Source organism: Trachurus trachurus, assembly GCF_905171665.1.
Source record: "Trachurus trachurus genome assembly, chromosome: 22".
Lineage (NCBI taxonomy): Eukaryota > Metazoa > Chordata > Actinopteri > Carangiformes > Carangidae > Trachurus > Trachurus trachurus.
Genome location: NC_139907.1, coordinates 23338383 through 23410471, shown reverse-complemented (window position 1 = coordinate 23410471; position 72089 = coordinate 23338383). Strand labels below are relative to the sequence as shown.

Below are 72089 nucleotides of genomic sequence, written 5' to 3'. Positions count from 1 at the left end.
GTGCGTTCCCCGGGGGAGCCTTCCCCTGTCCTTGTCACGCAGCCAGCATCCACAGTCCCAGGGAATCTGCCGCCAGCCTCCAGAGACCTCGCGAGCACATCCTCCCTCTACTGACAGCGTCTTTGCCTACAGCCAAAAAAAGAATCCGCCACCACAGCGTGATTGGAAACATCACTCATCTTTGTTGCCGTGTGTTGCCTTGAGTTGGCAACCGCCGAGAGATAGAGCTCTCAGTGTAATCAAAAGTCTTAAGTGATGTTAACGGTCGGTGGGTGGCCACTCGACTTTTAATAAGAGGCTCATCCCAGAGATCAGAGGTAACTTCAGAAGTTCTGTGTGTGTGTCTGTTTCACGGGGTGTGTGTAATTAATATAGTTCAGATTTAAAGATGATTTAGCTTCACTCTTTGTTCTCGAGTGTTTTCATGCATGTGCATCGGCTACAGCCAGTGCCAGAGGAGGATATAGCTGTCATGTTGTCCATCTGTCGTGCTGTGGATGAAAATCAACTTTGGAACGAATGGACCTGAGTAGATTTTGATGGTCAAAGGTCAAAGGTGAGTTTGATCTCATAAAACCTTAAAGGAGCTAAAAGGAGGAGTTTTAGGGCCTGATCTAAGATCTAAGATAACGGGCGCTAAATTGCATGCTCCTGGTAAAAATGTGCGTGTTTTATTAGCGCAAGAAAAACAGGTGATCTACTAAGAGTAACCCACTAAATGACAGCACACGCAAAGCGCAGGGGGTTTTGTGTGTGGTAATCGTTTCTGCCATGGAGAGAGTGGACAGAGAGCTGGATGGCCACAAACGCAGAATGAAAATGTGATCCAATGGATTAATAGAGAGCTTAGTTGGGACACTCAGGCCACACTGACCAGAGGGATCAAAGACAGGGTGAAGGCAGAGGTGACGTCTCTATGTCCCGGTCCCAGTGCTGAGCAGCTACACACCCGAGAGGGAGGAGAGGAGAGGAGTGCACAGGAGGACTGGCCGAAATGCCCATATTTGCATATTCATCAAGGCAAACGCGCTAAATGCATTTTTTGCCCGGTTAGTAGATCAGCTTGCACATTTTTTTGTGGGTGACATAAAGTTTGCACACGTTTTTATACAAGCAAACCTTTAGTAGATCAGGCCCTTGTGATCAACTTCTTTATTTCATTTACTTTGGTTTAGAGCACTCCATATTTTCAAAATATTACATAAACAACGTACAAACAACAAAACTACTAAACAAACTAACAGACATAAAAAACAAAACAAAAATGAAAAAAAAGGGGTGGGGGTTAGGGCAGATGAAGCAGTATTCTACAAGCAGGTTCGTCAAATTTGGACGAAGTGGGAAGAGGGCAGACACTGGTTAGTCCAAATTTGACGAACCGGGAAGAAGAGTTGAAATTTCAATTTTGGGTGAACTATCCCTTTAACTTCAGTACAGTCCCACATTATAGATATGTGCCTGGGGTTTTGTTTTGTTTTGTATTTGAATACGTCCCCAACCACCTACAGCACTAAATCAGGGTGGTCTGTTTGTATAAGTGAAGCGATATTTATCTCCTACTCTCTAATCTATATTTCTCTGAACAGGACTGTGTTGTTTACAGTGTTGTGCTAGTTACTGAAAAATAGTAACTAGTTACAGTTACTAGTTACTTCATAAAAAAGTAACTCAGTTAGTAACTCAGTTACTTAAACCAAAAAGTAATGCGTTACTGAGAAAGTAACTTTTTCGTTACTTTAAAAGGTTTTTTTTCCCAATGCTCCCATTAAATAAAGGTTGATTGAATTCCCCTCTAGCCTCATTTCAGTTCTGTAGCCTACTGATGCTGATGAAGAAACACGTGTTTTTATCTTCTTTTTACAGTCTATGGTTTTTATCTGTAAAATTTTACCATCATCATCATGCTGCATTGCTGCATGATGTCAGCAGTTACGTTTAAGACTGTTTTCAGTGACGGAAGTAAATTCACTTCAGCGGTATTTTTTTATCGATCGATCAGCTGTGTTTACCCAGAGCGATCAGCTGTGTTTAGCGTTTCAGGCGTCATAATTCGAGTCCGTCTGTCGGACTCTAACCGCTGATGCTCGGGTGGAGTGGGTGCTGGTGTGTGCGCGCTGTGACTCAAGCTGTGTCCCAGTTCAGGGGCTGCAGCCTGAACTGAGACACAGCTCCGGTCTCGGATGCTGCGTTAGCAAAGTTACCTTAGCTCGCCGTCATGCCCTGCTCAGAGAATCGCTCTGACCTGCCCAGTCCTCTTCATGTAGTGTGTTTGATTACGTGTGGGACGCTAGAGGGCGGCCACCAACTAGTGCTTAGTGTCTGTGCTCTGTCTTTCTTTCAATTCAATGAAACTTGCTGAAATGTTATAGGAATTGTGTGTGCCGCTGTAAAACCTCACCCAAAGGAACGGAAAGGAACGGAGTAACGCAGCGTTTGGTAACGGGAACGGAGTTACTGATTTTAAAAAAACAACGCGTTACGTTATTAGTTACTGAAAAAAGTAACGGCGTTACGTAACGGCGTTACTAATAACGCGTTACTACCCAACACTGGTTGTTTACCAGCTCATCACTCTCATCACAAAGCAGCAGCCATTTAACATTCACAATGCTGGTGGAAGAGGTAAGCAAACCCTTGGATTTAATAACCGGACAAACCTCCTTTGGTGCCGATGTTTAGAAGTTTGTTTGGGCAATTTTGAGCCACTTAAGTAGGTGGACAGCCACCATGACATTATCCTTGATTTACTGGGGAATTCATTTTCCCTTCGATGAAGTGGGGCTGTCAGCACCAAAACACAATGCTGTCTCCACCCTGCTTTACCTCCATGTCTGCAGAGCCCTGTTTACGCCACACAGAGAGCTGCACATTCTTACTAAGGAATTCAACCCTAGTTTCATCACATTTCCCAGCAGTGTTGTGGAAAAGACAAACTGTTCTTTGATAGACTCTTTGATAAACTCTCTGATAAACCATGAGTGTTTACATTCCAAAGCATCGCCGTAGTGGTGGAAATCAAAGATAGCTGAGCAACATTTAACTCGATGACGACTGCTTCACTGCTTCAGGAAACTGGGGTCACTTTGAACATCACAATATGTTTCCAGAGAGCTCTTGGTTTTTACTTTAAATGAAAGTAAGTTAGTGTTAATATCTCTGTTGCTTCAGCACCATGGACAGTGTCAGGGTTTTATCTACATGATACTGATTGTGTGTAGCTACAGTATATGAACTGGAAAATGGAGAGTATGAAATGTAATATATGGAAATTTGCATTGCATGTTGTATTTCAATGGTGTTATTTGTTATATGGATTGTATATACTTTTATTGTACTAAGGCTAAATACTTATTTCCACTGAGGTGGAATTAACTAGTCAGTTTGTAAACAGTTTGTCTGAAGGTCTAAATGCTTTGAAATTACTCAGTGACCCATTCATTCAGATTTATGCAAATCTCCAGTCTGGTTATGTGAAACAAATTCTGTTTGCTTTTTTTAATCTGTTTGTTCATGAAGATCATTTACACATAAAATGCATGAATGATAATTGCAAATGTGTCCACTCATTTTTTTTTTCTTCCCGCTATAAACAATCCAAGTAAGATACAGCTACCATGGACACGACTGACAAGTGAAACCTGAGGAATGCAGTGCAGAAACAGCAGAGCAATAAGCACCACATCTGAAAATATAGCACCATTAGATAAAAGCCTGGCTTCGGTGTGAAATGAGCAGGAAGTGAATGACTTCCACTTATCCAGCCATTTCAGACCTGGATTATGTGGTGTAATTGCAGATGATTTCACAGCCATTTCTGACTAGAGCAAACATCTCTGTGTAAATGACCTGACGAGGCTGGAATGGAAATTTAAAGGAAAGTAACTTTATGGTTGTGTTGGCATATGCCGACAGTTAGCTTTGGCAGAGAAAGAATCACTTCTGCATTACATGAATTCATTAGATAAACAGCATCTGAGCCAGCACACACTCTCAATTTACATTTTGTTCCAGTTTCGGTATGGCCTTGCATCCGCACAGTCTCCCTAAAACACAGAGATGACGAATTATTAAATGCTTTTCAGATGGAAGCGAGGGCATTTAACAGCAGCCTCCAGGTCCTCTGTGAATTCATGGCTTTTTGTCTTTCAGTTCTCAGAGGCTTTGGAAAACACACACAAAAAAAAATACATTGTCTGTGTAAAGCAGACAACTGGCTTAATGCGAAAAGAGCTGCTTCCCATCAAGCTGCCCTGATGACATGATTAGGAGCTCACAATTTGTCACTTCCCAGAGCCAGGACCTTACAGTCGGGATTATGACATGAGTAGATCAAAGCGTCTCCCTTTTCGCAGCATTCACTTCTTCCCGTATCAGCTCTCAAAAGCTGAGACGCACACTTGAAGTAACTATCATCCTGCAGCCTCGCTAAATCTCAGAGGAGAGCGGCTGACAGAGAAAGTGAGCACCAGCAGCTGCAGGAGAGAGACAGCGAGGAAGATTGACAGTTTTGCACTAATGCCTCCTGACACCAGCGACGGCTTTCTGAGAAAAATAAAGTACATTACACAAACAAGGTGCCTCAGCCTAATCCACTGCTAACCTGATTTATTCTCAGACAGAGTGGGCAGCGGCAGGACGGCTGCTCGAGTTGCTTTTGAAAAGGCAGTGATAAAGACCCCTCTGATGTCAAAGTGATGCAATCACCTGCACCCACAGTTGTTTGACAGCTTGTATGCTAAGCTTCCAGGTGTGTTCACAACTCAGAGGGTGGCTGCTCTGCTGTGAGTGACGTGATAGAGGCTGCGGTTATAGTTCTTTGCAGGATATTCCCACTGACAGCTGCATACTGTATAACCTCATGAGGATTCCACCCAGCAGCAATGATATCAGTCATTACCATGAGAATTATTTCAAGTTGTTACCAAAATGCTAGTGTAACTCTCATTAGCATCAACAGCATTAAACACAATAGAACAGAAACAAGGTCCAGCAGGTGTCAGCGGGGTCATCCCTTTGTTCCCCTGGTCCTATGTTCCCCACTTTGTATGTGACTGGAGAAAAATAGGACCCTTTTATAGACAAAGGGTCCTCTGTTCCCCACTTTTCCTCAACATGCAATTGTTGGTCCCATACCTGGAAGTGGAGTTTTGACTTTGCAGATTTTTGCCTATTTTTGTTGATGAAGTTGATTTGTGACTTGGAGTGAGAAGTGGAATTGTCCCATTGGTTGGGTTTAGGCAATGGAGAAAGGAGTTGATTAAATTTAGTAAAAAAAGACTAGGTAGAGGCTAGACAGGCCAGATAGATAGAGAGAGTCCAGATAAATAGAGAGAGTCCATTGATCGGCAACAGCGGGGAACATAGGACCCTCCTATGTTCCCCAGTATTGCGACCGGGGAACATAAGACCCTTTTTGGAAAAAACTGGGAACACAGGACCTGCGGTCCCGTGCCAGCATGGTGTTCAACAATCTACTACTAAAAATAGCAAAAACAAAAGAAACATTCATAGATTTTAGGAGGAACAGAATGGCCCAAGCCCATCTCAAATATCAATGTGGACTGTGTGGCGAGGATGCCATCTTTCAAATTCCTGGGAGTGCAGATCTCAGATGAGCTCTCCTGGTCAATGAACGCAACAACCATAACCAAGTAGATTACTTCACTTCCTGATGATTCTCAGGACAAACAAGCTCCACCAGAAGCTGTTGGTGTCCTTCTATCAGTCAATCATAGAAAGTGTTCTTAGGCTACATACTGCATCACTGCATGGTATCCTGGAGGCACAGCAGCAGACTGGAAGGCACTTCAGAGGGTCATCTATACGGCCCAAAAGATCATCGGCCGCCCCATGCCCTCTCTGGAAAGCATCTCCAACTCCCGCTGCCTCAGCAATACCGGGTCCATCGGCAAGGAACAACAAAAAGCAGTGACAATAATGATCAAGACTTGAGGACAATAATGTTTACAGCTAAGTTCTGACATTAAAATGTTAGAATGCTCATCAGGTGGGGTGATCACACATCCCAGTTTTCGATGGACAGTCCTTATTTTTGGCAACCTGGTCCCAGCTTCAGCTGTTCAGGTTACTGTTGCTTTTAAAACTGACTGGAGAAAAAGTCATTCAGCAGAACTGACAGGCCACTGCCTATGGGACTAGCATTGTACTTGTTATGTTTTGTACTTGTTTTCACACAGTCTGGCTGGGGATGTTTGTTATGTCTCCAGTTTTAATGTCAGAAATCAGGTGCCCTTATCACAGTGTCAAGGTAAACATACTGATATTTAGCAACAGACATTTGCCATATTCGCAATTCCAGTTTAGAATGTCATAATAATTGCATTTGCTAATTAGCGCTGATGGGAGCGTCATTAGTTTGGCAGGTATTTGATCATGAACCAAAGTATTTTATAAGTGACATTTTGACTGGTCATTGCAGTATAGGAAGAAGCAATTGGCAAAGGTCTTACAGCTCGTCCTCAGGAGAAATTCAAAGTCTGAGCCGAATCCAAACAAGTTCTTCACAAACTCAACATACAGCACAACAAAACAATTGTTAAGATTAATTCATGGTCCCCAGAGGATAAATTCTAATAACTTTTATATTTACCTACCAGAGTTGTCCACCAGTACATGGTAAGTTCATTTACTTGATATGTGGGGAAATCCACACGGTCATGGAAATCACCAAAGTGTTAATGATTCACTCTCTGAGCACAACAAATGTATATTTTGAACTATTAAATGGATAGTACTGGGGCATGTTCTGTAGTTTATGCAGTAATGGTCACTCCAGTCTGAAGTATTCCTGTCTAGACTTGTAAAAGACACCACACCAGTGTACGTGTCTTTGTTTGCAGATGTTGTCCATTTGTGTGTTTACATCCGTGTACGTCTAGATCATGGTTGTGCTTCAGTACACTGCAGTGCGATGGCATGAAGGTGTTTTTCTCTACAGAGTTGGCCTAACTTTAACCCAGAGAGTTACAAATTGTGATATGAATTTAAATTAATTTTATAAATTGTAGCAGTGTATAACAAGAAGGATAATACAATAAAATAAAAATACAGTAGGAGAGATCTGTGTGGGTCCTCAAGAAGAATGGATGTATAAGAAATAAAGGATATGAATAAATGAGGAGGACGAACAGGCAGTTGAGGCTATGAAGCGATGGACTGTGTAAAAGATTTGCATATGCATATTAAACAAAATGTATGAAAGCCCAACAGTGCAATGGATTGGATGAGCCAGTAAGTGTGTGTGTGTATGTGCGTGTGAATAGGAAGGAGTCCTGTCTGGCAGAGTCTCTATCTGACTATCTGTTGGGTGCACCAGGGAAGCAGGATGTTGAGGGGGAAAAAATATTCTCATGGGAAGTTTTAACTGTGTAACCTCTTGCTGGAGGGGAGGATGTAGGTGGGAGAAGGTGAAGAAGCTGTAGGAGGGGGAGGGGGTTGAACCTGGATCTCAGAGAGAGGAGCTCTGATGAGGCACTCAGTTTCCCATGACCCTCTCCACTGCTGCGTGAACCACAGGAGCAGAGGAACCGAGCTATGATGAGATGCAGCTCATAAACAAGGCTTCAATGGTTCCTCTGTAGAAAGTGGTGAGGATGGAGTTCAGCTTCAGGTGAAGCAGGAAGCGGGCGGTGTTGTGCTTTCTTTGCCATGAGACATTAGCTTTCAATGCAGAGCCGCATCAGGGTCAAACTGATTTCCATGAGGGTCTGACAATCAATGGATCCTCAGTCCTCTCTAGTCTATTTACACATGTGGTATTTACAATATTTATAGCCTCTGTTTTATGGATCAAAGCTTCACATCTCTCACACTTGCCAATGTCTTTCTTTTTTTTCATCTGTGTCTATTGGACAAGCATACAGTATAATGATAACACTGTTAGAAATGAAGATGTGGGGCAAAGTGTCATCAGAAGCAGCAGAAGCCTTAGAGACATAGATTTAAAGGGAGGAAGGGATGATTGTACAGGATAGGAAAGAAGACAAAGATGGAAAATAAAAACAAATGCAAGACAGAAAAGATACACAATCTAGAAATTAAAACAGGTATCCAAACACCAAAGAATGTTTCCAAAGGAATTCAAACAGATTTCAAACAATGCCAAAAGCTGAAATGTCTGTCAAGTTGCATTGTTCAGAGCAGCAGGGTTCCTATTTCCTCACAATAGCTGATGTACAGAACCTGCTGGTGGTATATTCTTACTCCTGCTCCGGGACTGAAATAGTCCAGCCTGATGGCTTGGAGAGAAGCTCCTCTATAGATCATGGTTAAAATAAATCCACTGTTACTATAAGTATTGGTAAGAAAAGGGCTACATAAACCTCACATGTCAAAAACATAATGTACACTGAACAAAATATAAATGCCCCACTTTTGTTTTTGCTCCTATTTTCATGAGCTGAACTCAAAGATCTAAAACGTTTTCCACTGTATGTTCACAAAATAACTATTGTATTTCTGTCAAATACTGTTCACAAATCTGTCTAAATCTGTGTTACTGTAGTGAACACTTCTCCATTGCTGAGATAATCCATCCACCTCACAGGTGTGGCATATCAAGATGCTGATTAGACAACATGATTATTGCACAGGTGTGCCTTAGGCTGGCCACAATAAAAGGTCTCTCTAAAATGTGCAGTTTTACTGTATTTGGGTGGTTCAGGGGGGTCAGAAAACCAGTCAGTATTTTCCTCTTGATGCATCAACGTCACAATTCACGTGCTAGAAGCTTTGTATGTGTTAAAGGAATAGAGTTACATTTTGGGAATGACTCTCAGAACAACTCACTGGTGCTGCTCTCCTGTCAGTGCTATAAACATGATGCTACAGCCAGATGCTAACTAGCTTAGCTTAGCATAAAGACATGGAAGCAGCTGGCCTTGCTCAACCCAAAGGAAAGAAAACCCACCTCTTGGCACCTCTAAAGCTCCTGAATAGTTTGTATCTGCACTGTGCAAGAACAATGAGACTTAATTATGAAGCCACTTACATCTCTAACAGGTGGATCTCAATGTTTTGTTATGGGATTTCCTTGAGGGATCTTCAACAGATTACATTCACAAGGTCATATTTTGTGAGTTCAGTGTGACCTTGACCTTTGACTCCAAAATCTGTCTCCATGGGTAAATGATGGCTGGACATCCAGAACAAGAACATTTCTGCAGTTCTTCAGATGAAGACTCTGGATACAGCTACCCATCACTGTCATCTTAAGTTTTCTTGTCTCACCGGTCAGACATAAAGAACTGTTACATGTTAAAAAGAACTGAACTTATCTGATTTACAAACACCACCAGTCCTGTTTTCCCGTTGAAGTGAAAGGTCATCTTTCATCAGACGAGTTTTCAGCCTCGCTGTCTGTCCACACTTGGCTGATTTCAGATTAATGGACACGCATAGACTTGTTGAGCATGTTGCTCAGAGGTTTACGGCTGCATAGCTGTGAAAATGATTGCTCTCCGTTAACGCTGGCCTCAGACCTTCACTCTCTGACTTTTTTTTTTCTTTTTATTTTTGCAAGTCCTTGAGCGTGGCCACTGAAACAGGACGGGGTACACTTTGTTCAGACACCTCGCATGACCCCCGCAAACTATTTCCGTTAATGAGAGCTTTAAATATTCATCAGCGAGAGCCTTGCCAAGGAGAGGAGCCCTGAGCAAACAGGACGAGAGGCATTTGGCATCGCTCAGTAATGATCACACCACATATCTGTGTGATAATCAGAAATTAAATAGGAACAGAGCAGGGGAGCACGTCTACCTTCAGATGACTTTCTCACTGCTGTTTGATCTCTGTGGGCCTCACACTTACTGTGTGTGAGTGTGTGTGTTTGCTCTCTCTGTGTTCACTCAGATAATCTTGGTACAGACAAGATTTATTTGAAATGTACTCCACAAAGACAACACTTTGTATTTATAATGTTTGAATACCCCCCCCCCCAAAAAAAAAAAAAAAAAAAAAAGAAGAAGAAGAAGAAAGAAAGAAAGAAAGAAAGCCAACAACAGCCCTCTAACATTCAATGCACATATTCAGCCTCAGGTATTTTGTTCCTGCTCTCCCGAGGCGAGACTACTAAGCTGAGCAGCCCCCGGTCTATAAATGCATAACTTCATTTGACAGCAGGTTAATTTGATTATGAGCAGCTCATATCATGGAACTTATGACAAAGCCAAAACAAGACTATAATTAAGTTGTTGTTCACCAAACAATCTATCTTGGACACATGGCTGTGGGAGCTTCAGGCTGTCTCTTCCTGTTCCAAAGCCCTAACAATGAGTGAGCCAGCTAACCTGCTTAGGCAGCGAGAATGGTTCGATTTCCTTTCTGGAACAAACGGGACAGAAAATGAAGCAAAAATGGAATTAAGAAAAATAATAAAAGAACATGGATATAGAATTGTACTACTGATATACAGTATTTGGCCATTTCTGAAGATCTAGTAATGACTGCAAGCCTCAACCCGTACAAGTGTCTCCTGAAATAGCACACCTTTGGCACAACAACAAGGACTGGTTGTCTTACTTACTTAATACTTACATCAATCTCTTGTCCAGGTATCACTAAAATTATTCACAATAATTTATAATGTGGCCTACTTTAGTATTTATTTTTTACTTTTTTGGTTCATACTAAAGAAGTGATTTTCTAAAACCGCTAGGAACTTTTACAACAAAACTTGTGAAATCAATGTTTTTGATGGGGCCTCCCAGTGGCGGATAAATCCAGGTTTGGTGCTGTAGTGCAGCGGTCCTCAAAGTGGCACCCAGGGACCCCCGGAGATCCTAGACGCAATGACATGTCACTATTCCTCAGGGGGCAACAAAAGCGGTATAATTTATTTCCACAAATTCTACCCATTGGTACTACAATGACGGATTGTGCTATACCGCTTTGGTCCTTTGTTTCAAACACTTCTGAAAAATAAATCTTGTGTGTCATGTCTCTGATCCTTGAAAGAAAGTTTGAGGATGATTCTTTTTTGGTTTGGGACTGAGCAAAAATAAACTGTGTTCTTGTTGATTAAGGAACTTGTCAATGCAACAGTGTGAGTCTGTCTTGTGTTTCTATAGTTTTTGAAACAATGGACCTCTGTGAGGAAATGATATTAGGCACACACACACACACACACACACACACTTCCCTCAGCATTGGTTTGTCTGCACTTGAGATCTGTGGACAATAAGAAGTAGAGAGAATCACCAGACTTATCTCTTGGACTGCAGCAGCATAATAATTGTGAAATAAAAGAACCGACTCTCTGCTTCATTTTCAGACATTGCTCTTGATGCTGTCTGATCTGCCTTAATGGGATGGTACAGAGAAACTTTTTGTTGCTGGTGACATCAGTCGATTTTGATGCCAGACCTTACGTGCCGCTGTCTTTGAGCACTAAGCTGTCGTGGGTTTTTCAGGCTCCAAATAGCAGCGGCGGAATGAAAGAGGTGTACGGATCAATTTAAAGTGATGGCTCAGTCCCTGTCAGTAGCCACACAGCTTCTGCTCAGGCTCAAGCCCTGGTAGGGGGCAGAACGTGTGAAGGATTAATATGAAGGTAAGCAAAAGAAAATGAACATGATGAAATAACAAATTATTTTTTTATGATATCATTAGGTGAAAATATTGAAAATCTTTGAAAGATGGGAAGGAAGTGTGCCAAAAAAGAATTGTTTTAATATAAATTTTATTGTGCAGCAAAGATGAGATGATTAACAATCATTTTCTTATAATGATATACAACTTACGGTGCCTGTGAAAAGGGGAAATGATTCACATTTCTTTTATTTGTATTGACTCAGTTTGGTCAGTTTATTTCCTGTTTTATTTTGATATTACTTTTTACATATTTTAAGTTTGTTTGCTCATTTTCCCAGGTGTTTTTAGACTTTACCTCTGCTTGTAATACAATTGAGCCACATATTTTAGCCTCTAAATTATTATCAAATTTTAAACTGTGTCCTAGTATTGTTGGATGGATTTTAGATTTTTTAACAGACAGATCACAATGTGTCAGAGTGAACAGTGCTCTGTCCGATGTGCTCCTCTCCTCCACTGGTTCTCCACAGGGCTGTGTCCTCTCACCCATCCTGTAAACTGACAACTGCAGAAGCTCACATCCAGATACTGTAGACATGTACTTAAGTTTGCTGATGACACGGTCATCATGAGTCTGTTGCAGTGGGAGGACACAGCCCTGGGACCAGTGGTGGATGATTTTATCCGTTGGTGTGATTATTCCTTTTTAGACTTATCCGTGACAAAAACTAAGGACATGTGCATAGATTTTAGAAGAAATTCTACCTCCTGTGGAGCACGTCACAACCTTTAAGTACCTTGGTGTGATCGTTGACAATAAGCTGTCCTTTAATGAAATCACAGACATTGTGTACAAAAAAATACAGCAGCGACTGCACTTCCTCCGGATGCTCAACCGATTTGGAGTGTGCAGCAAATTGATCTCAATGTTTTATCATTTTATAGTTGAATCTGTCCTGACCTTTTTACCTCCTGGTTTGGCAGCCTCAAACTAGGAGATAAAAAAGAGGCTGGAACACATTGTTAAAGTAGCCAGCAAAATCATTGGTGTCACATTACCCGATCTGTCTATAGTGGCTCAGGACATCATACAGTGTCCTGATCATCCTCTCCATGCCGAGTTTGAGCTCCTACCCTCTGGCAGGAGATTCAGATTGCCAAAGGCCAAATCAAATGGATTGAAAAACTCATTCATAACACAAGCCATACTGTATACCCAACTTAATTCAATCCGGACTTTCAATAAAGTTGAAGTTTGAAGGTGTTTCCATGTGCTTCAGGTTCCGATGTTCAGATTCCCGTCTGCCTCTTGTGGACAGCTGTGTTGTCCTGGGCAGCATTATTCCTCAACAATCTTTAAGTTTCCAAAGCTAAAGTATGTTTAACTGAGGGTGGGACCACTTTTAGTGACAGATTGGATATGAACTGTCATGTACGAGGTATTGGCTCTACACACACCACCTCTTTGAATATTTGTGGATTAGCTAGAAGTCAGATGGTGTCAGGATGATGATGGTGATGCAGCTCAGTCTTCATTCATGGCCTTGACAAGTAAAGAGGGAAACAGCAGTTTGTGGATATTACCGTAAGTAGCTGTGTGTTTGGTCTAGCTAGCCTGTCTGTTATAATGAGTATTCACATACTCACAGTGGTATACTTAGATGTGTCAGTATATAAGAGGTATTTTAAATGCCATTTGCCTTTAGAAAACATCCAAACCCTCTATCAAGCAGTCTGCCCTTCATCATTCTCTTCACTGTACCTCACAGGGACAGTCTGGTCTCAGGCATTAACAGCTTTCACACCTGGCTGAAGGTGTCGAAGACGGAATCGCATGAAGCCTAACATGAAATGACAAACAGATGAGGCCTGTTTGAAACTGAAACGCCTGAATTAGAAATGGAGAAGCTGAGAGTGCGGAGAAAATAAAAAAGTTTCTGTTCCGAAAAACGACGAGATGAAAGAAACTCATTTTATTTTGACTGTCAAATTCCCTCTTTTCTGTTCAACCTTTAATTATGCCCTGATTATTCCCACAGTCACAGTGGCAGCGTAAAAATGAAATGAAAAATTCTCCCCCTCAATTTCCTTAATTCCTCCTTCATAATGTGATTGTTTCTGCTAAATAGCACAATTACTCGTCCTGAGAGTGGGGGAATGAAGTGTAAATAATTTAGATCTTCCACTGAGCAATACGAGCCTGCAGTTGACCTTCACTCCATTTAAATGAGCTGAGCTGTGTGAGGCCAAGGGCTCCAGCCCCGACACACACACATACTCACACACACATACTGTAATGCTCTGACAAGGTTGTGTTGTAATGTTGTTGCTGGAGCCATCACTGTACCACAGAGACATGTCATCTTAGGTTAATTTCATACGAGCATCATTCCTGGTGGCTTTATGCAATGATCTGGGAGGGACCGACTCTCTGCACAATCAAAGAGGAGGCACACAGGACACTGAGCGCATGGGAGAGACTTTATTTTATTGTATTTTATTTTTTTTATCAGGGAGGCAGCAGGAGGCTATGCTGGAGCAGAGCTGCAGAACTGAGCTTTGACAATCTCCACACTTTGATCTCAAATCTGCACATTTCGGGGGGACAGGAGGAGGAAACTTAATCCGATTGGTAGTAATGCAGGAACACTCCTCCAGTCTGCTTTTTTTTTTTTTTCATTTCTTTTTTTTCATTCAGGCTGAAATCAAAGCCGTGTGTCAGGATAGCATTGTGATTAATCTGTAGATTTTGCCTTTTCGGCACTTCCACCGCGGGGCTCCAGGGAAAAACGAAAGGTCACGGTGGCATTGAAACGGCGGTTACGCAGGCAAGGGAAAGCATGAATGTATGCATGTGGTGGGATTTTGACACAGGAAAGCTCTTGCTTGACGCTGTGTTGACCCAGTAGAGCTTGTATAACATGGTAATCATACTGTTCACTGGATATCTCGTATTCCCTGGGAATCTTTAGCCCCGTTTAAAAGCTTTGCTGCACTTTGATGTCAAGCTTTCTATTATCAAGAGCTCTCTGCGGTGCTCCCAACTATTTCAACAAATCCATAATGTGTTGAATGTTTCCTCTCTAATTAAGTCATAGAAATAGACCAGAACAGGGGGCTGGTGCATAAGTGATGCACAGTCAGAAAAACAATGCGTGTACGCCACTTCCTGCACAGCGCAGAATGTACAGTGAGACTGTGGCGCCTCACACATTGTTTAACACCATGTGTTCACAGAGTTTTCCAAACTGGGCCAAGTTACAGCAAAGTAAAAAAGGCTATATAATAAATAATAATGCTATATAACATTTATTACACAGTAATAAGATGAGATGATAATTTGTTGATGTAATTTAACACAAGATATTATACCCAATTTCACAGAGCTTCATTCTCATCATTTTGCCATTTACACAGCAATAACAATATTACAATTCATTCAAGTAAATGATTGTATATTTGTTCTATATTTCCTTCAGCCTCATTTAATGTCCCTATTATCAGTTATGAGACATTATGTGAACTGTTCCATACTATTTTAATATTTACTCATCACAGTGTTTGGGCCTGTCCTCATTAACATGTCTCTGGTCCTAATAACTGAAGCTCAGAGAGAAAATGGGACTTGGGATGCATGCGCTGTGATTATAGACGTGCTAAAGTAAAGAGATGCAGGTTTTTGCCTCAGTAAAATTGTTCTTCTTCCTCATCTCCTCTGAATCCCCATCCATTTATTACAAATTGCATGAGACGAAATGAGGCTTGTGCACATGCACCCGATTTCTCAATGAGTGATATTTAGTAAAACCACGTGCACAGTTTTCTAATGCCAACAGGATTAATGTGTATGGGTATTTCTGGGTATTCACACAGCTTTCTGCATCTGGTCCTTCATCTCTCTGCTCTGCTGGTTCGTTTTTTTTTTATATATATATATAATGCAGAAGGAAAAGATGTATCTGATGGATTTCATGTTTGTTTGGTCTCTGGCAGTTCCTCAGAGATTTTGGTCCATTCAGCAGCTAATACACCATAACCTGTGTAAACATGTGGACATGAGGGATAATCCAAATCCAACCAATGAATCAGCATCCCATGTGCTTTATAGCATGAAGAAAGAGAGATGATCCAAAGGGGCAAGGTGTTGCAGCAGTACAGTAATGCTGGATACTGATATGAGGTGGGCTACATCCCGGTTCCCTTATTTGATTGCTCCTTCCTTGAGTCCGACAGCATTCCTGTCTGATATCATGAGGGTTGTTTCAGTTTCCCTTGGAGGATCGAGGTGCATGTGGAGATCCCAGAGGAGCCTGGGGATACAGTAGAGCAGTCTTCACTAAATCTTTCATCGGCTCAAATGTGTTATGGTGAATCTGATCATCAGACTGCTGTCAAACCACATCATCTCCACAGGCTCATACAGAAACAACTGCATAATTCCCAAGTTTCATATTTTACACTATTGCACTGATCTGTGTGTCAACTAAACAAACAACATCAGAATATACCAGTTATAGTACAGTATTCTTGTTTTTCTGTTATGTTTTCTTTTTTTTCTCTTATTCTGAAAATAAAAAAACTGAAAATCACCTAAAGAAAAACAAACTGTCTGAATTCCCATGGACTGGGTTTGTGTTTCTGTGTGTTTGTATCTTCCCAGCAGCTATACAGTAAGAGTTGTATAGTCTTGCAGTAAAACTCAAGTGTATAGCTCGCACGTGATGTTAATAATTGAACTGTTCCTATAAGATATTCTACAATACATCTGCCTGCTGATCCATAACCCCCTGCATCAAGACTTACAATAATAATTCTAAAATGACAGTTGTTGTGGCAGACATTTGCTTCAGTGAATTTAAGTGTTATAGTCCATACAGAGTCTTATTATTCAACTAGCGTTTGAATAAATGTAATGCAGTAAAAAGTACAGTCTGTAGGAACTCTTTTTGTTAATTTACTCCCAACAATTATTGTTTCCAGATGCGAACAGACGTCATTAAATCACAAAAGAACGTTAGAATAAAAGAAGTTGCAGTGGTGTCATTTCTGGCAATGAAGAGGTCTTCAAATTGTTATACTATTCCTGTATAGATAATTATGAGATGTATTGTCTGTCATCTGTTTTTCTCTCACACACAATTGAAAAATCTATAGATGGTGACATCTGAGCTTTATTCCTATGTATAGTTTGCGGGGGTTTAAATGAAAATTCCTGCCAGTCACGGGGCCTTTCACTGCCATGAATTAACTATTAATTAATGCCTCCTCCACCAATGTTAGACAGTGACATACAGCCAGATGGAGCTGGACTGACTCTTAACTCTAAAATGGGCTTTCCTTTATGCTCCGAATAGTGATTAGAATATACAGATGAAAAAAAAAATCAGATCCATCTCATTAACTTTCTGATTACATATTGGATTTAGGGACTGCCCTGTTCAGTGACATTCACCATTACAGTCCCTGCTATGGTGGTCAAAGACTTAAACCACCAAAGCCTCTCAAAAGACCATTGACATCATTTAATAACCTCTGTATTGAAGTAAAAATGTGTCTCTGCAGCAGCTATTCCACTTTTGTCTCACTTGCTAAAGGGAGATCATACACTGCCTGTCCAAAAAAGAAAAAAAGAAAAAAAAAAACACCTGGATTTAACGTAGCTAATAGGTCAGAGCCTCCCATTGGATAATTACTGCATGGAAGATTATGTTTCATCTGGCAACAACTTATTTAACCCTAACTGATGCAGTCTCATTTCTTAAACAACCATGTCAGAAAATGCATCCTGTGGTCGTGGAGAAGATGTCCATCTGTTTCAGAAGGGTCAAATTATTGGCATCAAGCAAATCTAAGGAGACTGCTGAGACTGAAATTGGGTTAAGAACTGTCCAACACATTATAAAAACTAGAAGGATAGTGGGGAACCATATTCTTCAATGAAGAAATGTGGACCAATGTGACCAAAGAGCCCAGACCTTAACCCCACTGAGAATATTTGAGAAATGAATGCAACTCTGGATAGAAATAAATGTTGTGACATTGCAGAAGCTTATTGAAACGATGCCACAGCAAATGCATTCTGTAATCAAAGCTAAAGGCAGTCCAACAACATATTAGAGTGTAGGGGGACAGGCAGTGTATATGACGTAATGAATTGCCAATCCAAAATTTGAAAAATGAAAGTAAACATTAGTTAGCTAAATTGTAGTTGATGACAAATTAGGGATCAGTTGAACCCTAATTCTACTGTAAGATACAGGGAAAGCCTGCTTCTGGAGTTGTATTGAAGTAGAGAAGCTGTGTCCTTGACATCAAACTAACATACATCTCACATCGGAGCCTCCGGTGTGTATCCCAGCAGTAAAAGCTGCTCACCTCTCCTCTGGCTGTTTTGCCTGTGATTTAGCTACTGCGGCTGCTGTGAGAGCTCTGAGCCGTGGCATCGCTTCAGGCATCCAATTGGAGGCTCAGTTTACCTCGCTGAGGTGGTTATATACCACCACCGGCACCACCTTCCTTCCCTCTCTCCGTCTCTCCCTCTCTTCTCCCTCTCTCAGCTACACTGCAGAGGCCCACTCGGTATTTTAGGCACACTCCCAAACAGTTTAATTCCTTTCAGACAGTGTGAAGGTCTACTGCCTCAATCAATAGCCATCATTTAAATTAATCCCCTGCCCTTTTTGGACTCTCTAAAGTTGGCTGGATTAGATAGATTATGAGGGCTATCAAGCTACATTCTTGGGCTGCCCTTTTTTTTTTTTTTTTTTTTTTTAAACCATGCATTCTTTTTTAAAGCCGTTATTGTCTGCTGTGTGAGAGCAAATGTGTCATTATTTGAAGATAATGTCTTACAAGCTTTTCACATTAAATGAAAACTATGCCCATGGCCTTAATTACTCCGGTAATATAAAAGAGTAGTGTTAGCATGGAGTCGGAGAGGGGGGGGGGTGACATCAAAAAGGAACATTTACACAGTGACGGAGATAAAATATTTCTGCATTCCCCTCAGCTCCTGAGAGCACAGGGGTAGAGTTAGTATTGACCTCTGATTGTTCGGTGTCGGGCCCTTTGTCTTCTTTTCATTAAGTGCATCATCTATTAAACATGTTGACAAGACATTATCAGTGAGGAGCAGTAATGAGCAATGAGCAGAAGGCAGAGATATGTGCAGACGTGGACTGATGGAGTTATAGGTGCTGCATTGGCCGATTCCTTTTTTTTCCAGTCTTTACTTACATACAGTCTGTCATACGTATATATATAAATATATACACAAAAAAGGATATATATGGCTAACTTCCTACCCTTCTTAGTTAAGCATTGGCCGTGTCCCTTTTTTGCAGACTTTATTTACAGTCTGTCATATATATAAATATATACAAAAATATAGGGTTATATATAACTATATATTTTTTTCCCTTCCTACCCTCTTCCTTAGTTTAATACTGTTCACATTTAACAATATCCACATCTCTTATTGCACTGGGTTACATAATGGCGAAACAGCACATGTTCTAATATCTTCATTGAGTATTGATTGAATCCAAATGACTTTTCCACTGATTCTGCCCTGGAAAGGTTTCTCATTAAGTGTCCCAGCAGTGATGAATGATACGCAGGCAACAGAGGCTGGATTGAAGGCAAAGAAGGGGGTGGGAGGGAGTGAGGGGGAGTGGGGTTGGGAGGGGTGAGGTCATTACTGAGCAGCAGATTTAAAAGGACACCAGGTCTTCCTGGATAGTCGAGGAAGAATCTCATTCTATCAGAAGGAGGGAATGAAAGGGATGGGAAAATAGAGTGCAGGGCAGGTTAGAGGATGATGGCTGATGTGTTGAGATTTTGTATTGCTGAGGCCACTTGTTCGTCCGTACCGCAACTCTTGTTTTGTTCCCTTTCAGCGACAAACGGGGCATTATTACCCCGCCCTCCCCTGCTGAACTTCAGTGCCCTCCCTTCATGCTGAGCAGCTGCATCTCTTATCTTTTATTACTGCAACTGTGGACATGGAAAGAGCAAGTCTGTATAAATCACCTTTACAAAATCCAAAAATAGCAATTGCCGACTCTGTCTTGTTTTCCCCTGTCGGGGGACGGGGTGGGTCATCGGAGCAACTGGCTGCAGCTGATAGGTGAGAGCAGTGGAGGATGCCAAAAAGGCCTGTTTTCCCAGACCAGTCCCTCTCTTACTGGACGGCTTCATCATTTCCCCATGTTCCCCACAACCTTTATATTCACACCTTGGACAACACTCTTTCTCTCTCTCAAAGAAACACACACATGCACACACACTGCTTTACACTATTCACCACACCAGCACTCAGTATCTCCACATCACATTAAATTCATTATTTATTTTCCGACACTGACTGTACATGGACATGGACCAAACATAACATCCATCCATCCATCAATTCTACTGCTTATCTATGCAGATTCACAGGGTAAAAATATGTTCATGGATGCACACCGGATTTGAATAGTGACCATAGACCAGAGATGGGGACTTGAGTTTGCGACTCGAACTCGAGTCGCACTTAAGTCGCACCCACAGAGACTTCAGACTTGACTTGGACTCGTGCCCAAAAGACTTCAGACTCGACTTGGACTCGTGTTTTGAGACTCGTGAACAATCATTATTTTTTTTGGCTCGTGCCTCCCTCCTGACAGGACGACCGACGACCTTTTTTTTTTTGCCGTTCACACACCACTAGCGGAGCAGCGCCACATGACCGGTAACGTTATTCAGATGGAGGTTAGATCTTCATATTGAACTCCTACAGAGTGCAGCCAAACACCAGTGTCTAATAGAGAGGAGCAGCAGAGCTCCTCTGACAGCCCAGTCAGCTGCAGGTGAGTGACAGGTGACTGTGAACCGGCTTTTTTTTTTTTTTTTTTTTTTTAAATAGCGGCACCGTCCGTAGCCTACATGTGGACACAACGTCCGTTTGTTGTCAGACCTTCCTTCACGGGGACTAGTTGCTGCATAACTTGCACATATCAGACTACTGTAGGTTAAATCCTCCTATTTATTTATGTTTTTGCTGCTAAATATGACTGAAGGCCCCCTAGTATGGAAGTCTGGACGTGTCGACACTCGACACGCCCCCATGAGTTGACGGAGCTAATTAAAAAAATAATAACAACCAGTTCTTCTCTCAGAAACATGCGGTTCCAGAAAGGTTTTGCTGCACATAAAGATGTGAGCTATAGGTACCATCCAGATCTTATGACCTATAATAAACAGCCTAAATCATTTTCCATGTTGATCTGGGTTTTCTGAATTCCACAAAGCAAAAAGAGAGAAAAGGCCAGTGCAGAGGGGCAGAGCAGCCTTGATTCTTTCTTGACTCAGAATACAGTTTCCTTTAAAGGAAAGCTTTCATTGTGTGTTTTCTTCATATTGCATTGCAATATCCTGTTTAAAGTGATCATATAATAAACAACTTATCAATACTGTATAGATAAAGGAGTGATAATAATACAGTAAATGCTTTGAATCTCTTAAATATAGCTGTGCAGTATCCTTAGTAGAGCGGATAGCAGCAGATGATAGAAGGGTCATTACAACCAGAAGAGACAGGAGACGTTTATTTTTTAGAGACTTGAGACTTGACTTGGACTCGTGACCAAAGACTTGAGACTTGATGAAGTCTCACCCCTCAAAGACTTGAGACTTGACTTGGACTTGCAAAAAAAGACTTGTGAACATCTCTGCCATAGACTAAAGATAGACGACGGATAAAGATCAACCGCAGGTTTCAGAGCTTCATCGGAGTGGGCTGCTCTGCTGTCGTCATCTTGGCAGTTCCTATATTCCTAACCCCACTCTAAACCCCTAATCTAAGAACAGTAGAAAAAAAAGAAGAAAAAAGCAGCCAAACACCTTCTTAATACAGAAGTGAAGGCCTCAGTTGAATGTTCAACTGTCAGAGAGAAAAGTTTTCGTTTCTTTGTAGTAAACATGTATATTTCTGCTGTAAAGTTGGACTTGGGGGTTTAATTTAGTTTTAGTTATGTATTGGTTTTATTATTGCCATTAGCCTGAAATGAGAGAATATTTTCACAAATAAACAAGCCCGTGGAAAAGTGCAGCTCAGACACAGACCTGCAGCTCTCATCCAGAAACAAAGAACAGAGGAGAGCGATGGAGACAGTGACGTAAAGAAAGCTCATTTTCAAAGACCCCCGCCCTCACACCCTGCATGTTTTTATTGACCAAAGGATACACTGCAGAAATCTATTTATCCAGAGTCATATCAAAGATGAATCATGTATGGGAAATGTTGTCACAAATGACGTGCGAAGGATGAAAGTGTGTTTTGTGAGGTCACTGTGACCTTTGATGACCAAAATCTAATCAGTTCATCCTTGAGTCCTCAAGGTATTACAGGAACATTGTGTTTACTAGTGGTGTGGGACACATGTACATGCAGCTGCTGGTGTAGAGGACAGGGTCTCTGCAGAGTCACACAACAACACACCTTTAGTGGGTCATACATGCCCCACTGTATGAAATACTTCATTAAAAATAGTACAGATTTTACCTGGCTCAAATATCCTGAACCTGGACTCTAAAATCATGATACATTTAGCTACAACATTAAAACGGGTAACTGGTATATACCCATGGGCTGGTATTCTTAAAGCAGATATCAGTGGAATGTTTTTGTTAATATAAGTCCTAAATAGTCCTATTTTCCGTCAGCAATCACTTACATGAAGTATTTCAGCCTAAACACGAGTCTCTCCGTCACTCTGCTCTGCTGTAACCCGAGGAGAAAATTTTCCTTGTGGGATACAAGTGTTATCCAATGAGGAGAGAGAACGGCATGAAGGGCTGTGTGTGCAGCCAAGGGATGCGCGTGAATGTGGTGACGTAGCACGAGGACCAATTGATGCCTGACAAGGGCGGGGGCTGCTAACTCATGGTGCGTTCAAAGAAACTCGTACTTTGTGTTTTTCCTTCCTGTGAAGTCATACCAGTTCGATCTGGTACGAGTTCACGGGTCGGAAGTTACGAGTGGCCGTTATAGGGAACTTTCACAGACAACAGGATGGTAAAAACACGAGCTACGGGTTACCTGGAACGCTACCAAGTCGTAGTTGTGACTTGAAGCTGTAACTTACGGTTTCAAAAGCCTGCCTTGAACGCAGCATTAGCCGAAACGGCCGTGAAGCTGATATCTGCTTTAATTATAAGTTATTTAATTGTAAACTTAATTTTAAACTAACTCTTCCACAGCTTCTTGGCTTGACTCAGACATAAAATAAACGGTTCAATTCACCTATTTACTGATATTGCTGATTAGTGTATGTTGTGAGTGGTGAAAAAGCTCCTGAAGAACTATAAAAACTACAAAATGTGTTTATCTTCACCTATATTTGTGGTCTGGACTGACACACCCTCTCCATGTCTGTATGAGTACAATGTTTGTACTCATCTACATACGGTAAATTATCTGATGATACGGCCATTGTTGGGTGCATATCTGAAGGAAATGAACAGGAGTACCGGCAGGTCATCAAGGACTTTGTCAACTGGTGTCAACTAAACCACCAAAACTAGCAAAACACAGGAGATGAAGACTTTAGGCTTTAGGCGGAAAGGGATAGGGAAAAAAATAAACAGACTGATCAAAAGAACCAGCTCTGTCCTGACCAGCCCCCTTGAGTCTGTTGAGCAGGTGGGTGAGAGGAGAATGCTGCACAAACTGACTGCCATAATGGGCAACCCCTCTCACCCCCTGCTCTGAAAAGCTCCTGCAGCAACAGGCTGAAATACCCCCAGTGCAAAACAGAGCATTTTCAAAGGTCTTTTATCCCTATGTCAGTTAGACATTTGAACAGTTCTGTTTAGTTTGTAATGTCTGTTGCACTTTTAAACCCCTGTGCACTTTAAACTTGTTTTTATTTTATTCATTTGTCTACCAGCAAGCACTTTTTAATCTGTTATTTTGCCCAGCAGCCAGAGAGCACAGTAGCATCTTCTTCTTTTAAAGTATTTTTATGAATTGTGTATTATTTTTTATTCTTTGTATAATTTGTCCTGATTTTCTTCTTCTTAAGGCTGCTGTCATGAACTAATTTCTGCTTGGGGATAAATAAAGTATAATCAATCAATCAGGTAGTCCCTGCACTTTCAGCCAATCAAATGCTCAGTCAGAGTTATTTAATGACTTCAGTTATAGTTCAAACAAGTTAAGTGGGTAGACATTTCTGTCCCAAAGTACTGGTAGGGACATGTCCCTATCTAAACCTAATAGGCCCATGGGTGGAAGACTTACAACTTGTCCATTCACAGCTGCACTGTTTGCACCTTCACTTCATTGTTTCTTAAAGGTCCTCAAAAGCTCACCTTACTCGTGATGTCACGCAGTACTTGTTGGAGTTAGTGGAACTGTTAGCCCTGTTGTTACATGAACGATGAACAACATTTGCCCTTTGTGCAACAGAAAAGCTGCTCTGTTACTGAAGTGCTTCTTGGTTATTGCTGTCAATAAAGAGCTGTTCAATAAGAGATATTCATCTTCACTCATTGCTGTTATTGCGTTGTGCAGATATTTGAAAGATGTTGACATTGAGTGTTAGGGAATGGAATGAAATCAGTAAACCTGAGCGATGCATGCTCTTTTTTAAAATAATATCAGTGTTATAACACAATTGTCATGTCGTGTTGGGGTGTGGCCATTTTTCCTTTGCTGTCACAAAACGTTTGAGGACAAAAAGGGCGCTGAGTGATTTTACTACCAGTAACTCCTAAATACCACAATGTTGTAAGAAGGGGGAAAAAAACAACATGAAAATGATAAATAATTCACTTTTTTAATATAATTTAAAAATGCATCATGTATCACTTTACCAGAATCTATAGTTCATTTCAGAGAAAAGAACTTCCAGTGATATACTGTATCACTTTAGACAGTGAGTTTCTGTCAGTTCTGTGGGCGTGGCTCATTGACTGAACAGGACTGGAGCTTGTTAAGTGGGGAGGACAAGAAGCCATTCTGAGATTAATCATGATATTGCAGCATCGCATGTACACACACGAGTGTGGACACTAAATGTTGTGAAAGATCTGCAGTGAGTTTGAGACGGCGTATTATCAGAGGAGTAGGGCAGCTCCCTCCAGGAATAGCTCAGTGTACAGGTCCAAGCTGCAAACACTGCTGCACTCACACTTTAAAAGCAACCTTGAGATTTTGACGGTAGCATGTGTACAAATGGGCATAGGATTTTAGAGGCGGGAAGGGGCTGCCATACACCGCTTGTCTCTGTCACTGTAAAAGCTGGAATAGAAAGTTGTCAGATGTCTTTTATAGTGTTTTATGGTAAACCACGGTTACATGGTGTCATTTTGACATCCTACCAGTCCGATATACCACCATTTAGACAAACCACCATTCCGACATACCGCTATTCCGACATGCCATTGTCCCACCATTCCGACAAGGCTTTCAATATAAGGAAATGTGTGTTACTCAACAGGTGACTCTCTCCTACTAATCTGGACTCTCTACTTCTGAACTCTCTCTATCTATCTGGCCCGTCATTCCGACCATAGGAAGCAAGAATTGTCGGAATGATGGTACTTTTTATAGAAAATGATGTTTTGCCATTTAGACAATTAGAGGCATATGTCGGACTGGTGGAATGTTGGGATGGTGGTTGCCCCCCCCCTGTAAAAGCTGAAATAGAAAGTTGTCAGATAGCCGGATTTCACAATTCCCGTGCCTCAGGGCTAAGAACGACCTCACGGTAATATACGAGTTGTTTTGGGTGTTTTTTTATGCAAGTACTACATGTAGCGTGCTGTGTTGGATGTTTTTAATTTGTGTGGAAGCAATATCGTGACTCGAAAGTTTATACTACTGTTTATATTTGTGTGTCTTCCAGTCGAGGGATGACATGACCACGACAGAGCGACTGTGGCTAAAGGTCTGGTAATTAATGTATTAAAGCAGAAGTGAGTGATCCGGTCGTTTTCGCTAATGCTGCGTTCCAGGCAGGCTTTTGAAATCGTAAATTACAGCTTCAAGTCACAACTTACGACTTTGTAGCGTTCCAGGCAACCCACTCGTGTTTTTCCGACCTGTTTTACCGGTGAAAGTCACTATAACGGCCACTCGTAACTTCCGACCGGTGAACTCGTACCAGATCGAACTGGTACCACTTCACGGTCGGAAAAATACGAGTTTCATTGAACGCACCATAACAGTCCTCGTCGCTACGTCACCACATTCACGGCGTTCCTTGGCTGCACACACAGCCCTGCATGCCGTTCTCTCTCCTCATTGGATAAAAACTGTAGGATACGATAAATGTTTTCTCTTCGGCTCAGAGCAGAGCAGAGGGACTGAGAGACCCGTGTTTCAGACCAAACACTCTATGTAAGTGATTGCTGTCGGAAGATATAACTATTTAAGACTTATATTAACACAAATATATCACTCACTTCTGCTTTAAGTTATGTCTGTATTTTAATGTATGCCCAAGATGCCATGATATTTATAATGTCCTCTCTTTAGAGAGTCTCACACACTGGGACCTGCCCTCTGCCCAAGCAGAAAATTGCCACGTGAATCGGGGTGTATGAATTCATACCTGGCAAAGTAGGCTTATATTTTATTACCAGTCTTTAGTGTTTTTAAGTGTGTTTTAAGTATGGTGCCTTGAATGTGTACTAATAGATTTTGTGTCTTCCTTTCAAGGACCAGCCCAGCCACTGTTTTCTATGATTACATTTCTTTTTTGTGTGTTCATTTATTGGTTTAGTTCCTGAATATGTGATCTCATAAGCATAGGTGTAGGTTTGAGGCTATTTATTTTTATGGTTTACGAAATGTGTATTATTTTCCTGGATGGTGATTTGAGAGTTTGATTTCTGTCTCCCCTCTTTGTCTGCAGCTTGAGTGTCCAAGGCCGGGTCTGCACCGACACACTGCTCCTGTCTGTGGTGGGACTGTACAGGGTGACACATTGTAGTGGTGTGTAAATATATATATTGCCTAGTGACACTGCATGATATCTTTAAAGTAATTAGATGTAGAGTTTGTAGTGCATGTTTGCGGTGCTAGACTTGCTGTCCCCTTTTTCTGTCTTCCACAGCTTCATCTTTCAGCTGGTGAGCACAGCAGACCCGACCTTCTGAGCATAAGGAGACGTTAGTTTGTCGCCATCCACATTTTGTTTGTTATTTTGCCTCACTCCTATACCATATTGCGCCATCAACATAGATTGATCTGATTGTAATAAAAAAAGAGATTATTTTTCATATAGTACCCACTTCTTGTAAGCTGTTCCTGTTCTGGGGAAGTATGGGCCACACAACACAAAGAGAAATCTATTACTAATCAAGGGTTCCTCCTGTCCTTTAATAGGAGGTGGCGTTGTTGACATGTTTTAGTGACTCAGTGCCAGACACTACATAAGGTAAACCACAGAGATGGCGATGAAGGGAAGTTCTCCATTTCTTCCTCAAATTTCAGTAAGCAGCTGCGCTTCACATTGTTGTGCTTGCCCAGCTCAAGTCATTTAGTATCATTACATTCACAGTGTGAATGTAATTTGCAGTGTGAATGTAATATAGTGCAAAGTCTGCACTATAGTAATACAATGCAGCTCACCGATTTTTGCTTAGAAAACATGTGCATCAGTATCTGTGTATGAAATATGTCACCTGCTGCAGCCGTGCGTAACATGACCCTGTAGCAAACCAATTTGCACCAATCAATGTTCTTATTGACGCGTGACGATTGGCATCAGGTTTCTGTCTCCTTAGTGTCAATAGACTAAATTGTGAAGATCCTTCCCAGGCATCCGTGTGTCGTCATTAGGCAATAAAGGGGTGTCAGATGCCTATTATGCCTGGGGTGTGTGTGTGTGTGTGTGTGTTGTGGGGTGTGTGAACAGATTAACATCAAAGCAGCTGCAGCACTCCTCGCACCACTTTAATATTAGATACTAATGGATTGGAAAATATACAATCACCCATCTATCAACAGTCTTCCTGTACATGGGTGTGTATGTAGGGGAGAAGGAGGAATTGATGATGCTGACACAGCAGTTCAGCTATAGCAGCGAGCAGATGCTCTCACATGTAATCTCCATGATATCACACTAAGCCGGATCGGAGCAAGTGGATCGATCCCAAAATATTGATTCTGTCGATAGTACGAGACATTTTTGAAGATCTATTCTAGCGTGAATAGGATCAATACTAGTGTTGCTTCCTCTCGTCTCCATTGGACTCGTTACAGTGTGATGTCTGTATGAAACTAAAAGCCTGTCATCCATTTAGCACTTTTTTGTACAGCGCTGAGTGAATGAAACCATTTTTTTTTGGTTCAGCCTCACTTGCTTCAGTGTTTGAGGTGGGAATCAAACCCTGGGCCTGACAAGTGACAGGAATAAATTCTAAAAGAATTGCCAGCCCGTTTCTTTAAATTATTTTCAGAAGTCAAGCTTGTTCTTGTTCTTCATGGACACAATTTTGTTGCTGTGAATGCTTTTATGGTTTCATGTACGTCATCTCTCTTGCTGTCACACTCTACAAACCTGCTCTTTTCAGTTTTCTTTTTTTTTTCCTTTACCATTCAGCAGTTCACATTTACAGTCAGTATGAGAACATGTAAATTCAGCTGTGGCTGTGTGTGAATAGAGAACTAAACAGTGGGCAGATCTCACCTTGAATCTCATGGCTCTGTTGGGCTATTTAAAGCTCCTCTGGACAGACGGTTCAATGCAGACAAGGCTGACTGATTGTGGTAGTTTTTTTTTTTCTTATATGGCCGATGATGATGAAAGAGAGCGCAGCTTGTTGATGTCATGCCAACACTGTGAGTGATTTAATATGTCAGTCCAGTTGCCAGGAATGCAGGAGTAAACACACTCACACACACACACATATTTATTTTAAAAATGTAGTTTTTTCCCCTCGTGAAAATCCTGCTTTAGTAGCAAACATGTCACTACATGTTGCCTCTACCCTTCTCTCATAGGAACTCATCCTGCTGTGATTGATAATTATTGTCATAATTAAAGCCAGAAATATACCATGACTTTAAACTTTACTTTGTAGTAGTTAGACCACTGGATTAGACCATATTATAGTGATATAGTTTATATTTAAACATGAGTTATTAGCAGGTCATAATAATAATTATAACATAATTATAAAAAAATATGATAATGATGATTATTGTTGTTTTTCAGTTGTTAATCTTTCTTTTTGTAATTGGTATACAGACTTGATAATCACATAATCAAACGAAAAAGTAAAGCCCCTGCAAGGAACTTTCATTTTGTGTTGATTTAAGCCGTCTCTGTGGACAAAAGCAGTAGTGTTTTGCCGGAATGAAGACTGCATTTCCCATGAGCTTTTGTCAGGAGTTTTAAGCAAATTACTTTGGAAATGTAATTAAAACACTTTAGAACAACCTCTAGGAGGACAGTGTCAATCCAGCTGTCTCGCTTTTCACCCGTTGGGTGTTTTGCAACTGGCCGCCCGCCACGGAGTGTGAGGTTCCACCGGCCGAGACAGATAGACAGACAGTGACCAAGCGGCCACCTGCCCCGGCTGCCTCTGTTGCGGAGGAGCTTCAAACTCTGTGGCTGCAGCTCTGACAATGACATGAAAGTCTGCAGGAATCTCCTGCTGCAAGACGTTGTGCACCATTTATGTAGTGCCATTAATTCTGAAAAAAAAAAAAAATCCTGACTATGCCCCGGGGGTAATTACTGGTAATTATCATCCCAAATACATATTTTTACATCTGTGGGAGGACAGGGCAGTCTTGAGCCCTGCCACGCTTGCAGTCTCCGGTCTGAGTGCTGTAAATTGTTTTGTCCGTGGTCCGACCCGACCACTGCCTCCCGGTTTCACTATTTAGATAGCTTATCTTCACACTGATGGACTCATTTGCTGTTGTAGGTCACACAGAGACATCAGCAGAAACAAGAGACTTTTGCATATCCAGTTAAAAGTTAATTGAAGGGGCTTTAATCAGCCAAAGCCAGAAACAACTCTAACATTCAACGACTGTGCAAAAAAAGGCTGGCCTCAGTGCTATGAAGGAAAACAATGTTGTGTTGAACCCCATCAAGTCCTGCCTCTACAAACAGACTGACCACAGGGACTACCTGACAAAGTGTCTGCAACAGTGTCCCGTCCTGACATTGGCTGTCACCATCGAGTGAGTCCAACAGAGGTTCACACTTGTTTCCCCTCAGTTTCTATCACTCTCCATCCCTTTGCCTCCTTTGAGAACAAGGCTGTTTGTTTATCCCCATGAGTTTCCACAGTTCTACTAGTTGTCATTGCACCGCTGTTCCTGCTATCTGAGGAAAGCTACTGATAGCTTGCACTGGGAAAACAAAAGCACAGTCCTCTTTCTGCATCAGCTGCACAGTGGCAGTTCAGGGATATAAATCCAGTCCCCATCTTTCTGCGAAGCTTCATGCCCAGTGGCAGATAGAATTACATAGTGAAAGTCAAGCTTATGAAGAACCAATCCAAACGCTGATGGTGTCATTATTCTTTAGCTGTTGCATTGCAAAATCAATATTTAATTTATAGTCATAAGATAAGTCAATAATGTTCACTATTGTAAGATATTTCAACATGATTTAAATAAATAATTGTGAAAACTGTACCCTCTCCTTCCTTTCAATATATGCACCAGTGGAGGCTGTTAGTCCGGTTTGGACCAGAGTCTCATTTAATCTGCTTCACTGTCATCATCATTATATATGTGCCCATCCTCCTACTGCTATCACTGGACTGTGTTTTTTCCTCAGTGTGTAGATGGATCATTTCTTCATGTGCTGCATTGGTTGCACTCTCTGTTATGACACTGTTCCTGGAGATGACATGAATCCACCTGCTGTGGATGGCCTGATGCGCCCGGCTTGTGTCCTGTCATGCTGCTGAATCCAAAGGGTGTAACTCTCTCTCATCCCCCATGTTTCCTGCTGTCCTCTCCCCTGTGTTGTTTGTTTGTCCCCAGTTTGGCTGTCTCCCTGTTGGCGCATGTGTGTGTGTGTGTGTGTGTGTGTGTGTGTGTGTGTGTGTGTGTGTGTGTGTGTGTGTGTGTGTGTGTGTGTGTTGCTTATCTGGGCAAGATGATCTGGTTCGCGCCTGTCGTCAGCAAACCTGAAACCCATCCCCAGCAGAGTAAAGACCTCAGCTCTTTGTCAGATGGTTCCGTTTGCGTGGAGCTAACACTAAGTCCTGGACTCTGACTGTGTTTACATCTTCCTCAGGATCCAGTCTGTTTCAAGTTTCCAACAGCTCTCTTATCAACTGTTGAGTGCTGCTTAAGCAAAAGAGTCAACTGAGCCATGGGCATTAGTTTTATGCCAGGATCAGACTACACAAGTTCGGATTTTTACACAATTTTGACATGGCCGACACATTTCCAGCATCAGGCCCAATTATGATGTGTAGTGTGACATAGAGTAAGGCATGGCAAGGCAATTTTATTTGTATAGCCCGTTTTTAAAAACTGTTTGTCTCAAAGGGCTTTATCATAACAACATCCTCTGCCCTTAGACCCTCACATCGACTGAGGAAAAACCCCATAGAAAACCCTTTTAACAAGGAAAAATCTGAGAAACCTCAGGGTGAGCAACAGAGGAGGATCCCTCACGCAGGAAGGGCAGACGTGCAATAGATGTTGTACAGACAAGAAAACTGTTTATAACAGAGAATGTGGGAGACGTGGAAATGTTAACAAGAGCTAAGGGAGGCAGCTTCTGGTGGGAGGAAAGGCAGTGAGGGCAGGCCAGCTGGGAGCTGGCAGACTGGTTCATGGGAAGGGAGGACAGGCCTTAGAATTTTTAGAATTTCTTAGCCTAGGATGACATCTCCTATGAGGTGAACCTTGATGTTGACCAATAGGATGACAGAGCCTCAGCATTGTTTACACACAGTGAAGGTACATTAGCTTGCTTCGTGCACGCTAATGTAAGTTAATGGTTTTGAGGTGTACACATTTGTTAATGTACCTCATGTTTTCTCTGAAGAACAGACCCAGGAACAGGTCCACGATCATTTTTTTCTTCCTTTTCTTTTTCGTGCCTGAGCAAAAGACGACTAGCATCACACACAGCACTGTAGTAGCCATGATTGACAGCTTGTTGTGATGCCTCCCTGATGACCTATATGAACTCATGCAGGGTCGTGATTGGTCATGAACGATGATAGGGGTTATATTTGTAGTGTTACCAGTCTCCAGACCAAGACATGGCAAGAATTCATGCCACTGTGTTCGTTAATCTGACATGGTGACCATCGTGAAAGACAAAAAAAAAATGTTCATCGTTCATCATGTTCCCATGATCTTGGGACACAAGACAGCAAAGCCATACCAACCTGGTTATAAAAGATAAAAGAAAAACAGAAAAACACATGCATGAGTGCTTGAATGAGTGGCTTGGTCCCCATTAGGCAAGACCTTTGAGTATGAGGGTTGGTGGTGGAAGTCCCAGCTCTCAGCTTCTCTGGAAAGCCAGCAGGTTGAGGGGATGAGGGGGGAAACCTTTTCTGACAAAACCATCCTCTGTACACTCTGGTGTCCCAAATTTCCCAGCCACCACTTCTGGATTCTCCCGGGCTATGCATCCGCTATGTATCGGCCATCGGGTTGCAATATAATGGTTCTGTCAACATCTTTGGCAGAAGTATGTCTCCCAACCTGGATTTACACCATGCATGCACACATGTCTCCCCAATTAAAAAAAACTCATGCTGATGAACCAACATTTCTCTTCCTCTGTGGTGTTTCTGCTGTGCAGTATGAGAACACAGACTCACCTTGGGCAGCCAGCAGTCAGACTGTCATACAAGAGCTGCTGAAATTTAAAAATATAACTTCCCCTGCTGTTGAAAAAGGAACTCATCACATGCCATTCAAAAATAGCCCAGGAGTGTCAATCCTTATGTGAGTGTGATCTGCAACGCTGCCACTTCAACTACGAACACATGTAGACATAATGCTGTTCACACACCTGACAGCCCTGTCAATCTCCAGTGGACTGACAGCAGCATCCACCAGCATCTCTGGGGAATGCCACGACAGATGATCATCATGTGGGAGAGAGGCTGAAGACGGAGGACTCTACACAAATATTTGAAAATTCACAATACATGATTTTCTATGGTTTAGTTATGACGCATTCTGCTGTACTGTTTCTGATACAAACCAAATGATATTATGATTATTAATCTAAAAGATGAATGTTATTGACATTAACTAGCAACAGAAAAGCAATTACTACTCACTTCAGTGGCTTTGCATGGTTTGACCTGTCATGCTGGCTCCCAGCTCTCAGTGATGTTATTTATTCTGATCGAAGATGGAGGAACTCCTGTCACCAATAATGAAGTGAACTCAACCTGCGAAAAGCAGCCTGCAAACTTTATATTAATGCCCACTTGCACAATATTGAGCTGAACTTACTCATCTAACCAGAATAATACACATTAATCAATAACAGTATTGAGTGGTGTAAATGAGTTACTGTCTGTCTGCTGATATAGTTTACCGGCTGAACAATACCATTGCTGCTAACTCCTGATAATTCATAATTTGCCTGGACATATTGCATTAGGTTGTAATATTTGAAATTTATATAGAGAGTTTACCTTGAATTAAATAAATTATTATTGTTTGCTGATGTGTTTTCCCGTCTCCATCCACCTTATCAGTGGCGGCTGGTGACTGAAAAAATTAGGGAGGACAGGAGGAACACCAGTCCACGGCCTCATTTTATTTTATAGCACTACTTCTCCCTACTTTATTATATTCAATGAAAATTAAACAGTAAAACAATGTCTTACAAGATTTCTTAAAAACAACATAATTTTATTAAATCTTACTGTTTTCAGATTAACACAGGCCTAATGAAAAAGACAGAGCCATGATCTTGGATGTGGGATGTAAAAAAAAAAAAAAGCAGGCCAGTGTTCAACACCTGTAAATGCCACAGTGGGGATTTACACCCTCTGATTTAAAAAGGAAAAACAAAAACCATGAAAATCTGTAATTATTAATAACAAAACAAAGTGTTCCACTCAAATTACATACATATTTGGCTTTTACCTCTTAGATATAGCTATGCTTTTACCTGAGCTGATGGCGGAGAAAAAAAAAAAAAGTCCGGTCGTGTCTTTGTTTACCCTCCAGCTGCCCAGGTCACGTAACTGAAAACTATTAACAATCTCTCTGACTGCTTCTCTCTGATATCTCCTAACAGTTTATCCAGAAATCTGCTGATATTTCCTTTCAAATCGATGCCAATATCTCTGAAAACTCCGTATTTCTTGTGCTAGGAGCAGCATAAGCAGCACGGCTGGGAGTGAAAGTTTGGCGCACATAGCAACAGTAACCAAGGGGGGTTGGAGAACTGTCATTGGACCAACCTGCTGTCAATCTTGTGTTCTGATTGCTGATTGGTACAGAAGAGCCTCCTCCGTCATGACGTCATTTTACGTGTCTTAGCCAATCACAGGTCAGGATGAAGGCATCCTAAATGCATTGAGTCAATGGAAGAAGATCCCGCCCCGAGGCCAGTTAGGGAGGTAAAAATCTTGCCACCTCCGTAGAGCCCCCACCTTCCTGCTCCCTGCTCCTCACACAGCCTGCTCTGTCTCCTGAGCCTGCTGGCGGCGCAGTTGAGCCGTTTTAAGTGGATTTTCTTCCAAAAAACAAACTTTTTTTTATGATAAAATACATATATAATATTTTATAAATTATACTGAGATTTGGTAATGATTTATTTCAACCAGTTACTCTTTCTTAAATAAAAAATAAATTTTCCTTTTGCCTCTCAAAAATAGAGGAGGATCAACCTCCTCTGCCTCAATGGACCAGCCTCCTCTGCACCTTATTTCTACTATTTTGTCCCAATATGGTTCTTTGTTGTTTAAAAAAACACTGGCACAAAAGCCTATTTGAACATTGAACCGAACGAGTTTACATGTTCTCTCACAGGCCAAAAACAGGCACACTAGGTTGACTGGCAACTCTAAATTGTCCATAGTGCATGAATGTGAGTGTGTTGTTTGTCTCTATATGTTAGCCCTGAGTTAGACTGGCAACCTGTTCAGGGTGTACTCCACCCTGGCCCTCGGATAGTATATAATAATACATATAAATAGTGTGGGTAGTTAGCAGACAGAAGGAAGTAAAAAAAAACAGAAAGTTTGGTTGGTCTATTCCAAATAGACTCTGTATAAGTGAGAGAAATGAAAAAAGTGCAACTGTCCCCAGTCTCCTGTACTAAAGATCAGTTAGAATCCGCAGTAATGTATTCCAGCTTTTAGTTTTCTTGCACATTTTTGCATCTGTTACTTTTCCTCAGGAGATGACCTCAAATAAAAGAGAGCTCAGAGGTGTGTCTGCTGAAATCCACAACGTCCTTGAAATCGACCAAATGTGCGAGACACGACTGTTTTGTTGGACGGGGCCGCTGCGCTGCACCCAGACCTCTGCACTGCCTTACATCTTTGGCCTTCTGTATGCCATGAACACTGATTAACCACAGCACAGGAGGTGTACAGTACCTTTCAAGCACTTCACACCATCCTTTTTTGAGCTGTGCTGTTGATGCTCACAGTGCACAAGGTCTCTGAAAAACGAGGCATTTGCAGTGAATATTAATGGGGGAACCAGACAAGACTTTAACCTGTGCTCTGCCTGTTCTTGTGCATTGAATTTGTGCTCATGTAAAACTTCACAGCCAGTGATTTCAAATATGTAAATCCCCTTTGCGTCTGAGAGAAAAATAGAAATCTTGACCTAATGTGTTGCAGTAGTTGCAGCAGGCCCGGTGGGATCCCTCACACGGATGTCAGGTGTGTAAATCCTACTTTCACCTGATAGATAAAAGCAGCAATGATCTTCAGAATCAAAGTATTCAAAGGCCTTAGAAAGTATATTTGAAAATCCTACATGAGCTGCAAAATGGAGATACTAGCGCAACTCTGTATTTATGTGGAAGTATCAGTGTCACAGTTATTTGTTAGTCAGACTTCAGTACAAGTACAGGCTGGTGTGTGTCATTGTGTGCATGCACAGCCACAGCCATTTGTAGCATAACCAGCATCTATCTTAAAGAGTCTCTAGTTTGAACAATTAAGGCGAGACACTACAGGCAAAAACACTGTTTTTTCATGCACTGATCAATTTTGATATTTTGGGCTATTTTTCTTCCTTAACATGGATTTTTTCATAAAGTTTGAAAGGTAGAACATCCACATTAAGGTGGTTATTTTACTTCATTTTGTCTCTTTTATCAGTAGATTTCTCCTAAATTCACCAAAAGGTATCATGCTACTGTGACATACTGTGCAATTTTACAGTAGGCTACAAGTCTTTAAAGGCTCTTTTCTTTTCTTTTTCCTCAGACTCTGAGCCAGAAATCTCCACTTCAGCAGCACACCAAACCTTCCGGTTTTATTCCTGTCTATATTCTGAAGGTATACAGAGGGGATTGTTGATATATCATTCAAAGCCTGATTTATACAACATTCTATTCCTAAAAACATGGTGATTTTTTTTTCTTAGGACTGGTGACACTGACAGTATTTTCTCATTTACATAGTGATAAAAAGAGATATGCAAAATCCCCTCTGCAAAAACCTCTGACTTATGTTAACAAAATAAAACAGCAAGCTCGCTGTATTCCTTCTGTCCTTTGTCTTTCTGTTTTTGAGCCACGCCAATGATGATTTTCTGTGATAACCAGACAATAAAGTTTTTCTATTCTATTCTTCCTCTCTTAGGATGTTTCTATCCTCTCTTGGTACTGTGAGCTCTGCCATGATCACTGTCTTGGCGGGGACAGACCACAGGACGATATCTGGCTGTAGGGAAGTTATGGATATGGCTCCTTGCCTAAAGAACCATATCTGCAGATCAGTAGGTACTGAGCTGCACATTTACTTCATTTATAAAGGCAAAGTTTTATCTCCCTGACTTAAACCTGTTTGTTAATTCAACAAGAATTAACACAAATGTGTGCCTTCAGTTCAGAGAGACTGAGGCAGAATTTTATTCTGAGCCTCACAGGAATATTTGGCGGAACTCATATCAAAATTGCAAAATATTGCTTCCTTCATAATTTGAGTTTCTCAACAAATTAGGTTTTAAAGTTTCAGTGCCTAAAAAAAACCCTTTAATTTCCCTTAACCAAGTTGATTAATATGCACTCTATCCAGCTTACAACCAGATGCAGACAAACCTCTGTATCTGGTTTGGTTGAAGGTTGGGATAAGGTGGCCAAAAAAGGAGAAGCCGCTTCATGGTAAGTGAGCAAAATCAACTGATCAGTAACGGTGTCACAGTTGCACTTCCAGCTGTGCTGAAATGGAGTGTAATTGGCTAATCACTGGATGATGTTGTGATAGACAACATGAAACATTTTCTTAGTCCCTATAGTTGCTAAGCATCAACCTGAAAAATGGGGTGGCAAAAACTGCTGTTACTCCACCAAAGTGTGTCTCTAACAGTGAGTCACTCCACTCCCATGTTTAAATGCCCAACTTTATAGAATAAATCAACATTTTAACAGCTTGGTGCAAAAACTAAAAAATGTGCTTGAATAAAGATGTGTCTCTGTCTCAGCAGCAAACTATTGCAACATATCACATCAGAGATCTCTGCTCTTTATCAGTTCTCGTTTCACTGCTGTAGAGAGGTAGACATCACTTTCCAACAGAAGGATCCATACATTGTTATGCCACGTATGGCTGTAAGGGGTGCAAAACATTCCACCAGTGACCCTATTGAAATTCTTGAGGACAAAGATTTATTAAATATAGCTATGCAAAATAATCAGGACACTAAATTAAGACGACAGGCACAGAAAAACAATAAAAGCCAGTCTAAATGCCCTTACCCACCAGGGATAGTCATCAGATATTGAGTTGCTGTTTTGGATGTAGTGGAGTTGGTAACTAGATGACAGTGGCATAGCAAATTGGGCTAATGTTAACAAAAACTGGTGGTGAATGCGTGAGGGATTATCAATGAGTAGGTGTGCATTGTACGGTCTAAAGGCATGACGTGGAGGCAACCACTCGATGCGAAGCAAAACTTCAATCTATTATTGTTGCGTATGTTGCATATTCACGTTGCGCTGCTCTGAATGATTAAGATGCGAAAGATTCGCTGGTAAAATTGTTCTCATTTTTATATCTTTGTCACATCCCTGGTATGTAAGGGCCTTAGGAGGCAGAAAACCCAGCAGTCCCCATGATAAGTAGCTAAGATTTCTGATAGTGGCAGCAGAGCTTTCAACCCCTCTTTACCAGACCAGGTGGATCTCATGGAGTCTAATGGAGGCCTGGGTGGAGCTGCAGGGGGGAAAAAAAGAAGAAAAAAAGGAGAGGGAAAAGACAAAATAATTAAATGTTTAGGGAGGATGAAAAATTAAATGTTAATTTGCTACAGTGATGTGGCACATAAAATGTGATTTTTATATATTTTCTATTTATTTGTTACACATACAGGAAGTGTATAATGTATGTTCATTGCTATATAGTATATTAACATAATGTTGCTGTACAAATGAAAGATTATCCACTACACTATCGGTGTGCAAACACTTCCCCCAACTTTGAATAAATGACTGTCCCGTGTGTGATGATGTGGGGCTGTAACAACACTAAATGACCCTCCACTCTGTAATCCATTTATCATTTCAAGCATAAATTATTCCTTTATATCTCTGTTTGAACAGTTAATCAATGCAAGAAGATACAGGGACAGACTGGGACAACATTTTACCACTGATTTCCCTGTGCACGCATTTTCAGCTCACTAGCTAAGCAGTGGAGAAAGGCAGTCTATCTCAGGTGAAGTGTCATTAAGGTCGGCAGCCATTTTTCATAATCCAGTGGAGCTCCAGAGATCAATAATTGTGTGTGTGCATGTTCGTAGAGTAGATCTGTGTGTGTGCGTGTGTGTATGCGCATGTGTGTGTGTGAAGAGGCATTGAAAGCTGTTAGTGGTCCTCTAATGCAATTTAATGCCAGCTGACCACAGTAATGACCAGCAGAAATGGAAGCCAAACGTTTCTGGGAATCAGAGGGCTGTTTTATCCATCCTCTGTGAATTAAAGAGGAAAAGACACTTGATTTAGCCCGCCATTATTGCTGTTGGTTTAAAACCATTTACAGCATTATACAGGCTGAATCCTTCCCAACGGCCACTTTGTGTGTCTCTGAACTGACCTGGTTTTCTGTATTAACAGGTCATAAAATGTTATCTGATCTTTATCTAAGTCCCACAACAGACAAACACAATGTGCTTTAGCTAATGACACATAAATGATTATCATTTTCTGAGTCTTAACACTGCCATTAAACATTCAGTGCTGGTGGAAATACTAAGTGAATCCTTGGATTTAGTGAAAACACCATCACCTTAGCCACATGGGTGTACCACAGGGCTGTGTGCTCGCCCCACTTATCTTTGGGTTAGGGCCCCTTTTAAATAACATACAAAAACCATAAAATTATTTTTTCCCAGAACCAAAAATGTCAACCTCAGGGTGGTACTAGATAGAAACTCAGGGTTAAGTCCCCTAGATTTGTGTTGTGGTGATTGTTAATGCCTGTGCAAAAGATCACAGCTATACCAGTCTGATATTTGCAGAGGTACTTGACCAGATATCGACCACTGGGCCGACTGATGACCGTTCTACTTCCCCAGAGCCACTCTCCTAACATTTCTAAAGACCACTGGGAGTCTCGGAGTAATGTCATGACCCTCTGTGCATATTATGCTCTCCTGGGTCGACTTCGAAATGTCCTTCACGGAGCACAAAGCTGCTGCCGTTGTCATACATCAGAGGAAGTGCATCACCCTCTGCATATCACTGAGCCCATGACAGGACCAGCAATTAAATCAATCGTGGTGCACAATGGTATGCGTGTGCAATTAGCAGTTTTTGCAGTGTCCAAAGCACTATTGCTGCTGCATGCCTTCATGTCATATGAGAGACGACTGAATAAGAAACATTTCTATGTTTACATCACGTCCCCTTGGAATTATAAGTTTCTATCTGCATTCTGACCAGATTTGAGATATAGAGGTTTAGAACCTCATAAGACCAAGAAAGAGTTTGAGTTTGTAGATAGAAGTTTTTTGTTTTCCAGATTAAATGATTAACTAAGATGCATAAAACTTGAAAAAACACCCTCTATTATGCTAATATGTAGTACGAGAACTAGAATAATATGTGAATAACTCAATTTTGACAAAAATGTCAGAATAGAACCTTATAATTCCAAGGGGACAAACTCGGTTGGTTGTGAGATTCCATCCAGAGTTGATTATGTGAAGATTTAAGAATTTACCAACACACTGAGAAAAAAAAAAGAAAGAAAGAAAAAAATTGGTGCACAGCTGTTTTTCTTCTAATGCCAACAGTCTAAGGTGAAGGTGTAGTGTCTTGTGGTTGTCAGAGGTCAATTTGCCAGTGACCTCACACTGTAGAAGTTTGGCCTTGTGATCACAGCAGCAGCAACAACAACAACAACAACAACAACAACAACAACAACAACTCCTTCAGGGAATTCTTTCTTGAAACAAGTGATCAGATGGACCAATGCAACAATAAGGAAGAACGTATTAGATTCTGGGGGTCAAAGGTCAAGGGCAATGTGACCACACAAAATACTTTTCAGCCAGTGCTCAAGACTTCACACAAGGAAGTATGACAAACCACACCAACCTCCATTTCACCCATGAGAGTGTCTGAGACCAGCCTGAAATGTTCTGCCTGAACCAGAAAGTGTCTCCAGGGAGGCTTGTACACATGCTTAACATCCTTTCTAGGGTCTTGAACTGACTGTGGTTTGTTGTCTTGACACAGTAAGATCTAAGGTGCCCTCAGAAACCTCAGCACTGTTTGAAAACAACCTAAAGCATGTTGGATTTTTGTAAAATAAAACTTTAATTTCTCAACCCCTGGAGCAAATAGAAACATGAAATAGAAAGCAGTCAGAGCTCAAACCTCTGAATGTTAATGTAAATCACTGTCTTTGATCTGTGGTGATGTACAGCAGAGATGGAGTTGATTATTCACACTTTTATGTCTTCTCGTTCATGATTATTGTAATGTTTTTACCTGTTTGAATTTAACCTCGTTGAACCATCTCCATACTGTCCAAAATGCAGCTGCCCTTATTTTAACCAGAATAAAACAGGAGATCACACATCACACTAGTTTTATCCTCCCTCTACTGGCTCTGTCAAATTCTGGATCCATTATAAAATACTGGCTCTTGCCTTTAGAGACTTGCATGATCAAACGCCCCAGTATATCGCTGACCTCCTCCTCCATTATAAAATAAATTGGGCTCTCAGCTCTATTGAACAAAATTACTGGCCACACCTCAAGTCTACAAACCAGGGATGACCAAGCTTTTCATGAAACCCAACCAACTATGGCATGCTCTCCCTCTGCCCCTGTGACCCATACTCTCCTGTGATGTCTTCATGCACTAAAAACCTTCCTATTCAGGCAAGCTTTGGTTAGTCCATCTCACTTTTTTATTTCATTTCATTGCCTTTATTGGACTGTTTCTTGAACTTTTGTACTTTTTATGATGTAAAGTAATGATTTTTTCAAGATGTGAAAGGTGCTCTGCAATATCAATAGATTTTTACTTGCTTCGTAGAGATTTCTAAGGATGAAAAAATAATAATAATAAAATGAGTGTGTTTTTAAACATTCTCAGTTCATTCTCAGTTCTTTTTTCAAAAAGTTTCTATTTCATGCTTTTACTCCCTCCAGCATGCACCTTGAGCCTTGGCCAGCAGGTTAGCAGCATATTAAGTTGAAATCATAAACTTAATACATTGTCAAGCAGGACGTAGACTGCATGACATCACCCACAGGTTTCTGGAGAACAGTTCTGAAGCTCAGAGTGAGCTGCTCCACAGCTGGCATCGTGGCAGTGTCTGAATCTGACCCAAACTCCCAGTTATTGCAAAAGAAGGTAAAGAGGAGGGGTGTATTTGTGGATGCATGGATATAGTACATGTTTGTTACAAGCACACCTTAACCCACCAAATCCTCTTTACTCTTTTCATCTAGCTAACCACTGTATTCTATCACTCCCCTTACCCAGGTCGTCAGCCATTGTTCTGACTGTAACTTTGAAATACAAGTTTGCAGCTATAGGACTAACTCCTGATTTTTCTAAGTATATACATGACATTTCTAGATTTTTTGTTGATATTTTGTCTCTCTCTGTTAAAATAAACTTACCATAAAACTGATCTTCATGGATAAAGATGAATCCTTTCAGCTCTTGTTCATTAGTTCTGAGTCATCACTGCATAAACAAAAGAAAATCAGTCCTGTGATCTTCTCATCTGAGTCTGACACAACCTTTTTTCTGCTCTGTTGGATTCAACGTGTCATAATGCAGCACCCTTAATGTTCCACTAAAATGGTTAAATAATGTAACAGTTACAATAGTACTGACCTGACATTAGGTCTGCAAGATATTGGAAAAAAAAGACTAACTTTGGCATATTTTTTTAATGCAATATATATTGTGATTTTAAGAAATACAATATAGTTATGTTTACATCCCGATTGAAAAAATGTATCTCTGAGAACTGAAACTTTAACAATGTCTGTGGGAAATCACCCTAAATCTTCCCTTCCCGTTTCATTCTCTTGCTTGTCGCACATTTTCAGAGTGTGTGACTGACAGTGTGCATGGGGACAAGTGACATGTGACTACTGCACATCGCAATGGCGATGCTCAAACGATTGTGCATACATATTGTGCAGCCCTACCTTGCATTGTGTACTCTAAAAACAGGGCTGCGACTGCTCATCACTTTTTTGGTTGATCATTCTGTCAAGTGTGAAAAAATGTCCACACTGATTTCCTGAAGCCCAGCATCATGTTTTCAAAGTGCAGTGTATCTGACCAGAAATATGAATTAGTTTTTGCTTGAAAATGTGCTTAAAGTGATAGGAGGCTCATGGGATTTCTTGGTTTCCCTCATTAAACTCATCAAATACACAATCCAACAACTCCAATCCAACACCACATTCACCACGCTATGAGATAATAACGGAATGTTACGAGATAGAGTTGTTTTCGAGGTAAATTCATGCAAAACCACTGATGCGCGTTCCAGTCGAGGGCGGTTTTTTGGCAAGCAGTCCCTGCATTTGCAGGGATTATGGCAATGGACCAATTTGCCAAAATGTTGAACTATCCCTTTAAACAATAATTGCATATGAAAACACATTTAGCTGGATACATGGATAAAAGTTGATGTGATGAGTCCTCCTCTCCTTGTTGTCAGTGAACACATCACTTCCTGATGTGGCTCCAGTTAAATGGAGCTCATGTGAGCTATCTGAAGCTAACACGAGGCTGCAGCAGTCTGCTCGGACAAATCAAGGATCGTCTTCTCAGGACAAAAATCACCTCTTACAGTAGTGTTTCAACTGACTTGATGTTGTTGTGCTTTCACAACATTTTATAATGCCTGCACACTTCCTCCTGGCGCTCGCTGCCATGTCACATCACAGTTAACGACTTCAGTGAATCACTAGAATATGTGATAATCAGGTGACCCAATAAGTCAATCAGTGTCTCCAGCAGGGGTTCAAATAAACTAAATTAGACAGGTGCAAAACAAAAACACAACAAAAAAATAAGTTTGCTCAGGTTTGTTGCTGCTGGCTTCTACAACAACACAATGCATGCTGGGTAGAACGCTCAGCTTGAGTTTACATCACGAGTACCTCACTGGGAGGTTGAGCAGAGAGTGAGTAAATTATGACGCATCTCTCTGGGATACAGTTCAACTTTATTTCCTTCCTTGGGGAGTCTTATTTTAGTTGATTGACTGTGTTGTGCTGAACACATTGTTATTATTATCGATATAGAACAGTTGGCCAACCATGAAAATAACCCAAGCACAGTTATAACTTCAGCGAGGACTTTCAAACAATCCACAAATGTGCTTTTCTTGGGAAGTGTCCATATTTCTGCTGCGCTCTCTGCTGCTTCCTGTTTATCTACTGAGACACATTACTGTACAAACATGGATTGTGGTCCTGACTAAGTCTAAACACTGTCCAACACAGACAGAATGAAGAAGGATCCTTTTGTTTCTGTGGCCAATTATACAAGGAAGGACAGCGACTTGTTTCCCAGCGGATTCACCATGTCAATGATATGTACAGTACACAGCCTGGGACCAATTTGACCACCAGATGTGATGTCATCACTGGTTTATTATTACTGACTTCACTGGCATCTGGTGGGGAAACAAAAACACAAAAACAAAGGCAGAAGATAAAAACACGGAACACAATAATGAGGTGAAGGAGTAATGTTGCATCCTCCAGTAAGAAAACAAGATGTCTCAATAAAGTTACGAGAATAAACTTCACATTTACACAGATCTGTCCTCCTGCCTCACAACAGATGTGAATGGAATTTCAGTTGCCAAAAAAGAGGATCTACAATACCGACTGACAAAATGTTTGATATCAGAGTTGAACAATTAACGGAAATCACAATATGGCCAATGTGCAATTTCCAACTGGGGCTGCAGTTTTTGTTTGCCAAATGTAAAATATATCACAACAAAATGTAACATTGTATTGCGGAGAGATAATTTTCTCCAGATGTTGCCCCCAATGAAAATTACTTCAGCTTCAACATCATATTTTTTTGCAGTTAACACAAGAAATCATGTAGTGGCAGGTCAGTATTAGCTGACGATGAACAGATCTTAAACAATTCCTGCACTTTCTAAAACAATTTATTTACGTTTCGATGCTGGAACTTCATCAAGAAATTTGATTTCAACAATAAGGAGCCATCATCTTAAATTTGAACGACAACCAATAACCTTATCCCATGTGAATAGATAATCAATCCATTCCTAGTTTTTTGAAGGAAATGTCAGGATATACCTATTAGCATGCAAATAAATAAATAGTTTATTCTTGGTGGCAATGTGTTCAGATTTTTTTTTTTTTTTAATTGCTCTATTTCCTTTTTCACAGTGACAGTAACAATGCAAAATTGGACACTAAAATTGTGACTACCTGCCAGCATAATCACAGGATGATTGTTTTTGCATATGATTCATCACTATTTGATATTGTAAATTATATTTTGTTCATCAAGCAGAACTGATTACTATTTTTCTATCTTGGTCACAATTCTTGATGAAACTTTTTTTTTTCTGTCTTGTTTCTAAAAACAATAAAAATGGCCCATTCATGGCCCATACACTTAAAAGGTGCATGCCCCTGAACCCTATTTCAACAGCTGTAGTATGTGGCCTTTCAGACAAAATATGATTTGTGCTGCGTTCACTGCTTTGGTGGGTGCACTGAGGACAGAGAAAACATGGGCTGTGTTTTCCTAACGCCTAGTGGGGTATGTCACTACGGATCAAGAAGCTTCTGCAGTTTACGGTCTATCATCACCAGTAACAAAGATGCATCTTTCCTATTCTGGGATGCAAGTGGACTAGCTCAAAGAAGAAGTGGGGCAGTGAGGAGGAGGCTGTGGGTGGAGCCCTAAGGTACAGGACTTTAGGCTTGTGCAAGAGTTTTACTTTTAGTTTACTTCCGTGCCTGGAAACCTCATTTTCCAAAAAGGGCCGTGCAGACGTTTTTGCCACAGTGCGCTGTAATGTTGTTGTTGTGTTCTGTCTCTAAGACCCATTAGAGCACACAATGTGATGATTCCAAACAATGACAGATCATTTGACCGTTAAGTAGGCTACTCCGACTGCATCCCCGCTCTACTGTGCCATAGATTGAGCCTGTGGCTTTGACTTTAAATATGCCGTACACACAGCACTGAGGCTGCTCCCTCATGATTCTGAGTCTAGTAGTTGTTGTGAGCTTTGAGTCATCCTCAGTGGACCTTCCCTCTCCAGACTGACCTCTGCTGCTGCTGCTACTACAGGACGGTTCATTAACAGCTGGAGTCGGTGATCACTGTGGGACAGATTATGAGGAATAAGTTCACTTTTGTCGATATGTTTTTAATTAAATGAGTAACAAGGAAAATAAATAATCAAGAGCAAGATGTTTCCTCGACAACAATTCAATTCAATGTATATACAGTACACCTTTTGTGCAAAAAACATGGAATCAAAAGACATTGTAAGCTGATAACTTCAAGGCACACATATATTTATATATTTATATGTATATATAACATTATTTTTGCTGAAGAAAAGTGAAAGAGTTCTTCATGGATTAAACATAACAGCTGTAAAACAGACTGTGTTTTGTTGATTTATTATTTTTTTTTACCTTTTTTTTTTTTTTTTGCTGCTCCACCATCAAACATAGCTAGCACTAACAACACCGCCCCCCTTTTACTGTGATAATGAATGACTGTTGAAAAGCAGGTGGAAAGCTCCGCAGCCTGTCACTTGCTGTGAATGTTTAATGAGTGTGACCTTTAAATCTCCTGTTCATGCAGAGATAAATTCAATGTGTAGCATGTGATATGTAATATGTAAAATGTATTTTCTATCGCAGGAATCAAAGAATCTGCATGTGTGTTTAAGTGAAGCTGCAGTTATATCACTGGGGTAAAACCACAAAATGTGCTGGAGTGAGTGGTTCCCAGAAAAATACGCCCTCTAGTGGTGAATTGGGCTGATTTGTGCCTCTGTGTGTCTCCTCTCTCCATCTCTCCTACAGAAATAAACTTGCTGGTTTCAGCACTCCCATGATGCACTGCAGCTATACAATGTGGATAAGATCTGTATCTGTTATGGTCACATCAAAACTCATTCCCTAATCACTGAAAATCAAACTGAACTGCAGCCTTGAAGACTTGATATAAATGAATCTTGATTGTACATGTGTGTGTGTGCGTGTGTGTGTGTGTGCACAGAATTCAAACAGCAACAACTCCAGAAACCAATAACTTATAAATCCAACATTGTTATATAAAAGATTCCATCCAGCCAGTTGTATAAATTACATTTCTTCAAGACACAGAGGTTTCAAATAACATTAACACACTACAGTGTCCAGTAAAGTGTGGGAATTTGTCAATAAAAATGCTCCTGATGCTCTTTAAAAAGCGTCATGTGTGACACAAGTCTGTATCCTGAACACTGTTCTTGCAGTAGACTGTGCTGTTGTTCCCCAGGGGGCAGTCTCGGAAGCCGATGCCCCCATTAGGGGTGTAAATAGGCTGAATGCGGAAATCTCCCTTGAGGAGCTGCTCATTGTTAAGCGAGACTATCTGGAAGCTGGTCTCAGTCATTTCCAAGATGGAGTTATCTTTCTTGGTGCCTGCCTCGCAGTAGTCGTCTTTTCTCCGGCCCCGGTTATATTTCCAATTGGTGGAAGACTTGGAGCGGCTCTTCTTGTGCATGTGCCAGCAGAAAATACTGAGCATTACCACCAGCACCACGATCACGGCCCCGCCGATCAGCCCGGCCAGCAAGAAAGGCGAGCCGGGCTCCTGCTGCGTGGCCTGCTCGGGCCCCGACGGTCTTTTGTTGTTGTTGTCGGGGCTGAACAGGGCCGGCGTGGTCATGGCTTCCGTGCACACCGTGTCATCTTTGGGCCGGTAGTTATTGAACGCGTCCAAGGGAATGACACAGATCCGATAGGTGGACTTTGGCTCCAGATTAGCCAGCCGGATCCCTCTGTGATCTCCGCCCACTATCCTCTCCCTGACGGTGTCCCCTGTCAGACTGGGGCCCATCCTGGCCCAGGTCACCTTGTAAGCAGTGACTGGAAAGGCGGCCACCCAGCTGACATGGATAGCCGAGCCGTTCAGTATTGCAAATGTGACCTGCACAGTCTCTCTCCGGGGATCCAGAGGTTGCTTAGTCCTCAACCCTCGTTCTCTGGTTGTATATATAGAGTAAAGGGTGGGTAGTGTGGGGAGGGGTTGCCTGGGGGGCGGCCGCGAAGAGGAGGTGGAAACATACTGTGGAACTAAAGGGGAGTGCGTGGAGGATGACAGGGGTGGGATCAGAGCAGAGTCAGCTGGCGAGGTGGACAGGGGTGCCGTCGCCGTGCTCTGAGGACACTGGACCAGCTCAGCGCTCAGCTCCCTGATCACCATGCCCCGAAACTTCTCGGGTTTATGGCACATGAAGCCGCGTACGTTGAGCGAGGCCGGCAGAGATTTCAGCCACGACACCACCCACTTGATGCTGCAGTCGCACAGCCAGAGGTTGTTCCGCACGGTGAGCTGTCTGAGACTGACCAGGCCGTCGAAGACTCCCTGCGTTAAGGACTGCAGCTGGTTGCTGGAAATGTCCAGCCTCTCGAGCTTGTGCAGTCCCGAGAACGCTCGGACGGGGATCTGGTTCATCTGGTTTTCTTGAAAGTTTAGCTTGACGAGCACCTCCCCCGGGAGAAACGGGGGAGGGTACGTCAGCGAGTTGCGGGCTAAGGACAGCTCCCTCAGAGTGATCAGGTCCTGAAAGGTCCCGGGCGCTATCCCTTCGTCCGTCAGCAGGTTCCCGTCCAGCAGGAGGCGCTCAAGGCGGGTAACGTTCCTAAACGCCTCCTCCGCGATAACGGCGATCCGGTTCTCGTCCAGTCTCAGCTCTTTGAGATCATCGGGTAGACCAATAGGCACGCTGCTGAGGTGGTTTTTGGTGAGGAAGAGCATCTTCAGGCTCACCGCCTCCCGGAAGGCCCCTTCCTCCACCCCGACTGTAGAAATGGAGTTATCGTCCAAATGCAGCTCCTCCAGCCACAGCAGCTGAGCCAGAGCCGCTCTGGAGATAGTCTGAATGTTGTTCTCCTGCAGATGAAGAACCCTCACATTTTTGGGCAGGTTAATGGGGAACTCATCCAGCTGGTTGCCATAGAGATACACGGTTTCCACAGAGGCCACGTGGTGGAGCTCCAAGGGAAAACCAGCGTTATTGATTTGGTTGTTGTGTAGGTAGAGGGTCTTATAACCCTCACCGATTCCCAGAGGCACTGAGGTCAGGCTCCGCTCGTTGCAGTAAATAAAGGTGCGATCACAGCGGCACTCCTCAGGACAGTTGGATGCCCGGGAGAACTGGAGGTGAAGGCCCAACAGTATAGGTATCCACGGCCTTATGAAGGTGGCCCAGTCCTTATTCCATAAACGCCACTGTATCTCCATTTCAAAAGGGATCCGGAAAATCCAGAAACCAAATCAGAGACAAAAATGGTAAGAAACTGTGGTCTGAAAAAACAGATGAGTCATTACATTTTGGCCATCGGCGTAGCAACACCACTGTGTCCAGTCCACCGCTGAAGAAGGTTCTTGAGTAATCCCTTTTGTAATTAGATGTCCTTAGCTTCCCAACACAAGAGCAACAGTCTCATTAAACGATATGATTCCTTCACCAGCCACTGTCCATCACCGAGCTGGGACGCACAAGTAAAGTTCACCATATTTTCACACTTTCTCCCCTTTTCCCAGAGGGTAGAGCTCTTCTCTCAGCACTCGCGGCCACATGCAACACACAGGAGCGTCATCACTTGTGCTTCTTCCTCGCCTCCTTCCCCCTCTTTCACGTCACACGCCGCTGGCTCCACGGCAATAAAGCCTCTCTTGAACTTGACATTTGGATCCAGAAACCTGTTGCAAAAAAAAAGAAAGACAGAAAGAAAAAAAAAGATAATGGGGGAGAAAAAAAAGAATCAGCCTTTGTCCCTGAAAATGCACGTTCTCCACTAAAAGACCAAAGGATTTCTCGCCTCTGTTCCACAAATGCAAAGTGAGGCATTGTAAATTGGGAGAGTGGAGCAGCGCGCATACAAATGACTTACAGATCTCTTACATATTCCTCAGACACACAGCTAGAGGAAAAGGATATTTGAAAAGATGGCAAAGTTGTGGTGAAATAGTGTGTAAAAAAAACCCAGTTTAAAAAGTCTATGTGCAGATTACTAACATGAGACCTCATCTAAAATGAAAACATATGCTAAGCGGATTCAAACACCCCCCCACCCCTCGTTTCCAGTTGATAACCACGAACGTGAACAAACTGACAAAAAGAACATTTAGAAAAACGGCCACATTCAAAGGATTAAAATACGACAGCCAGGGGCATTCTGCGAGCAACGAGGTGTGAAGTGAGCTGCTGAAGATGACCAGCCTCACCGGTGGGCACCATGACACTGTTACTCAGTGCTCTGCCTCACGGCACTGAGGGAGAAGTGCCTTCAAAGGAAATTACCGAGAGGTTAAAGAGACAAAGCTCCATATTTGCTCTTAATTATTACTGCTGCATCGCACTCTGCATTCCTCTCTAGCCCTGATCCATTAAGTTTAGCTGTGCCGTGGAGAGGAGGAGTGCCGGACGGTGATGAACGCAGCCTGTCAGCAGAGATAAGATGAGACAAATTCCTCGCATGGGGGGACAAAACTAAGATCGATGTGGGCCTCTCAAAACGGGGAGAGGTGCTACTGTCAGAACAAGGTCATGAGATTTAAATAAAGTGAAGTGATTTCCTTGTCCTGGGCTTGTATTGGTTGGCGAGCAAACAAAACCCTCATTATTTAGCCTGTGCTGCATCCAAGATGAATATCAATACAAAACAAACAAGAAGAAAACAAAGATATGTCCTATGGGTTTTACAATTCAATACACTTCCCCACAAAGGAAGTGGCAATAATGTATTATTAGTGGTTGTTAGCTGGGTGGTAGTGATGATTAATAAAATGGCACCAGGCAGCAGCAGGAGCCAATTGACAGATTGCATTGATTTGTGGCCAAGGCAGTTTGATAGTTATGTAATGTTCCTTGGGGGGGCTAAACAAGGCATCAAACTGAGTCCAATTATGGTGACCCGACCTCAGCAGCGTTGTTATGGGGAGGGCAGTGGGTATCAGTCCTATACGACGTAATGCATAATATATTCATGTGTCTCTGCATTTAAGAGGAGAGCTTTTGTTGTTCAGCAGCTCTGTCCCAGTGTGGGGAACAAACTGGCGGGTGTAGTTCATTAGCTCTGTGCCTAGAGGAGACGGGCAATGGGGGAAATGTCTTCTTGTTGTTCTTTTCTGCCTAATTAATATGAAGTATTCACACACGGAAATAAGTGTAAAAAAAACTGGATCATAACATTATAACAATACAGCAAATACTTAAGCTCCTGTTTTCCTGTTCTGGTTGTAATTGTTTATTCTGACGATAATTTTAAAAGTTCATCCAGTAAAATAAGAGTCTTAACCCTATTTAAAAAAAAAAAAAAAAAAAAAGCGATACTCCGCTCATTAGTCTTACCTCTCACTGCTGCACATCCAGGCAGCCTGCCCGTGCCCGCCTCTCCGCAGAGCGCTGCGCTCACACCGAACATAAAGTCCGCATCCTGCCCGCTGCGCCCGCTCCTCGCTCCCGCTCCGGCTGCGGCTTCGGACTGGTCTCACTTGGTTTTCTGCCGGTGCTAAGAAAGTGGGGCATTACGCTGTATGTTGCCCGGTTCTGCCTGAAGCAACAGACAGGGAGAGGGGAAGGAAGTTCAGGTCACCAACGGTCTGCTCCGCATCTTTTCCTCCGTTTCCCCCCAAAACGCACCCCAACAGCCTGAGACTGCCAGCCGGCTGCGCTGCTCTGGAGCAGCCGATAGAGCTGCTCCGCTGCCTGAGGAGGGAGAGGAGGGAAGGAGTGGGGGACATGAAGCAGAGGGGAGAGTTAAGAGGCTCCAAGCCTGACCCCGCTCCAAACAGCCGGAAAACCTGGGGTAAGAAGTCCTCAGTCTGGGTTCACTGTCTCAGAGACTGGCTGAACCTCCTGGAGACCCGAGAATCACATCTGGCTTTGTGAACACACAGGCTCTCTCTCTCTCTCGCTCTCTCTCTCTCTCTCTCTCTCTCTCTCTCTCTCTCTCTCTCTCTCTCTCTCTCTCTCTCTCTCTCTCTCTCTCTCTCTCTCTCTCTACCCATACATCCCATTCTCTCTCTCGTTTCTCACAGCCCCTTCCGCTCTCCCATGTTTGCTCATGCAGGTTTGTGCGTGTTAACACAATTTATTTTTTCTGTCTTTTTTCACCAATTAAAATAAATACCTAACACAAAACCACAGAGGACTCATGGGTGAAAAGTTGAAATAGAAGAACCGAATGAGACAATCAGCTCATAATGCCCTTTGTTTATCTACCTGGTTCCCATCATCACTGTTTATCTGAAAAGACTTATGAACCTAAAACTCTGAGCACTAATATAAATTCAGTAAAACAGCAGGGCCGGATTAACACCTTCAGGGGGCTCCGGGGCAAAAATCAGTGATGGACACCAACTGAGCTGGTTCTTCCTGCTAGTTACAGAGATCACTACTGTACTGTAAATTGACTAACAAAACAAAGAGTTATAACCATTATTATTTCACCCATGGTTTCTGAAGCTTAGAGTGAGTTTGTATTCAGTGCCTGGCTCCGCCATGTAATACCCAGATAATCTCAAAAATAAAAAAGGGGTGGGGCCTGCATGGAACCGAGACTTTGATGTGTGTTTTCTTTAGTAAAAAAAAAAGATGGAGTTTGTCTTTTGCTTAGATTTTAGTGAGATATACGATTTTTGACACTTTTCTTATTGTAACAACCTGATCAGGGAATCTTGAATATTATCACAGATCTATGCAATACATTTATTTTATAATGTCACACTGCTCCTTTTTGATGTTTAAAAGTCTGTTTCTATTCTACCAGTTTTTCAGCAGCAACATTGTCCAAATTTTATTCATTTATTTATTTTTCTGTCTGCATCAGGCGGCTCTCATTCTGATCTGTGTGTCACCAACTCCTGATGAGCGAAGTTTAACCAAACCTTTTTTATTCTGTGTTCACTGTAGAGAGATTTTTACACTCTGTGTGTTCCCTTTAATGACAGGCTGCTGTTTGTAGGCGGATTCTCCGCGACAGGATGATGAAACATCACTGAGACATACTATGATTTAAAGAATACATTATTTACCATTTGACCTGTCGCTGCACTGCCCTTAGACGGCTCTATCTGCACAGATAAAACAACGTCCACACACACCAATACACAACACACATAAAGCTTCAGTGTACTATTTAAAATGACTGCTAACCTTCAGCCGTACTCTCACACAAACACACACACACATAATAGACACACACACAAAAAGTCTGTGGTTTATTCTTATCCTCTATCCACAACTCCGGGTCTGAACACTTGCTGCCAAACACCACATCTGCTGCCGCCTCTTGCCACTCCAATCTATTAAATTAAAATTCAGGCTAAATCTGTCTGCAGCTTATCACTGTGTATGTGAAGTCCGTGGCTAGCATGACGATGCTGGTTTAGCACCACTTGTTTGTGCTGCGTAACTGTAATCCGGCTGCTTGTCTGTGTCCGTCTCCGTCCCTGCGTGTGTGTGTGTGTGTTTGAGCATGTGTGTGTGTGTGCCTGGACAGCTGTTCAGAGGGTTTAAGTGCAAACTGGGTGAGTAATGGATTACCTGTATATGTGACCCGATTACAGGGATCTGTTTACAAAACAGAGAGTGAGAGGGTAAATCTATTTAGCTCTAATGACTGAAAGACACAGTTTGGATTATTACTTTTGTTTCTTCAATAAAATGGGGAGAACAAACTTGTCTTGAAAGCAAACCAATTGATTTTTATGTCTTAAACTTTCCCTAACAGTTAATGAAGTTACAAAGACTCACTGTCAGAGTGCAGTGTTGTACAGTATATGCATCAAAGAAAGATCTGCACATCCCTCCTATAGGCTGTAGCAGGGCTCTAACCAGCAATAGGCTCTGGTGAAAAATTGCTTTTATGGTTCTCAGTCACCTTGAGACGTTCAGAATGTAAACACTCATAAACTGGTGCTACAACACAATCTTTGATACACAAGGTCAGAAACTTAGATAAACTGCTGTAAAACTGTAAATCAACTGTGGAGAGGAGGCAGACTAACTCCTTTAAATGTTATTATCACAGTTTTGTAAATTATATTATTGTTATTAGTAGTAGTTGTAGTCGTATTCCATCATAAAGACATGCCAAACCATAAAACGTGTAGCAACAGAAGAAAACTGTAAAAAAAAAAAATCAACAACAAACATTGGAATAAAACTAGGAAATATGAGCACAACTGGATCTCATCATGCTGTAGTGTGGCTCTACTGGCTGCACTGTCTATATTTCTGCCAGTGGACACCAAGGTTATGTCCACACAGTCATTTTTTTTTTCTTTGGACAATGAAGGTCACCTCATGGTGAATTTATACTGGGAGATAGCAACAATCTTCAAGTTCGCTGTGTGTAAATTCTAATGAGATTTCGTCCGCAGACAGTTTTGGTGGTGACACTGCACAGTATCATTGCTGATGTACAGTATGTCAGATTATACAATAGATGTGGGGTGACTCATACAGTCATATACAGAGACAATAAAAAAGCCAGAACACGTCATCAGTTCACGTCATCGGTCCGTGCTGCTCCCACAGGCTGCGGCTGTAGGCACATTAGAACAGAGGGCGACACCATCACTGATATCACGGAGGCTTTGAAATGACGTCTTCAATGTGACACGTTGGTCCTAAATTTTTTTTGATTGGCAGCTTGACAGGCGTAGATTTGACATTTTGTCTCACATTTGTCAGCTATCATCAGCGCGGGGCAGCCTTTACTCGTCATGACTACGCGTATGTCCTCAAACTAACCCCGATGATGTCATCAGAATTATGTCATCTGAAAAGACATCGCCTGAGGAAGTCCTCAAACATGTTCCAGCAAAAATTCCATTCAGTTGGTATTTTTAGGATCTAATTCCGGTTCTGTTTAACAGCGCCCCCCCCCCCAAACCCCCCACCCCACCTCCCCTCGGCCTCCATATGCATAAAGAGGCATCAGGGGATTTACCTTCCACTGCATGCTGTTCAGTTCAGTTCAGTTCAGTTCATCTTGGGACCTCAAGTGGTCACAGTTTTTCTGAACCACTTTGTACTTACTTATTTACTTGTACTCCCCTGATAAAGCAATCGTACAATTGCATTTATAGTTGAATATCTAATGCTACAGTTGTCGAGCTGTTCCTGGTCCTGTTGACATCAGCTGAGGGTTTGGACCTGCATCACTCCATCAGGTCTGACAGGTGCACTACTAAGTCACCACAGGTGGCCGGGGATGCTGCAGCTACAATACAATGATAAACCGCACACACACACACACACACACACACACACACACACACACACACACACACACACACACACACACACACACACACACACACAAACCCTGCAGCTAGCAAGTGTTTCACCTATTATCAACGGATGTGAGTCATAACAACCACAACACAGCTATGGATACGGCATCAGGCCCTATAGTCATAATCACAGCTACAGCCTGCCTCCGTCGGCCCTGGCAGCAGCTGGTTGTAACCCAATAACACGGTGTAGAGAGCTGGTTAATTAGCTCGATCAGTCTCAGTTATCTGTCCTCCTGCAGTGATCAGTGTCTGAGCACTCACAACCCGTGGTCACAACTAGCAGCGATCCACAACAACAATGCAAAACTATGTCACAGTTACACCTTGCTTATAGCCTCCATGGGAAAGTAAATTTTAACAGGAGATAGCACAGAAAGGTACCGCGAGGAGTCAGAGTTCCCAATGTGACCCTTCAGGGACTCCGTAGGTAGGTTACACTTTATTACTGACAAACACTTCACTTAAACTGGTGTAAAAAGTGCACAGCCCAGTGTAGTGTAGCAGGTCGGTGTGAGGAAAGAGAAGCAGGTGGTGTAATGATGCACAGGCATGAGATGAAATAGTGTGAGGTTGCCTGTGTCCACGGCAACAACTGTCAGTTTAAGCCCCCCCCACCCCCGTTGCCATTTCAACGCACCCTCTTACACAACAAGTAACACTCATTAAATTACTTGACATTAGTTTTAAAGTACATCCACTATATGTTAATGTGATGCTGCTGTGACAGAGTGGAGCTGCTGCTGCTGCTGCTGCTGACAAATACTAACAGAATATGTGATGTTCAGCACAGCAGGTCGAAATTTCTGTTAGTGTGAAGAATTAAGCAAGTGGAAGATGAAAAGGCATAAAGTTACAGATGATACATTTATCTTTATTTTTTTTTTTCATCTTTTACGTACATGACAGAAAAGGAAAAGGGCCCACAGCAAAGATTTGGCCACCCTGCAGAGTCAGTACCTTGTAGCCTCCCTTTGGAATCTATCACAGTGTGTGGTAAATATCTTGTCTGATACCTTGGTCAAAGTTATCTGAGAGCCTCCTGAGTTTCCCATTCTTTTGCAAGATCTGTTTTGTTTCCCTTTTTTACTCTACAATGGTAGAAAACAAAAATAATACACTGATATTGCTTGAAATATTGCAAAAGAGTGTTTCATGTTTAACGTTATGCCTTTTGGAGATTTGCTCAACTGTTCACCTTAACATACATTTTGAACCAGCAGTACCCAAACTTTTGCACACCCCTTTTCTATGTGTCACCACCTCTATCTCCTCCAGTCTATTCTGTATTTCTCTCTTTATCACCATCTGAATAAAAGTATAAAGAAAAAAAAAACGGAAAAAAGAAAGTGCTGTTACAGCAATTAGTCGATATCTTATTGATCTCCCAGGGAAATGTATTTGACCCGTTCCAACTTATGAGGACTCAGCATCGACAGAGCCACACTCTTGAACCACTCTCAGTTCTCAGGCCAGTGTCTTGCTCAAGGACAAGTGTGCAACCTGATGGCTAGTTGGCGTGCGTATACTACATGGGAAATAATGGGAATTCAGTCACAGGGAAAGCGTGGGCACATCACAACATTTATCACACTTTAACATCCATGTCACGAGAAACCAGAGGCTCCAGAGTAGTCGTCCTTAGGGATAGATAAGTGGAACCTGACATATTTAAACCTCTCACATCTATGGTCTTGTGTTCTCATTGCTGGTAAAGTGTGTAGTGTCATGAAGCCAAGACCTTAAGAGCTCTCCACGGCCCTCAGACTGTGAATGTCTATGAGTCTGGCACAGGATTTAAAAAGATCCCCAAATTATTGGAAATAAATCATTCCCACTGTAAGGAAAATCATTTAGTGGCACGGATCACTAATGTTTGCAAGTTTATCCAGGACTCACTGCTGTAGAACATTCAGCCTACAAGGAGAACGTTCAATGCAAAAAGAAAGATACAAGAACTCAAATGTTTAATCACAGGATTTGCAGGTGACTCCCGGAGCTGCTGGTGTCCGTGCATGTGTCCACCATGAGAAAGAGTTCGCTGTAGGAGGAGACCCAGCCTTTTTTGGAATATTGTGCTCTGGGCGGATAAATGAAAGACAGAGTTGTTTGGCCACAGTGGCTGAAGACATGTCTGGTTCAGACAAAGGCAGCTTTTCACCAACTGAGAAGTAGTGATGGAAACACTAGGGTTTGAGGTTGTTTCATTTCCTCAGGGACTGGGCAATGAATGCTAGATGGAAGAGTGCTCCAAAAATCTAGAAAACCAAGGCCAGAGACTGACGGACAGTTCAGAAAATGTCTTCAAGAAGTTACACATTTTCAGGCGGTGTTTAGCTCAGTTGGTAGAGCACCCGCCCCATGTGTTGAGGCTATAGTCCTCACTGCGGCCCTATCCTGCGTGTCATTCCCCCTCTCTCTGCCTCCCATTTCTTGTCTCTGTCTCAACTCTCCTGTCCAGTAAAGGCGAAAAAGCCCCGAAAAATAGACTTAAAAAAACACAATGTAAGATATAGGAGCTTCTGTGGTTGAGAAGGGCAGCTGTCTGCTACCTGTGTTGTAAATAGGACTGTATGCTGTATCCCCGGAGAAGCACAGCAGCCTACATGAATTTGTTCCTGGAGCCAGAGCCGGAGCTGGAGCCAGAGCCAGAGCCGGAGCTGGAGCCGGAGCTGGAGCCGAAATTGGTGCTGTTGCCGGTGCCGGTGCCAAGCAAAGAGGGTTTTGTGTGTCGCTGGAGGACAGGCCCAGGACAGGGAGCCTGTGTGTGGTTGAGAGGAGCAGGGAGACGGGGCTTGAGCTCGGCCTCTGGAGCTTAGCTGAAGTGCGGTGTACCAGCACCTTGGAGGTGCTGTGTTCCTATACCGAACAGGAAAGTTACAGGGTGCCGTTTTTTTTTATAGCACTTAAAGGGATAGTTCAACATATTGGCAAATTGGCCCATTGTCTTAATCCCTATAGTTTTAGGAGTAGGTTCATTACCTTTAATTGTCGGTGCAAGCTATTTTTAGAACGGCGGAGCAGAGCCGCGAGCTGCTCAGAGCTACACTACGGAGGCTAATGGAATTTCTTGGTTTCCCTCATCAAACTCATCAGATACACAATCCAACAACTCCAAAACGCTCTGGTGGACAAGTTGTGACCTACACAAAAAATGGAGCTTAGCATGAAAGGTTGATCAAGTTAGTACATAATAACACACTCAATACACAATACACTCAGGAATGTCCCACCTGTCCCAGACTGTGTCAAAATAAGATCATCAGAGAGTCAGATCAGGCTTTAGCTTTCAGCTCTGACCCTGGGGGGCAACCGGAGAAGATGTCGGCCGGTTCTGCTGCCTGTTTCGGTGACTCCTAAAAAAAAACCTCAGTGCTTTGTTGAAGCCCCGGGCGAGGATAACACTTTAACAACCAAACCTCCTGAAAACACAGTTTCGACCCTGATGCATTTTGTATGGTGGCATCCACATACATAATTTAGCTATCATGCACTGAAACAGAGTCCACACTCATGCACTGTGCCCCGACCTTTGAGCACAAAGTGTTGCTCTGCATCTTTTACTATTAATAGGGGAACAGATCGCAGACAGACAGACAGAGAGCACAGGAGATGACAACAAAGAGGTTTTTGTCAGGACTTGGGGGGTGACAGGCAGTTCAATCAGTGTCGGGTTCCTTTAATGAGAGTGTGGCTCAGTCAGGGGTGGATTGCCAAGCAAGAAAAAAAGAGATCTCCCAATCTTCCATCTGTTTGGGTAATATTTTCATGGAGGAGAGAGAAGGAGGGAGAAAAGCATTTTTTTGTGATCACAGACAGAGATACTGACCCCAATGATCAACAGTTGAATTTGCACAAAGCACAAAAACTCAGAAAAAAAACCCTGAATGTCCTTGAGGTCTCTCTGGAACTCGACCGGGGCCTTCCCTGAATACTCTAATGAGATACAGAAGTGTCTCATGTATGCATTTACATAATTTTGTGAAGAAAATTGTCATGACATATTTGCTGCTGCAGTGAAGCTTTTCTACATCCATACTATAGCCTACTCTTACTGTATTCATGGTATCTTTATATCCAGGAGCCCACTATGATTGTGGGATCCAACAGCTTTGTAGGAAATGCCAAATCCAGATCCATACTGATGTTTTGAAGTGTTAAACCGTAAGAAGATACATTTGTGGTTTCAAGTCCAGAAAAAAAAAGAAGAAAAAAACATTTCACATCTCTAGGCCGTGGGGTGAATTGTAACATCTCACTCCTTGTGTTTGAAACTACACCATTTTCCGTGCGTGCTGCCGAGTTAAAAGCCGTTTAATAACAGACACAGAGGATTAAAGACATCTGTCGGTGTGTTTAATATGCAATGTTACAAGTAATTACAACTGTAGTGGAGTGTTTAGTCACAGTGCATGGAAACATCTGAGAAAAGTGAAAAAAAAAAAAAAACTTGTTTGTTCTCATTTTGAATTCCTCCCTCCTTCAGCTGAGCCTGAAATCATTCCTCACCTCACCTCATTCCTTCATGACTGTTTTTATTTCTTTAAAATGGAATTGCATCACCACATCGTTCCTTACATTTAAGCCGTCTCTTTGAGGACGCCGTCCTCAGCAGCTGATATTGTTTTCATCATTTTTCCCTCCTCAGCAGGCATCAAAGGGGCTCTCCTGCAGAGATCTTAGGCTCCTGCTGAAGGTCAGTCAAAGCTTCCATTTACACTCAAAGGCTTTTTATTATATTATTTTTTTCTTCTTTTTTTTTGGTGGGAGATTTACTCTTTGATCAATTCACAGTCTTTAACATCAGGTTAATTGGAATGCATGGTGTGTTTATTTATTTAGTCACCTAACTACGTAGTTAGCTGATAGTTTAGCATTATTGAAAACATAAGTGTGTAACCAATACATCCATCAAAGCTCAGTAAACACTGGGCCATTGGACAGAGCGAGGCGAAGCTACAGGGTTGTTGGTTTCCTTTGATTCCTGTGGGATCCAACACTTTCAGAATTTCATCACCCTGTCACATGTCATAATGAGTGTAATGTTACAGTCTCCACTGTGCTCCACAGCTGTCACACCTGGCCTGTCTGATCACATTCAGCTCTGGAATACTTGGTTTCTTATAAGTTTAGACTAGTGCGGCATTTCTTTACTAAACTTCAATTTGGACCAAGCCTTTTCTGGAAAGGAAGCTGTCTTTGATGAAAATGTAAAGCTGACCAACCAGAGTGAATGAAGTGAGCAGAAAAACTACAGTAGCCTATTAAATGTGATTCCAAAAGTATAAGTAAATCACCACTGTCTGTAACAGTCATTTATCTTTCCTAGATGTCTCTTTTGGCAAATAGAAAATAAAAGAGGCTAGACAAGGCCCTGTGAGTCACCATACCCTCGACCTTTGACCTGTGTCCACCAAGTTCTCATCAGTTCCTCTTTGACTTTTTACCAAAACTGTAGGAATGTCACTGATATATTGCAAAAATACAAAGCAAAAACATAGCAAAAGTTTGTGATGTCACGTCATTGTGACCTTAAACTTTGACCTTTGACAATCCAAATCCAGCGAGTTCATCCTTGTGACCTAATTTGAAGAAGTTGTGTCTGCGGCTGAGAAATTGGGTCCACAAGATTGGGACGGACCTTCTGGACATGTAGACACAGGTAGATGGACAGAGAGCCCCTAAACAATGGTTGTTTGCAGCCCTGAGGAATAAAAATGTTATTGACAGTCATCATGGCATTGTGATAGGATTTATATTTTATTCTGTCATGGGACTGAAACAATTGTCTCACCCTTCAGTGTGGATAGCAACATGCAAGGATACTTTTTAAAACATTTATTTATAGTGGGTAATTGCTCTAGGTGTGGATGGTTTTATATTCTTCAACCTTCCACTCTCCCCTTGGTTTAAATGTTTTAGAATGACTGGATGACCACTTTAGCTGCAGAAAACAAAAAAAAGGTGATCAGAAGACAATAGAGATGCCACCTGTTGGAGGATGAGCCAATTTAGTCATAGCTGTAGGCTTGGCCCTGGGTACACAACACCATACAAAACACCCTCACTCCTGTTTCAGCTGTCATCTTGTCCGCTGCTGATGTCAAAAAGCCACTGCCACAATCTGAACTTGCCAAACCAAGTTGTTTTTTTCAGAGGGCGAAATTGAACATAGAGGGCTGTGCACCTACTGGCCTTGATCATAGTCACAAAAACCTCTTGTACCTGGCCTGGTATGACTTCCTGTCTTTTCTATGAAAGAGAAAAAAAAAAATCAAGAAACTCACACAGGGGAAAAAAACAGAGCTGACATTTCCCACAGCATTACCTCACAACCCATTTGTTTTCCATGATTTATTAATCAGCAGCAGATTTTTCGTATCAGCTCCACAGGGCTGAGCCTCTCTGTTCGCTATTTGTTTACTCCGATCAATTTGAGTTTGGATGCTGGTTGCCCCTGTTATGTAACTGCAGGTGTGTCACCATGACAAACTGTGAAGATAAGACCAGGTTTGAGACATCACATTCTCCTTGCCTGGGTTTTATTCCATAAGCTCCCTGTGCCACAGTGAAGGTATCTATGTGACAAACAACAGAGTGGACGGTAAATCAAAGTCTTCCAAGAAGTTAGTTTGTACAACACAGATTTTAAACCCACTGTTCTGCCTCCTCACCAAAATTACCACAAAACCTTGAATCTGCTATCTGTTAAAAATTCTGTATTTCCAGTTCTTGTAATTGAATTACTCTGTTCTAGTCAGATGCACTCATTTGTTTGGTGAAAAAATTCAGTCTTAAATTATAAATATTGTGCTGATAATGAACTGCATAATCAGTTTAAATGTAAGAGTAGAACGGTGTGTTTCATTATACTTTTCAACAACTCTTCATGTCTCCTGTGCCCCTGTTTGCATTTCACTAAATTGGATGTGGTGTTTGGATTCTGTGAGGACTATTCAAAGCTAGAGAGAAACTGTCCAGGGTCCAACAAATACACTCCTTCTAAGTGGTTTTTGACAAATCTCTAATTCTAGAGGAGATTAAAATACTTCATCAGCTGACATTTTGTTACATTTTCATGGCCAGTGCATAATTTTCGAGGACAATTGGCTCAAATGTTGGACAGTCCGTACACCACACAAAAACCTCTGGTTCAGATTGTCTGTTTGATATTTGTCACGTTGTTCAACCTGATGTTATTGTTCACAGCACAAACACACAATACACAGAAGGTAGCAGACAGGGATAAACAGATGCCTAACAACAAATGTTTGCATCTGGGCCCCATGAACAGTTAATGCAGTGACCTGTTCAACTTTTTCCACTGCTGTCGACTGAACTGATGTTTGAAGCTGGTGGAGATAGGGACCTTTAGTCCACTCACTTCCTTCCAGTGTGTGATCACTCAAAGATCTGGGACAATGTACCACCATCCTAGATGAAGAAATGAGACCAACACACTTGTTCATTATTTAGCATGTTTATATCTCCATGCTAGGGACAAGTCAAGTTTCCAAGTTGTTCATCCATGCTATTCCTGTGGACTCCTAGGAGCGTTTCTGCTATGAACTTTGGAATAATGTTAACCTTTCTCTGGTGTTCGGGTCACCAGTGACCCATTTTCAGGTTTTAAATGCATAAAAGTACCACATAAATTTGTTTATAGCCCCAAGGCTTTTTGACTTCAATTTAAACTAAATAAACCAAAAAAATGTTTTTTCACAAAATTCTCAAGTTCAAACTGAAATTATAAGTGCAAAACCAACCTTTTCATGGATAAGGAAGCCTAACAATGTAACCAAGAGAAGAAAGACAAATTGGATGAAAAAAAAAAAAAGTTTTTAGTGCATTTCACAAGACGAAGGTTAAGGGGCCGGGGCCCTTGGTGCATTTCTCCACTGCAGGAACATCCCTAAAGGAATTTTATGGGACCCAACGAGTCCCTGTCTTGGGTTGGGTACTCAGATTGGCCCCCGAAAAGCCCCTGTGTGGGGCTTGCAGTTTACTGTGCTGATCTGGCAGACTCAAAGCGGGATTTGATGCCAAGAGAAAGCCTTGAAATCGGCTGCATTTTAAAAACCTAGCATAATTTAAAAAGTGTCTTCACAGCTGAAAAAAGAGAGAATAAATCAGTAAAAGACATAGTATGATAGTAGTAGTAAAATAATTTATGATAAATGCGCAATCACTCGATTACGTGGCAATCGCGTGGCGATCGAAACGGCATTTTAAAACCTGTTATTATTAGAAAGTGTTTATACTGCCGGACAAACAACAACAAGAGCACTACAAAAGAAATGCCGTAAAACGATTGTGCAAAGATCGGAACTGTTGCACGTCGCCTCAAGAGTCCTGCTCTGCAATAGAGACACAGCAGCTGAGTGAGAGGACGGTTCCTGTAAAGTTCCTACCCCCCCTCCCTGTACCAGGAACTCCCACAGTGGAAACACGGCTCATGTCTCAGTAACGCCTCGACTTGGACTCTAGGATGAACTGATCAGATTCCTGTCAAAGGTCAAAGGTCAAGGTCACTGAGATCCAACAGGATTTGTTTTCGACTTTGTGAACACCAGATCTCTGTAACACCTTAAGGGGATTGCTTAGATGTGGTAAAAATGTTAATTTGGACATAAGGACAAATTGGCCAAAAGTCAAGGTCAGTGTGACCTACTGTAAACCTAACCCAAACCCAAAGCTTATAAATTATTGCTCAAGACTTCACCATCACAAGTGGGTAATTTGAGATTTACACTAATTTCATAAAATTCTGCCAGTAGAAAAACTCAAATATTTGTTAATTTTAACATAGTTTTAAGCATTTTGATTACTTTCCAAGAGCGTGCATGATACAGAAGATCTGCAGGGCAAAAATAACTGTGTGTGGTGAAAATGAGGACAGATTGATGATACAGTTACGGGGGATTCTTCTCCTTTACTGAGGAGAGCTGATGTCAGGATGGAGAGGAGAGGGAAACAGGAAGGAAGTGAATGAGGATGAGAGGAGGCCAACAGGCCACCAGATAGAGATCTGCTGGGCCGGAGAGGAGGAGCAAGAGGAAAGCCTGAGGGCCAGACCAGCTTTTATGTAAGATCCAGCAGAGTCTCAGAGGCTGGCACTGCTGCCTGTCTCTCCTCCAGGAGGAGAGGAGCAGGAAGACAGCTGGACCAGTGATGTAGACAGATTGAGACTCTGAGGGAGGAAGGCTGAAGGTGCAAGAATCCTGATGGCAAAATATTAGCAGCACATAAGAAAGCATGTGCAGACTTTTTTTGTACCAAGCTCTTCACACCCTCTCTCCATGCTATTCTATATCTGACCTGTGAACAGCATGTGAGTCAGCATGTAGCCTGGAGTCCTCAGGTCTTTTAGTTGTTCCTGAGGCAAAACCAGAGGTGACAGAGCTTTCACAGCCAGAGCCCTGCACGACTGAGACAAGCTGCCTGAGGAAATCAGGTGGAATCAGTAGAATCACTGACCTCTTTTAAATCTCTTCTCAAAATATGCTTTTATCATAGAGCACTGACCTGATTTTGCTTGATTTTCTTACCAGCTTTTGGCTTTATTATGATTCTTTTTTTTATTACTGATCACCCTCCTACTGGTGACACAGCCTCTGGCCTATTTGCACTTAAAGTCATATTTCTGCTTGCAGCATCTCCTCCAAGCTACAAGGATGTTGAAGAAGAGGATACAAGCATCATCACTGTCAGGATCCTGTCTGATTAAAGACTCTTTTTTTCAATGCAAACAAAGCTAAAATTATAGTTATCATGTTGTTATTTTAACAGAATAAACTGTGCTCTGTTTTCTTTCTTTCTTTCTTTCTTTCTTTCTTTCTTTCTTTCTTTCTTTCTTTCTTTCTTTCTTTCTTTCTTTCTTTCTTTCTTTCTTTCTTTTTATTCCAGCCAAGGCAATTTCACAATTTGACAATAGCATAGCAAATAACAACATTTCCTTATTCCTGAAGGGAGCAGGGAGAAGATACAGTACATCTGCCCCTCACTAATTATTTTAGTAATCTGATTCAAAACCAGAGTGAACACATGGAGAAACTCAAACAGAAAAATAATTCCACTGATTTATAAAGAAATATATATCTATTGCTTGTTATTATGGACCACTCTTTTGTAAATGCCTCTGTTCCTGTCAGGATTGGTCAGCAGTTTGGCCATTGACCGGTTTCTGATCTGACCCTCTGCAGTTAACCTATGGTGGAGCAGGCTCTGCATCAGTTTCCATGGTGATATGAACCGTTGCAGAATTGAAAAAAAACCCTGAAGCAACTTTGATAACCTGAAATCCTACTTTGTGGTGCAGGCCTTTTGTCTGTTTTCGCCTCCAGTGCTCTCTCTCTATGTCTCTCCATCTCTCTGTCTCTCTCGCCTCCCTGTGTCTCTGCCTGTGTGTTGGGGCGTAGTGTTCCCTTGGCCGCACCTGAGTCCATCATGTCATCAGCCCCTGCAACACTTCAGCCCCGGTTTCACAGTCACTCTTCAACAGTCGACCTGAGAGGTAAATGTCTACTGTAGGTCTTCTTGGTAATTCCTATTTACTGCTTTTGGATTACAGTCTAACTTTCCCCATGCCTCACAGTCACTCTGCCTGCTGTGCATCCTGCCCTTCCTCTAATACCCAGCAGTCAGTCACTAACCACCTACCTCAGCCTCTGCCGACACATCAGCCCAGCAGCCTGTCTCCATCCCAGAACCATTTCTTACCTGCCTGCCTCAGTCTTCATGCGCTGCTAAGCTGCACCACTTAAATCTGTTTTCTGCTTTTGGGGCCTTACATGGTTATGATAGTAGTAAATTATTTCTTAAATCTATACACAATTGATTTTGTGTGTACATCCTCTACATGATAAGGATATGAGCTTCAGTACGTCTTATCTCTTTTAGCAAGAAATGTTAGACCTCACTTGATGAAAGGAAATGAGAAAAACATATCCCATGATTCTTTGCTGCAGCAACATTCAATGCACTGCACCTCTATGTCAAATGTTGAAACAACATAGCAGCTGCTTTATGTTTGAGTCGACTGCAGCCTAAATCCATAAAATACACAAACAGTCAGGAGTCATCATGAAAAACAAGCTAATTAAATTTCTAAAAATATCATCATCAGAACACTTTATTTCTATCTAATTCTTTTTTTTTTTTCAGTGACTCAATTCACCGTGTTGCCTTATTTCAACATCTCAATCTTGCTTTGTTTCTGTGGTTAAGAAATGATAATTCTCCATGTACAATAAATAAATGTAACAAGTCTAATTGCAGTCGGATTCTCTCTGCACCACGTTTTGTCTTTCATTTTTCTCATTTTTCCCTGACCTCATGATGGTGTCCAATTAACTGCTGAGGGAAGTGTATTTTGACTTTTGACTGCATACCTGAACCCGAATACGTTATTCGGAAGTACATAAATAATGCTTTGATCCAGAATAGTTTTTCTGTCCGAAGTTTGGAACAAAAAAACATGTGGGTGCGTGTTTTGAGCCAATCACATCCATGCACAAGACACTGCCACAGTTTGGTTTTGAAGAGAGCCCTCAGGCTCAGTCCCTTATGTTCTAGTAGAGGAGCAACAGCACAATAACCAGGTGACTCTGGTTCACACTCCAACACAGTAGGTGGTGCTAATGCACCTTAACAGGAAAAGAAGCGGCTATAAAACGCTGGATACATTTTTTTGAGAACATCGCAAAAGAACTTGTTTCACTACCAAAACTTGATCCAATCAGTCCATAGACTGTAAAAAAAATATGGACGTAGCATCCGTGACATCACCCATTGGTTTTGGGGAGTCTTCACTTGTAGAACCCACAACTCCACCCTTGATTCAGTCTGATTACGTTTGTAAAGTCTAGAAGAGCCGCATGATTAGATAATTTTATTCCCGTTCTAGTTAGCAGAGAGCTAAAGTGGAAGTTAGCCGGCTAGCTCGGCAAAAGTCTCTATTGCGCCCACTTCCGGTATCTCCAGAATATGAATAACGAATCTGAAGTCTGACTGTATTGTATGTGGTGGTTGAAGATGAAACAGAAACATTGTTTTGTGAGTTTTCTGGATCTCATCAAGCAACAGTCAGTCTGTGAAAGTTCTGTAGATAACATGAAAAGCAATAGAAGCCCATTGCGTGTCCACAAAGGGTAAATTATCTCTGAAATAATTACTAATCATACACTGGGAGCCATGGACATTCATTCCTTATTCATAGCTCTTTGCACAAGTCTCTGCACAGGCTACAGCTGACCTTCAGTTCATCTGCAGCTCCTCCTATCTCTTCACACCTCAGCCTCACACCCTAGCTGCTACACTAAGTAGGCCAGTGACTGATGCTAATACAAGATGTATTAATGAGGTAGGATCACTTTCTGCTCCAATTATTTACCAGTGGGTTGGACCCGGCGAGATATTTCTTCGTCAGGCAGCGCTGGGCCACGGAGGAGATTAATGGCTGCTTGGCGCCCTCGGATGAAGCACATATGGTTTGTATCAATTCTTCTGTGACGAGTGCGGGCCGCACGGAGTGTTGTCTCACACTCACTGGGGTGACCTTTGCATTTGGGCTCAATGCTGTAGATATATCATTCCTAATGCAGACCACATTATCCTCTTTACTACATGTCCCGTAGATTTTATCTATGTGGCCCAAGCATCACAAATTTGATTTATTTATTGGCTTTATCATCCAGCTCAGTGGACATTTATCTGAATTTTAGTGTCTTCCCACAGAACAATAACAGTAAATTTAACCCCTCACTGGTCTGTCCAGAGCCGTCCAGCCCAGCATTAATTAGACACAACATTATAGTAGGTTAGATTGTGTTCAGACTATACAATTCTTTTTTCTTTCTGTCATGATGGTCACCATGTCAGATTAATGAAATACATTCTACCTGTATCTTGATCAGGAGAATGGCAACACTACAAGTATGACCTCGACCATTCATCGTTCACAACTGGTCACAACCCGGTGTAAGTCCATAGGTCATTGGGGAGGTGTGGCAAGAAACTGTCAATCATGGCTACTACAGCGCTGTGTGTGATGCTGCTAGTGGTCTGTAGCTCAGACATGAAAAAGAAAAGGAAGAAAAAATGATCGTGGAGCCGTTCCAGTCTGATGTAGAGGACAGTATGACTGTCTGTTCTTCAGAGAGAACATGGTACATTAATGATTGTGTACACACCTTTAAAACCATTAACTTACATTGCGCACATGAAGCCAGCTGTCAGACTAGATGGAGAAATTCAATTCAAATTCATAACGTTCATGCTTGGGCCCGACGCTGTTAAGTGTCGGCCACAACAAAATCGTGTGAAAATCGGCCTGAATTTGGGTAATCTGATCCTGGTCTGAAGGGGCGAATGCTTCCTGTTTGTGAGTGACCACAAAAGCTGCATATTTGTGTTTTCAATATCAAATTAATTTATAGGCAAATGCAAACATTATCATTTGAATTAGTTATTTACAGTGTAGCTGGACTTCACTATAACTGTTGTCAAAAAACAGTTTGCTTTGATATAAACTTCACCAGTTATCACTATATAATATCCATCAAATATGGACAGTGTCAGAGTGACTTGGTAGCCAAGTAGGTACTGTATAGACTAATGTCACTTGGATGCAAATGCCTATATGGAGTTACTGGTTTGAGCTTCTGCAGCATGTAATTCTCATACTTGCCCTTTGGGTTTGGGGCTGTTCAGGGAGTTATGTGGTCTGTGAGTTTTTTGTTAGTGGTTATTTGATCCTTAGTTCTAAAACAGAGTGACAGACACCATGGTGCTGCAAACAAGCTGATCACAGAGATACTAGAGAGCAGTGCTACAAAATAACAAGATCATGCCTTACGTAGTTTTTTATTGAGCGCCCTCATGGCCCAGGATCAGCCATCACCTCAATCTGTAGGTGTGGTGTGTGGCGAGGTATATGTGCAGCCCCCAGGTGAACAACACTGTCTATGAATTGCAATGTTGTTTTTGCCAATCACCTTTGCCACAATGTCAGAGCTTGTTTTTGCTCTTTATGCTCAAGTTGCTGCACTAAGCTCTTATGTTGGATGATAAGAAGTGTTCAACCAGGCTGCTGTTTGTCATGGTTTGTATTGGCTAACACCAGAGCTCCTCAGATTCCTGATTGAAAATGAGCATCAAAGGCTCGTACGATCAACACAGCACATCATTCAGAATTGGAAAAACCTCGCAGAAAATGAAAGGATTGGTAACTTACCCCAGTTCTTCATTTATTATTGGAAAAACATGATTCAGAGAAAAGATTGAGAACCTCTCACAGGACACAGATGTAATGCAAACCACATACATGTTCTCCTCAGCTGAGAGCCATTTGCTCTGCAGAGAATTCATATTTTATGGGTGTGTTAGGTAACAACACCCTCAGAAAGATGCCTGTTGTTGAAACAATGCAAGCAATGTCAGTCATTTGTAACCTTGCATAGGTTAAATAAGGAAAACAACAGGAGCACTTGACTTTTGGATAATTTCCCTTCATAGGAATTTCATCTTGAAAATAAAAGTGAAGTTATTAGCCATGCATTCATCAAAATGTGTTATGGTTATGGTTACCGGATTCAAGCATTATGATCACAGCGTGTAACATGGGTTTTAATCAGCAGGACCCACAGGAGGTTAAAGTTGAAGCTTGCCAGGTATTTTTCTACAGTCAGACTGAACTGTGATAAACTTTAATAGTCATTTTACAACTTTTACAGGTATTTTTTTTTATCAGCTTCCTTTTTCTCAGACTGTGTGGCTGTGAGGACGAAAAAAAAAAAACTCCATCAGTTATCCCAGGATGCACAGGGGTGAAATAAACCAAGTTTATATAACAACCTGTATCTAGCCAGACAGAGAAAGAAGGATGTATGTCCTGTGTGTGTGTGTGTGTGTGTGTGTGTGTGTGTGTGTGTGTGTGTGTGTGTGTGTGTGTGTGTGTGTGTGTGTGTCTGTGTGTCTGTGTGTGTGTGTGTAACTAGGACTGTGGAGGAGGTGTTGGGTAATTCACAGCTGGTTCATCACATGACAGGCTAAATTAATTGATGTGGTGCTGGGAAGCTGTGGAGGCAGCACCTGTCCCGTCACAGCCATACATCAGCATTAAGAAATCAGCCCCTGCGAGCATTATTTATCTGCCCCGACTAAATGCCCCCGCACCTCCCAGAATACAGCATGACAGTCTGGAGAGGGGAGAGCATTTAACATGGGCTCCAAAGGCCCGGGCCGGCAGACTCCCACACCAACCGCTTAAACAGGGCAAATTATTCTTATGCTTGCCAGAGGATCAGCTCTTCCATGAAATGATATGTGTAAGTGTGTTTGAAGTAACTGAAATCTGTGGGAAAAAAATCATTTAAAACATATATTTACATTCAATGCTTCTCCTTCTGTTATATATAAATATGGTAACTACTCAGAGGTGACAAACTCATTTTCATCCTTGGCCACATCAACACCAGCCAGACCTTGAACACACCAAATACCCCATCATCCTGAGACACCATCCCACACACCATCCTCATCCACTGATCAGTCTCCGAATACAACAACATAACACAATGCACAACCATTAGAACACACACAAATTACACTGTACAGTACCTGTTACTGACATAAATGTCATTATTTTGTATGATCCTGAAGGTCTTAACTCTTTGTTTTCTAGCTGGATGTCTCAGTCTGGCTCTAGGCCTTGTGCTGCAGCAGCCCGTGGAGGTCGTCATTGCTGATGCCTGATTAAAGGGACAACGAGGAGTTTCTCCATTGGCAGAACGAAAAATTCCAATAAAAAAGTCTCATATTAATGTGGATGAATCTACGTTACCCACACTTGTTAATGGGCCCATTTTCAATAAATATATCGTTTTGTCTCTATCGTTATTTTGTTATTATTAGTGGTGGTGGAAATGCTGAGCGAGCCGACCAGCGTTTCCTACTTTCGGTTTCGCGGATGCTGCCCGGCGAGTCATGAGAATAACGCCGCCGAATCGCCGTTTATGGTCGGAACTACGACGGTATCTGATGGTCTTCGAACCTCTGACTTTAATTCTTGATGAATGAAAACATGAGTCTGTCTTGCGCCGATCAAAGAATTTCACGGTGCGCGCGGAGGCTCATAAATGTAGTATGAAACCGCTTTGCTTTTCCAAAACTCCTTGTTGTCCCTTTAACTCTATTTTAAGGTTTTGTGGTGAACGTATCAGTAAAGACTGGTAAAGGTTAAAGGGATAGTTCAACATTTTTGAAAATTGGCCCATCGCCATGATCCCCCTAGTAATAGCAGTAGGTTCGTTACCTTTAATTGTTGGTCCAAGCTGCTTTTAGATCGGGGGAGAAGAATACCGAGCGGCGCAGCTACACTACGGAGGCTAATGGAATTTCTTGGTTTTGCTCATCAAACTCAGCAAATACACAACCAAAAAACTCAAAAATGCTGTGGTGGACAAGTTGTGACCTGCACATTTACCACGCTATGAGATAATAGCGGAAAGTTAAGAGAAGTGAAGCAAATACTCGGAACTACTTTCTTCAGTGAACCACTGGTCGGAGGGACACAGTGTGCGCACCTCAGCCAGTGCCGTAGTATACGGACGTATCTGCAGTAAACAGGCGCTTTTGAAATCACTACGCCGAGCAGCCGTCTAGAGTGTAAAGTCCGACTTTGCCTCCAAGGGCGCTTTCACACCTAATAGTCCGGACCAAGGTCCGGACTTAATTTTTTTTTTTTGTTAGATTGTTTCCATATAGTCCAGTAAAGTTCGCTTTCACACTGCTATTATGACAGCGGACTAAAGGATCTACCGACGTCATGACGGATGAGCGTGCGTCTGACGTTAGCGCATAGAAAGTGCTCTGAAAAAAATAAAATAAAAAATATGTGTAAAAAAAAAAGAAAAAAAGATAGCCTACTGCTGGAAAGCACGCTGTGGTTTGTAATCGCGGTGCAGAAGAGTGAGTTTAGAGCTGATGAAAGGAGAGAAAAAAAGAGGATTGTGCCGCGGCGAAATGCTCTCATTGTTGATCAGAGTGGCGGCGATCAGCTGTTTTGTGTAGTGGAGGGGAACACACACGCTATGCGTACACACGCGCGATCCTCCTGTCAGATGCGGCTGCATCTCTCCAGGTCACTTGTGTGTGTGAGTGTGAGAGAAATAAAAGCTCTGACTTGCTGGGGCAGACGTTGTTTGGTGTCACCCGCTGATCCGTCTTTTTCAGACTTTTTTCGGCGGAAAAAATATATATTCGGGTCATTATATAAAAAAAATAGGCTTGTATGTATCGTTTGGGGATTTATATTA

The 72089-nt window shown here is 42.0% G+C and overlaps 1 protein-coding gene across 1 annotated transcript; it reads right to left on the bottom strand.

Annotated features, from left to right (window-relative positions):
* Positions 1-46671: 46671 nt before the first annotated feature.
* Positions 46672-48708, bottom strand: LOC311005492 (leucine-rich repeat transmembrane protein FLRT2; the record flags this gene model as incomplete). The annotated part of the gene is made up of 1 exon (XM_083997914.1): positions 46672-48708. One exon carries the CDS (start codon positions 48706-48708, stop codon positions 46672-46674), a length of 2037 nt encoding a protein of 678 aa, XP_083854040.1.
* Positions 48709-72089: the final 23381 nt, after the last annotated feature.